Source organism: Eublepharis macularius, chromosome 14 (assembly GCF_028583425.1).
Source record: "Eublepharis macularius isolate TG4126 chromosome 14, MPM_Emac_v1.0, whole genome shotgun sequence".
In the NCBI taxonomy this organism is placed as follows: domain Eukaryota; kingdom Metazoa; phylum Chordata; class Lepidosauria; order Squamata; family Eublepharidae; genus Eublepharis; species Eublepharis macularius.
This window is the reverse complement of record NC_072803.1, coordinates 43,395,774-43,456,017: the sequence shown is the minus strand read 5'-3', so window position 1 is coordinate 43,456,017 and position 60,244 is coordinate 43,395,774. Positions and strand designations below refer to the sequence as shown.

At 44.9% G+C, this 60,244-nt stretch overlaps 3 protein-coding genes across 5 annotated transcripts; 2 read left to right on the top strand and 1 right to left on the bottom strand.

Moving 5' to 3' along the window:
• Positions 1-6,734: 6,734 nt before the first annotated feature.
• Positions 6,735-10,557, top strand: NRARP (NOTCH regulated ankyrin repeat protein). Its single transcript, XM_054998482.1, has one exon. The coding sequence runs from the start codon at positions 7,048-7,050 to the stop codon at positions 7,396-7,398; it is 351 nt and encodes a 116-aa protein (XP_054854457.1). The 5' UTR covers positions 6,735-7,047; the 3' UTR covers positions 7,399-10,557.
• A 14,443-nt stretch (positions 10,558-25,000) lies between these two features.
• AMBP (alpha-1-microglobulin/bikunin precursor) lies at positions 25,001-41,362 on the bottom strand. The gene is made up of 10 exons (XM_054998194.1): positions 41,152-41,362; positions 38,263-38,405; positions 36,055-36,131; positions 32,737-32,850; positions 29,421-29,522; positions 27,823-27,860; positions 27,472-27,553; positions 26,907-27,074; positions 25,895-26,059; positions 25,001-25,135 (listed from the first exon to the last, which is right to left on the bottom strand). The coding sequence occupies exons 1-10, from the start codon at positions 41,266-41,268 to the stop codon at positions 25,089-25,091; spliced, it is 1,053 nt and encodes a 350-aa protein (XP_054854169.1). The 5' UTR covers positions 41,269-41,362; the 3' UTR covers positions 25,001-25,088.
• On the top strand, positions 39,127-59,189 carry CCDC183 (coiled-coil domain containing 183). Of its 3 annotated transcripts, none has more exons than XM_054998192.1 (15): positions 39,127-39,227; positions 45,951-46,060; positions 47,103-47,224; positions 50,275-50,352; positions 51,555-51,722; positions 53,552-53,656; positions 54,148-54,270; positions 54,808-54,936; positions 55,281-55,338; positions 55,736-55,836; positions 56,569-56,729; positions 56,970-57,135; positions 57,648-57,776; positions 58,184-58,280; positions 59,056-59,189. In XM_054998192.1, exons 1-15 carry the CDS (start codon positions 39,220-39,222, stop codon positions 59,187-59,189), a joined length of 1,689 nt encoding a protein of 562 aa, XP_054854167.1. In that variant the 5' UTR covers positions 39,127-39,219. The 3 variants fall into 3 exon arrangements, with proteins under 3 accessions (XP_054854167.1, XP_054854166.1, XP_054854168.1); XM_054998191.1 differs by having other exon boundaries at positions 55,278-55,338; XM_054998193.1 differs by lacking the exon at positions 39,127-39,227 and adding an exon at positions 40,843-40,931 and having other exon boundaries at positions 55,278-55,338.
• Positions 59,190-60,244: the final 1,055 nt, after the last annotated feature.

Genomic DNA, 60,244 nt, shown 5'->3' with positions numbered 1-60,244 from the left:
TATCAATGGTTATTCCTTTTCTGTGTGTACTAGCCATTAATGCCAGAGAGAACCTCTATGTTCCAAGGCTGTACACCTCTACGCTCAAACTGGGGAAACAGTTTGATGGCTTCATGCCCTGCTTGTGGGTATCCCAGAGGCATCTGATTGGTTGCTCTGAGCAACAAGATGCTAGACTTGATGGATCTATCCAGCAATCTTGTTTTTCTAGGGGAAAGAAAACCTAATTTAAACCAAGGCTCCCAAGGCCTCCGCCCTGAAACCGAGTTTTGATGCTGAACCTGGGAAGACACCGTGTACCTTGAGCAACTACAAAGTATCATTCCCTCATGAGTACCCCCCCACCACACACACACCTACAAATACATATTGTGGGAGCATTCAAACTAGAAGGGCATTTGGAAATACTGCACAGTGCACTGTCAGCAGGGCCAAGCATTGCTTCTTTGCAGAAATTACCACTGGGAAGAAAAGAGGAATTTTTTAGGAAGGGAGAAAAGGCCCCATACTAATTAGGTTGTGCATTGATGAGGCCTAATGGGGGGATCAAGTGGCTTAAATCCAAGTGCCAGGTTCACTGAGGCCACCATATTATCCTTATATGTCATGCTTTTATAGCACTGTACCTCCATCCTTGAAGGCAGCTTACATAGCTTCCCTGCCTCCATTTTGCATTCACAATAACCTTGTGGGGTAGGCAAGCTCAAAAAAAGAGGCTAACTGGCCTAATGTCCCCAGTTGAGTTGAGGAGGGATTTAAACTCCCTGATCCTCTGACCACCATCCCCTACTGGTTCTCACACTATACTGGATATTATTATCATTATGTAATGTTAATAATAGTAAAGAATGAGGGAAGACCTTGAGGAATTGTGGAGGAACAGATTTTTTTTTCTCCTTGCCTTCCTTTGCCTGACTCTATGTTTCATTCTACAGTCCTTTACTCCTGGCAGTTGTACAAGACCACTCTTCTTCACAGAGGCTGGAGAGAGAAAGAGCCACCCGGGGTGGGACTACTGGTTTTGCAAGGAAAAAGAAGGTGGAGGATGCCTTTGGGGACTCTTCAGAAGAGACAGATTGTCACCAGGTTGTCTGCAAAATACAGCATTCTGCTCCCCAGCGCAGGTTGTCTCACCACAGAAACCTGGAGGGGAGGGACACCCCATATAAGATCTAGAGTTGAGCTAGGATAAGATTCGGAATGCTAAAGAGCTTTTTGAATGTACAAAGCTCCCTTTATACCAAGTCAGTCCATTGCCCCCCCCTCCCCAGGGTAGCCAGTATTCTCTCCTCTGACTGGCAGTAGCGCTCCAAAGACAGGGACAGCATCTGCTTCCCTTCATTGCATCTGAGGAAGTGAGCTCTGACTCACAAATATTCATGGTGGGCTAAATATTGGTAGACTTTAAGGTAAAATTTAAAAAGTCCAGTGGCACCTCAAAAACTAATAACATTTTTTAAAGCATGAGTTTTCTTAAGTCACAGCTCAATTCTGTAAGGTGTCACTAGACATTTGTCTTATTTTCCTTTTGCAATACCATGGATTAAACCCAGGGCTTTCTGCATGAAAAGCCGAAGGAAGGACATAGCTCTTCCATGGAACTATGTCCGTTCCCCAATACTTAACAGATCTTCCACCCGCTGTAAATTCTACCTGATTCTATTGCTATCCAAGATCACTTGCAGTGTAAAATTGAGAACAGGGTGGAGAAATACATTTCTCACCTAGTCCCACTCCAGTGCCAGGTTACCAGCTGAAAGGGACCTGTGGTATGTACAGGACAGGCTACAGAGAGCAGTTCTTCACACTATCAAGTTACCAGCTGAGACAAAATGAAATCTCCATGTTTAGGGGCAACCTCTGAGAAGATCTGAAGAAGTGAGCTGTGACTCAGGGAAGTTCCTACCCTACCACAAATTTCGTTAGTCTTATAGGTGCTACTGGACTCTTGCTCTTTTCCCATCAAGTACTGGACATGCCTTGCCCAGGTCTCTTCTTTTGTAGTTCCTGTTGGCCACACTTCTCAACAGTCTTTTTCTGTTTGCTTCGGACTTGAAGCAAATGGCATGCTAGAAGAAAATGAAGAGGGAAGCAGCCATTTGGAGAAACAGAAGGCAAATGGGATGTTGTTGAGAACTGCAATCATCAAAGGGTAGACTCCTAGTTCTCCAGCCATTTGATTTTTTGGAACCAGCATGGGAGGGAGGGAGGGAAACGAAGCAGACTTGGAGAAAAATCCAGGTCTTATAGAGGTGTGAAACAGCTTTGCAAGTTGTGGGAGCATACAAAGAGCATCAGTTAGTCTATTGGACTCTTTGCCACAGGATATTTGGATAGCCCCTAAACTTAAGGATTAGATAAATCCATGGATCCATGGAGAGAAGACAGATACTGAAAAACTTAATAGAACCTCCATGCTCAGAGATAGGATATCTTGGGAGTTATCAGATGCTTGGAACATGTTAAGAGGAAGGCTTGTTTGATTTTCAGAAGTACCTGGCTGTCTGCTATTGAAGACAAAAATAGGACTATATGGTAGTTTGGTATGATCCATCAAAATATTTTTTCCACATATATTCTTTTGTTATCTACAGTCCAGCTGGCAATGTATAACATGTTTGTGCTATTGGTTTCAGTTCTCAGTTCTTGTATTTTATTATAAGTAATACCGCAACACAAACATACTTTAAATGTTGTTGACATTCCGTGACATCAGTTTAGCTCAGCCAGTGGCCAGAAAGAAGTGGGATTTGGAGAGGCTGCCCTGTTTAAAATCAGCAAGACAAGCTTTAATAACTCATTTAATAATTTCATTCATCTCCCAGTGGGAGAAAAGGTCGGATATTTTTATTCCACAACAGCCCTGTGAGGTAGGTTAGGCTGTGTGTGTGTGACTGGCCAAAGGTCACCCAGTAAGCTTCCATGGCAGAGTGGGAATTCAAGCCCGAGTTTCCCAGATCCTAGTTCGACACTCTAACCACTATGGAAGCTGTCAGTTAATAACTGAATAATTTTAAGAATTCATTCAATAATAACTTCAGTGAAGATTATATACTTTAGATGGAGATGGTGAGGATGATTAATATATTTAGAGTGGTCAAACCACCTCATATAAATTATCTCAATAACTCTTTTGACAGCCTTGTAAGATAGATCAGTATTATCCCACATATTTGAGGATACCTGTGAGAAAGTGGCTTGCTTGAGGACATTGACTGAGTCTGTAGCACTGCAGAGATGAAATTGAACGGACTCACAACTGTGATACCAGCTCAAAGTAAATAGTTCCAACCAATTTCCGTGGGTGCAAGAACATACAAGGTTTAGAGTGACACAGACCTCATCAGCCAGCTCTCCCACAGTGGCAATCATTAAGCTTAAAACAGCTGCCCATTTCAAATTTTCTCTCACCCTGATAAATCTATGTCTTCCTCCCAGCTGTTATATTGACTCTCAGCTCCCCCCCTCCCCACCCGCAATTGTTTGAGGTCGGCAAATCTTTTGCTGATTTGTGTTAGTTTTTCCTTTGCTAAGCAATTCCGTAGAAGACATTGCAACAGCATCATTTCCAGAGAAAAGCCTCTCAGAGTGACACATATGGGAAAAGATACTTGCTCCAAGGGGGGTGGGATCTGCTACTGTATTCCCCTCTACAAAGTTACCTGCAAAAGAGAGAGAGAAAATTTGTTGTAATATTTATGGCAGCCCTGTAAAGTAGGCCAGGATTATTACTTCTATATTGCAGATGAGGGACTGCAGCTGTGAGAAAAGCTTCCATGGGCAATCTTAGTGGCTCTTGGGCCCCACACCAAAATTCAATGATGGGGCTGCAGGATCACCCAGGCAGTGGGGGGTGCCATCAGCTGGAATCAGCAGGAGGGTGGCTATAGGGAGCAACTCTGCAATTGATTCCTTCCCTTCCCCACCAAAGCCTTAGTCTCAGACAGTGCAGGAGATCAGTTGTAGGCAGGCTGGGAACAGCCAACAACCCCACAGCTCATTACTCTCCTCCCCTGGAGGTTGCCAGCCTCCAGGTAGTGGCTGGAGATCTCCCAGAATTACAACTGGTCTCCAGGCCACAGAGATCAGTTCATCTGGAGAAAATGGCTACTTTGGGGTGTTGACTCTATGGCCATGCCAAGGTCCTTTTCCTCCCCAAACTCCATTTTCTCCAGGTTTCACCCTCTAGATCTTCAGGAATTTCCCAACTTGGCAACCCTATCTGCCCTCAAGGCTGCCAGGGTCTCAAGAAGCCTGGCAAATCAGCTGTATGGTGGCAGCTAGGGAGCTGGCTGCAGGGAAGGAGGGGGATCCCAGCATGGCCTACCCAGCACGAGACCCGACACAGGTCAGGTGCCCTGTAACTAACAGGGCAACCCTTGCACAGCTACTCCAATCTAATCAATGGGCTTAGACAGGAGTAACTTTGCATAGGATTGCACTTTTAACACTGGCCCTGAAAACTTCCCTAAGTTTTGTGGCATAGATAAAATTTGACCCTGGGACTTCCCAGATCACAGCCCATCCTCTCAGACATTTATTATTTAGATTTGTGTCTGCAGAATGGATGAAATGCCCATGCAATATTGCCTGTTGTTCAGTAGTGGTGCTATTTATACATAGTGCTATTTATACATTTATAAATATGAAACATTAAAAACATTCAGTGTTAATGGATTTATTTTAAAATTTATATCCTTTATTTCCTTAGACTCAAAGTGGCGGATGTAGCATTCCTCTGTTCTGTGGTGGGGAGGGGGAAAGTTGACTGGAGTCACTTAGCAAGTTAGTCTTGCAAAGCAAAGGAGGCTTAAAAGCAAGTCCTAATCGAACCCGTGCAAGAACCGCAGCTCCAAGAAAGACCCTAGTTTATCTGACAGGAGCTTATCACTTGAGAAGCCTCACCTTCCCCCTCTAATTTCAACTACTTGTCCAGTGGCAGAAGTTAAACACTCTGTTCATACTCATTTGGCACTCCGAAAGTGAATCAGCTTCTTGGCTGCCACCTCTGGCTGAAATTCAACGGGAAATTATTGCAGCCAGAGGTGGCAAAGGGTAGTGACCTTACCTGTTGAATTGGTGCCTGTTAGCCAGCTTTTTCAAAGGCTCAGGAAGGTTCCCTTCTTTGGTTGCTGCCAAAGATGACAATCTTACTACCTTTATAGTTCAAATCCATTTAGGGGCAAGTCTTTTTTTAAAAAAAAGTTGAAGGCAGTAGGAAAAGAGGAAGACCCAACATGAGATGGGTTGACTGGATAAAGGAAGCTATGGCCCTCAGTTTGCAGTTCCTGAGCAAGGATTAATTCATTGAGTGAAGCCTCTTGACAGCACACCACACACACAGAATTAAAAAGCACAATATTGATTTAATTGTGGGGTCCTACCTTAAATTTGTTCAAACAGATGCACCCAGAGGGGTGAGGAGATTCATAGAAAAGTCTGTTTTTTGCAGGGATAGGAGTAATGGCTTTGAGAAAACTCTGGTAGGGGCAAAATACCCCTTCTGGAGCCCCTTCTTTCTGCGCTGCAGACCCAAAGAAATCACATTTCTGTCCATCAGCGCCCCCTTTCTGTAAGTAACACAAAAGCGCCCACAAAGAAAAAAATACTTTTGTCTTTCTTTCCAGGTCGGTTGGTGTGTGGGGAGGGGGAAATAGATCTCATCAGGAAAGCATTTTAAGCACCCGCAAGTTGGCAAAAACTACTCTGCGCCTCAGAAAAGGCGCTGGTCTAAAGTATACACGAATAAACCAAAGGGTAAACGGTTTCACGTCTAGTTGATTTGAATAGGAGAATGACTTAAAGGAACCGAACTTCTGCCTGGATCAGGCCTCTAAATATACACATCAGTTGCGATCATGTTAATTGGGCTTTGATTTTGCTCCCGTTTAGCGAATGTATCGGGAAAAGTTACGTTTTGCTTCAAAAAAGCAGCAACAAAACTAAATTAATTAAAATAAAAATAACGTTACCAATTGCACCCAGCGATTATAAGCAAAAACAGGTAATGTTCTATAAAAACCCACTCTACGCTCCTAGAAACTGAAAGTGTGTCCGTCCAAATATTTGCATTGCAAGTCGTAAGCGTCTGTAGGCTAGCTTGGCAAGAACTCCCCCCCTTCCCGAAATCAGTGTGTCTTACTTCCGAGTAAACTGATTCAAAAGGAAATGGTTCTGGACCAGTGGGAAAGCAATGTTTGGGCGCACGCGCAAGACAAATTAACGCAATCTCAAACATGTTCACAGATCGGGATCGCCCCCGCCTTTTTTGCCCCCCCCCAACCACATCCCCTTTCTACAACGAGAGACAAAGCTAGTTCTATACGTTTTATTTCAGAAGTAAGCCCCACGGAGCGCAAAGGGGTTGCACGGCGATGGAAACGGCAGCCTCAGCTCAATCGTGGAGATTTTTGGGAAATAATATTTATTTAAATAAAGGAACACGGCGGCGAGGAGGGGGGGGAGCAATCAGAATTCCAGCACACGAACGCCGTGCAATGGAGAAGTGGAGGGGGACAGAGGCTTACCCCGCCCCCCAGTGTCTCAACGTTCCACCGCGCTCTCAGCTACTTTCCCCCTTTGGGCGGCAGCCAATCAGCGCTTTCCTCCCTTTTCCCCTCCCCGTACCTCCTTTATTTCAGCGGGGAAGCGTCAGCGCCCGGCCATTGTTATGCAAATTCGAAGGGCCGTCTAAAAGGCGCCCCCGTGGGCATTCCCCGCTCAGTCGGACAGAGCCACGGCTTGGCAGCTTTCGAGAATCCAGCCGGAGTCTTGAGCGCCGCGGCCGCCCCTGAAGAGGGGCGCCGAGCCCCGGAGCACGGGCTGCGCGGCAAGTGCTCGCCCGGCTCGCGCGCCCCTGGCGGGGGTCCCGACGTCTCGGATGCGGCAGAGCGGCCAGGGAGTGCCGCGCCGTCGGGGGTCCTTCTCGCCCGGCGCGTTCCTCCCGCGGCGCTCGGCCCGTGCGCCAGCAGCCCCCCGCAGGCGCCGCCACCGCGCCGGCGCCCCGGCTGCCAGCTCTTCCATGCGGGTGCCCGCCCGGGGCCGGCCATGAGCCAGACGGAGCTGTCCACCTGCGCGGCTCCCGCCCCGCCGAGCCAGCGCGTCTTCCAGGAGGCGGTGCGCAAAGGCAACACCAAGGAGCTCCAGTCGCTGCTGCAGAACATGACCAACTGCGAGTTCAACGTCAACTCCTTCGGGCCCGAGGGCCAGACGGCGCTCCACCAGTCGGTTATCGACGGCAACCTGGAACTGGTCAAGCTGCTGGTCAAGTTCGGCGCGGACATCCGCCTGGCCAACCGCGACGGCTGGAGCGCCCTCCACATCGCCGCCTTCGGGGGCCACCAGGACATCGTCCTCTACCTGATCACTAAGGCCAAATATTCCTCGGGCAGCCGGTGATGCCCGCCTGCTTGCCCGCCGGAGAAGGGATGGGGCGGAGGGGTCTGCGGAACTCCAAGAGACCAGGGCTGCGCGCCCGTCGGGCTATTCCCGCGGATCCGACGCGCTGCTGGAAGGGCTTCTCTGGCGCACGCTTGGCGCTCGACTCTCTCCGCCGCCTCTTCGGGCCGGGGCCTCTTGACTCTGCCTTGTAAGCCGTGCACAGATCGTACGCCGGGACTGTTGGCTTCGCCCCCGCCCCTGCGGGCCTCCCCGTCTGGGGGGTGAGTTCTTTTGGCGCCTCCGTGCTAGAAGGCAGGGATCCAAGGCCGAAGACAGAAGGCGCGGGGACTGTTCAATGTGGGGGGGCTCTTGTAAGATCCAATCCGGTATGTCTGGTTCCAGCACAAAAAGACATTAGACGCGCAGGTTTTGTGGGCATCAGCCAACGGGAGTTGGAGGGTTGGGGGTAAAGAAGGGGAGAGGCTGCCCCCTGGCACAATCCCGCAGTTCCCCTCTGCCCCCCTCCAGGACTCCTGGGCTGCAAGCTGGACGCCCCTGCCCCATTGTTGCTGCCTTAATGTTGTAGAGGGTTGATTGTTAAGGAAATTTCAAAGCTGCTTGGAATCTTTTAATTATTATTATTATTTTTGCAAAAGAGATGTGGGGACTTGCAAAGATTTATTGGGGAGCGTTTACTTGCTTTGGGGGGAGGGGAAAGATTGCTGGTCTCATGAGGTTTTGTTCTACTGTAAAAAGAAAAAAATCCCCCCCTCCTTTTTTGTTTTGGTTTTTTCCATCTACCTCGGTTTTTCCACAGTATTTGCTTTTTCGGTCCAGGAACTGGTCAGGTGCTTTAAGACGTGTTCCTGCATACACACACACCTTTCCCCCCTTTGACACTCCCTGGCCCTCTCCCCCCAGTCTTGGTGGCAACTACTTAACATGCCCTCTTTAAAACGATCACTATTGTTGGATTTTTTTTCCCAGGGAGCGGGTGGGATTTTTCCATGGGGAGGGGGGGACACCTTCCAACACTGCTTCACTGTGTATATGAATATTCTTGAATTTTGTCTGGTGTCCAAACTGGAAATCTCCAGATTTCTTCTGAGACTGTTTATTTTTCCCAATTTTCTTTAATTTTTGCTATTTTGTCAAATCACCTTAAAATTTCTCAAAAACGGATTTTTTTAAAATGATAAATTTTGTCCAGTCCCTTTCAAAAGTGAAAAGTGGAGGGGGGGTCTTGGAACATCTGAATAAAATGAAAGAACACAAATGCCCCCTGCTGTCCAGAAGAAGAACTTCAAGGGGGGAGGGAAACTACTGAAAGGACCCAGAATTTAACTTTTTGATGCACAATCCAATTTCCAGTCCATTCTACAGAATGAAAAGGGGAAGAAGAAAAAGGAAACTTGTTTTAAGTGACTTGCCTGTAATGTCGATGCTGCTTGGAATCTCGTGTGGTGCACACACGCAGACCACACTGCATATGCCGAGACATTTGACCGCCTTCTCGCAGTGGCTATCCCACTGGCATTTGTTTCTGCAGTTGGTGTCTCTCCTTCCATCTTTTGTATGCACTAAAGATATATTTTTTTACCACTGCCATATCTTCTGCATTCCCCTCTCATCTGCCACTCACCCCTCTCTCTAAAATAGCCATTAAATCTTTGAAAAGAGCGTGGTCCTCTGTGTTTGGGTTGTGTGTTTTTTAACTATTTATCTTGTACGAGTGTGTGTGAATGTGTAAATATATATATTTGTGAACCTGGTGGTTTTTTGTTTGAAAGGGTTTTTGAATGGTTTGGAAATACAGTTGGGGGATTTGAATTATGCATTTTTAAAACTAGAATTGTAATTTCTATGATAAATTTTCCCCTGTTGCACTGATCTTTTTTCTTGCTTTTCACTTGCAACGCCCCTCTGTCATATCTGAGATTTCTGTTCGTCTTTCAATTGTTTCCTGGTTTCATTTTTTTGAAATACTGTAAACTTTACAAGGCGTTTTTGTGGACTCGCTAGCGTGGTCGTGGGCACTTCTGGAGACTGCGCCTCTTTTTAGCATTTTAGGCAGGGGAGAAATCATTTTCTGGTTCCTTATGATAGTTGCACATAATTTTCTTCTTACTATTAAATGGATTTGCCACAAATGTCATAACATTTATGACATATTTTTTAAAAGTAGTTCTTAGAAATCCAAGATCTGAGGAGAGGTCCTTTGCAAATGATCTTGGTTCAAAACCCAGTTTTCTAAAAGAAGCTCTCCCAGGAGTGTGTTTGTAAAGATGTTAACACATATTTATATTTTTGTAAAGAAAAATATGAAGACTGTGAAGCCTTTGGGGTGAAATGAAATATGGAATGAGGCTTGTTTTCCTTTTTCCTTGAGAAAAGGTCCCCCTCCCCCAGCTGCCTGGAGATTTTTTTTTGTCCTCCAAAATGAGAATCGGGTGGGGAATGTACAATATTGCTCTGAAACTGGGCAAGTCTGACTTGGTGGTTTTTGCCTTAATTGGTCCCCACACCTTCCCAAGCTCCGCTGCCTGACTTAATGTGATCTTAAGTATATTTACTTGCGTGAAGCTCACTGAGTTCAGTGGCACTACTCACTAGCAAGTGTGCTTTGGATTGCAGCCTTAGTCCATAGGGTTTACATTTTTCTATGCAACCCCACAAGAGGTGGCTGTATGTCCATTTACCGCCCCCACCCCAGGAGAAGGAATTCTGTTTCCCTACTTAATTGTTTGGCTTAGAGTGCTGCTGTGACCATTCGTGCCAAAATGGAGTGCCTCTGAGTGAAATAGGTCTCTGTTTTTGCCTTTGCATGACAGGTCTGTATTCAGCAGCTTCTTCTCAGAATATTTTCCCCAAAAATATATGTGATGTCGTTGAAATAAGCAGACATTGGAAGCTGGTTTATGGATTGCTCCAGAGGAGTTTCTTTGTAGGTGTTTTCCCCCACCCTTTCTAGATGGCAAATACCTTTTTTAATTATGTTAATTAATTTGTTAAGAATGTTAGGCTTATATTGAAGCTGTATGTGGGTCACTGTATGATCACTTTTTAACTGGATAAAGTCTGTACAGATGGCATTTTTCCTGACTATATGATAGCATTGCATAGCCCCAAGGTGAGAAATTTATAAATAAATTTTTTCATTGATCTTTTTATATTAAAGTTGCCTTGTGTTTCTTCCTTTTCCTTTTTTCCCCAGAGGCTGCAGTGGTATATCCATTTAGGTGGGAGTAAAGTATATCTAGCACACTAGGGCTGCTGCTGAGTAGACATGCATGGTATTACACTATAAAAAACCCCAAACAGATTTGGGCTTGATTCTCTGCATGTGTAATTGGAATTCTGCCCCAGTATATTTATTGTGGCTTACTCCCAAGTAGATACATCTAGGATTGCACCTTCTTAATTTTACATGTGCTTTGGAATATGACTAGGGTACTATTCAAGGAAGGAAACATTTAGGGTTTTTTTTTATTAGAAAGCCCAAAGAAGGAACATGATAGAGGTTTATACAATTATGAATGGTGTAGATAGGAGATCCTCATTAGAAAGTTGCACACCAGAGATGGTTCAAAGAAAAGGGTGAGTGGAAAATAGAATTTCATAGAGTGTGGAATTAACATGGAACTCACTGCCACAAGTGGTGGTGAAGGCACTTAGCTAACACGGTTTTTTAAAAAAATACCAACTTGGCAAATGACTTCTGATGGTCCTGGTCCATAATACTTAAATGGAACCTCCATGTTCAGAGGCACACTACCTCTGAGAACTAGACAAATGTTGAACAGGATTCTTGGTCAGATCCAGCTACACAATTTATGTTTCCATGTATATATCTACAGATGATTTGAGTGAGACAGTTTACGCCACTAAGTGATTTGGGGGCTCAGAATTTGAAGCACAGTTGCTAAGAGTGAAGCACATACACATTCAAAGGGAGCAGCTCTTAAGAAGATCTTGCTGGATGCATTGAGACTAGTATCCTATTTCAAACTGGCCAGCCAGCTACTCTGGAAATGTCTTCATGCAGGGAACAGAGGTCAAAGCTGCTCCCCCCCCCTCGCTTTACCTTGTAGCAATTGGTATTTGTATGTACGCTGCCTCTGGGAGGTTCAATCTAGCCATAGGTGGGACACCATGTATGGACTGAGATGGAAAAAACTTGGCCTATTTCTGTATCATCTAGGCATTAAAAACTACAGCAGGATCCATGCCTGGAAATAGTGGTAGCTCTTTTGAGGAAAAGAACCTGAAGGCTCACTGAGGCAAGGAACCAAAGATAAGATATGCAAACCTGTGTCTTACAACAGTGGTGATTCAGCCTAGTAAAGGCAGCCATGCACAGAGTACCCAATAGCAAGCAAATGGGGAAGGACCCTGTCGAGATGGGGTGATGGTGGAGCAAAGTGGCTCTTTCATCCACTCTGCCTCTTCTCTGACAAGGCAGCTTGAAAGCGGGAACTAGAAGGGGTGGGGCTCTCCAAAGATTGCCTCTCTATAGTGCACACAAACGAGATACTTGGGGGCTTCCTTCCTCAATGGCCTTGCTTGCCTATAGAACGTGCTGGGCATTTTGATCCTTCTGCATTCAACAGAGAGCCGCTTCTTGATCCTTTCTGGATGCTGAGTCTATTGCAAGTCTGTCGCTTCTTCCCATCTTCTGATTGGCCTGGCCAAGATAGGTCCATCTTGTCCAATGCTTGCCCAAGACGGGATGTGGCTTAGTGGTGGAGTGTCCGGCATGCAGAAGTTCCCAGGTTCGGTCCCTGGCACCTTCAGTTAAAAAGAACAAGCAGTAGGTAAAAGACCTGAAACAGACCCTGGAGGGCTGCTGGCGATCTGAGTAGACAATACTGACGTTGATGCACCAGTGGTCTGATTCAGTATATAGCTGCTTTGTATGAACTTTTTGAATGGGAGGCTGGTGTTGGAAATCCCCCCACTTGCTGGCTTTTGATGTCTGGCTTCCTGGAGGGACTTTGCAGAGAACCAAAATGAGCTCAGGTGAAAACTACAATCTAAGCTTTGCTTTCATTTGCCTGCTGTTCATTCCTATCTATACCTCTATCAAGCATGAAACAAACCCATGTTCGATACTGAAATAGCTCTAAGAATTCTGGCAGTATTAGTCACTACAATTAGTGCAAATACCAAGAGACTCAGATTTACTCTCCATCCCTGAAGTATGGCAAGTAGGAAGGTCTATGCCATCTAGTTTTGCTTCCCATTTACCTGGTCAGTCAGTGTTTGCAATTCAGCTCTCTTGCAGGACAGAGGTTTTATGCCTGGAACAAATGTCATGCAGGCCCGGCTTTTTGAGGGGAGGGGAGAGTCAGGGAAGGAGGAGAAGAAGGTACCAAGGGAGAGGCAAGCTAAGTTGGGAGGGGGGGGGAAGGAGGCATAGGCATCAGTGGGAAGGGCAGGTGATGGTTTGAGGAAAAGGGCACAGAAGAATTTGGAACTTTTAAAATAACCACTTTGGAAAGTCAATCCTGTTTCATTCCCAAAGATCTCCGTGTAAACACGAGGATCTGAATGACTCCTTCCCTCATAAGCTCCCCAAACCTCCCACCGTGACATCCCTGCTGCTCCTTCCCTTCCCCTGAAGCCTACCTGCCTATAGCAGTGGCTGAATGCAGCCCTGGTGCCTTGAACCCTGCCGTGGCAGGAGCCCTGGAGGAATGACGTTTCCCAGGCATCTTCGTAAGTGGGCTGCTGTTATTGCAAAGTCCAAAGTGCCATGGAGAAAGTAAGCAAAAGCATGCCACTGCCAGAGAAGTGGAAAAGAAAGGAGCTGTCCTGTGGTGGTGGGAATCTCCAGGCGATGGTTCTGTTGGTGTGGTCCTTATGATAGGACTTCAAAGTCTGGGTGAGTTTGGGCTCAGCTCGTAATCAACAAGGCCAGAGGAGACAAGTTTGTCATTACAAACCACCCACCCACTCCTGCTAAATTTCAGTGCCATGGTTCTGGCCATCTGCTCAGCTTGGTGGCTAAGGTTTGTTGGCAAAAAGACCTTTGTTGCCCAAATCCCCTTAAACGTTCTCTCTGGTTAATGCGCAAAAGAGCCAAGGCCTTGTACAAAGCTTTGTGTTGAGTTAGCAGTTCAGGTTTAGCAAGGCTGTTGGTTTGTCTGGCTAGCATAACAACTGACAATAAGGCAATGGGGACTGTTTGGCATCAACACTGGAACAAAGAGCATCTTGCTCAGTCTACTAAGCAGAGCAGTCGCCGAGCAGAATCCAGTTTGTAATCCAGCTGGGAAACCCTGGTAACTGGTTTGAGGAGCAGATTGTGAAAATCTTTGCAAAGGAGAAAATTTGTCTCCGCATAAATAAGTGTGCTAAATAATATGCCAAGTGAGCCTTATTTCTCTGTTAAATTGGAATTAATATAGTATTTGGAAAAGTTCTTCACCAGGCCCAGAAGCTGTATATGTACATTTGCTTTTTTTTTTGGCACCAGGGCTTTTTTTCTGGGAAAAAAGGTGGTGGAACTCAGTGGTGGAACTCAGGACCGCACAATGACATCACTTTGGGTCAGCTGGAACAAGGGGGGAGTTTTTTAAAGTTTAAATCACCCTTGGCAAAAATGGTCACATGGCCGGTGGCCCCACCCCCTGATCTCCAGACAGAGAGGAGTTTAGATTGCCCTCCACACTGCTGGCGTGGTACGGAGGGCAATCTAAACTTCCCTCTGTCTGGAGATCGGGGTGGGGCCACCAGCCATGCGACCATTTTCAAGAGGTGCCAGAACTCCTTTCCACCGCGTTCCTGCTGAAAAAAAGCCCTAGTTGGCACTCTATGAATGTTTTGCTTGGTTATCAATTTACCAGCCAAGTGGAGAGCCCAAGCTCAAGGAGGTACAAACAAGGAGTAGAAATTATACACCTTCTGTTTACAATTGGATTGATTGATTTTAAAAGTAAAATCCTCGATATGAAATTTACAATATATCAAGTTATTCGTATACAAAAGCCCCCGTCACAAACTACATTCAAATTTCCATTGTATATTTGTCACATTTCATTTTCTCACTCCACAAGGTTGCCCTGCACAGAGCAAATACAGTCAACACCCTATTAGGTCGATAAACGCCGCTTGTTCCCCTGCAGGTGGGAAGAAATCCGGCGTTAATTCCAAATAGTTGGCTACGAGCTGCGCTGCCCTCATCTGTTTCTGCTCGTTTCAAGGATTATCTTCTTCCGGCCAATATTTAATTCTGTATAATAAACCATATCCAAACCTCTGTCTCCAGTTTTGTCAATATCCCACTGACAACCTTTCATATCGAGGATTCTGCTTATAAAATCAATCAATCCAATTGTAAATGGAAGGTGTACACTTTGTACTCCTTGTTTGTACCTCCTTGAGCTTGGGCTCTCCACTTGGTTATGTATTTCTAGGAGGTTTCCTTCTTTTGTGTTTGGGTTTTGTATCAGTTTACCAGCGTCAAATTTTTGAATGTATTGCTAGGGACAAGGTGGTCTAGTGCACAGTGCTATAATACATTGGAAATTCCTGTATTGGAATCGAATCTCACCTGGTTTGGTTGAGTCATTCACCATGGTTCAGGCTAACAGGTGTGTTGTGTGTGACGGTAAAATGGAGGTTTGAGTAAATCACCTGTGCAGCTCTGAGATCTCATAATACATACTGGAACCTTGGTATGGGATCAAGGTGGATAAAAGGAAGCATTTTTACAAATTGTTCAGAATTTACCATGAAGTCCATTGCCACAAGGTAAGGTAACTATGATTCAGTCAAGTGGGTTGAAAAGACAAAAAGCTGTTGGGAAGATGCATTGAAGACGAGTTAGTGAATTAGCCATGGTAGCTAAATGTTCAGAGGCACTGTAGGGTCTCTGAGGGTGAGCCATCACTCACAAGCGTTCTGGGACAACTAGCTCATCACTCCTGGAAGCAGCATGGACAAGACAAAATCTTGCTTTCTAGTTTCCTTGCAATCATAACGACATGGGACTGCACATACGCACTGTGGCACTGAGAGGAGTTTTCTCTGGATCTCAAGGTACAAATGCAAAAAAAAGTTGTGTCCCCAATTTTCAGGCTAATTCATGGATGCTGCTGAAAGAGAGCATTCCTGCCACTTTTCCCACTCTAACCATTTCAAATTGTTTGGGGAGTTTGTACCTTGTTTTAAGATGGAAATAACCAAATCCAAAACAGATTAGCGTCTATTTCTCTTTTTTTTTTAAGTCTGTGTTATTTTTGTCACCAAAATCTTGGCTTTCTGTTGTATGCTCAGGACATTTTTCTGTTTCTCAGGCCATGTCTCATTGTCCGCTGGCTGCCTCACATCAGCTAATGTCGCCGCAACTGAAACCATGGAAGAATTTGGAACTTCTCAAGTGTTTCCTTCAATTGTCTCAAGGTTTTGTTTGCGCAACTGACTCCAAAACAGATGGATCAGTCACCTTTCGAGCCCCGGGAAGGGGGGAGATGGTAAAGCAAGAAAGGTTGGAACAGCTTAGTTACGTGTTGGGTGCGCCTTCATTTGTCAAGAGCTTGAATTAAAAAAACGGATTGGAGGGGGGAGGAACTAGGAAAGGGTGGAATTTGAATTTCAGAGGGCTTTTAATGCTGTAAGCAAGGAGTATGAAGATGGAGAGAAGCTGGCAGACTGTCTGAGAGGCAACAACTCCCTTTTCAACATTCAGTGCATTTTAAAAAGTATGTTGTGAAATTTGTAATTCATCTTCAAACGCTCATTGAGTGTGGTTTGGAATTTGTGTATGTTGGAAATATATATATTTCGAGCACAGGTCAAGAATGGGCAACTGAAGGCCTGTAGGCAGAATCTGGCCATTGAAGCAAATGCATTTGGCTTTTATCCTTGTTGTCCTGACACCTTTATCGAATCTGAATTGTGGTGCAGTGACAATTTTGCCTGGGGGTTCACTTGGAAGGCAAAACCAAGCGGAGAGAGAGTGGAGGAAAATCTCTCTTTTGGCTGGTGGTGGATGAGAAGTGCTGGGTGGTCTTTATGCTTCTTCTAATTCTTCCTTCACTTCCCTAAACTGGGACTGCCAATTGCCCAGGTTGGTGTCCATTTGGAAGCAGTAACCCCCTTGCCCTTCGGTCTGCCACCATCCTGCTTATCACCTACATCTGGCTTTCAATTTCTGGTTGCCTGTGAATCACCTCCAAGCAAAGAGGTTGGGAAAACTTGGATGGATCATCCTCTTGGGGCACTAACATAACCTAGTGACTATAACAGGAACAGTGCGAATGAGGCTGTCTGGGTTACCTGAGCGACTATAATAACAACAACAACAACAACATTCGATTTATATACCACCCTTCAGGACAACTTAATGCCCATTTTAGAGCGGTTTACAAAGGCAAGTCCTGCAATCTCAGCCATGGCCAACCCTCACCTGCAATACAGGCATCATAAAAACATTGGCCTGCCTTTAAGGGCTGTTGGAAGAATGGGTGAGGGAATGCCTATGAAGTGTTTTGAGCCTTCTCAAGCTCTATCCAACTCCATTGCTGTTTATTTTTAAAGGCTGCGTACGTGGACTTGTTCAAATGCTTGCAGTCTAGACAGTTTAGTGGACTTAATTTGCAAAGGCTGGTTCATAAGATTGTTTCATATCATTCGTGATGGGGAGGCAAAGGCCCCTGGCTTGTCCTACTCCAGGTTTCCCTTTAGGTGTGTTGGGGCGGGGCGGGGGGGCTTCACTTTACACTTCCATATGCGCTTCCTAAGGTCAGATTTCCTTGAGCTGCTTCTCCCCCAGCCTTCCCTCCTTGATACTTTCTCCTTCCGTCTGCTTTTTCTCCCCTGAGGTAGGCCTGCCCTATCCCTGCACCCATCGGGAGCCCCCTCTTGTTTCATTCAAAACGGCACTGACATCTTTTCAGCTTCCCTCCCCCTCCCATTCGCAGCCTCTGCCCCCCTTTCTTTAAAGCTATCCCCCCATTCATTCCCAGGACGCCTCTGTTCTCCTCCGCCCTCGTCCCTTGACTACCCACCCTCTCTCAAGAAGCAGCTGGTATGCTAATGAACGCCAGGCAGAATGGGACAGACCATGAGGGGGGATAGAAAAAGAGGGGCCCCGTGCCCTCCACATGCTAAATAAATCTATGCCAGGAGTAGCAGCTCCAAACAAAGCGACGTCCTCCCTCCCCCGCCTTCCTCCCTTACCCAGCACCCAAATCCCACCACCTTTTCACATTTAAATCTATTAAACAGGGGACCAAAGGAGCTCCCCGTATTCATAGCGTTGCATTAAAAAGGAGAAGAGAAAAAAAAATCCCCCACCACTCTTTCTGTCCATCTCCAACCCAAATAAGGCACTCGGAGAGGCGCTTTGACTACAACACTCCCTGGGCCTTTCACACGGTGCAGGGAGTTATGACTGGCCTGGAATCTGTAAACGTTGGTTCTGCAGCTGGGCAAGAGAGTGGACAAAGGCCCCTGCCCAGAGACTGACTGACTTCACCTGGGCCACTACATTCGTTTTATCATTGGTTGCCAAAACTGTAAATTGGTATCAATGGAAAATTAGAAACATCACCTGTTTTCTGGCTTCGAGGGGCCTTCTAACTGGGGGGTACCCAGGGTACCTCAATGAGAAGAGCAGTAGCTGCTAAATGGAATTCCCCGAAAGAAAACTTGCCAGATGCTACCGATTTTACTGCATATTGGTGTGGAGCAGGGGGAACTGGTGGATGCAATAAGCCCTCGCCACTCGCCAGTGCCCACCGTGAACTGAGTGTGCCCCCTTAAACAATCACCATGTTTGAGAGGGCAGCCAGGAAATCCATGGCAGGAGCCCAGGGCTCCCTCAGCAGGCCTGCCCATGGGGAAAAGGTTTCCTCACAGTAGAGAGATCATGAAAACTGCTTTGCACAATATGGCCTCAGCTGCTGCACCATAAAAATACCTCATGCTTCCTGGCTACTGGACATAGGCTGAGGGAGTGTATCCAAGGGGTGGCTAATACTGGAGATTTACCAGTGGAGGCCATTACAACTGGCAGAAAAGCAATCTGTCTGTGCTACCAAAAGTTCACCCAATGTGGATGTTGATGTGAATTTGTGGAATCCTCCATGTATAAAATATCTGAGGCACTTCAATGGGAAGCCAAAGAAGTTTTCACAGACTTGGGAAATGTTAGAGAAGGCCTTTGCATATCCCTAGACCCCGCTATTGAAACTGGAATCCTGCACTTTTACTATTGCTCTGTGCTGCAGCTTGCTTTCAGGAAATTCAAAAGCAGCGTATGAGAGAGATTTGCAGGTGGGCTTCTTTGCCTATTGTTATCTCTAGTCCAACTGTTCTGATCCATTTTTATGAGGTTCCATTGGAGCAGGAGGTACTTCAGAAGAACCAAGGATGCATCTTCTTTGTGTCTGCAGGAATACCAATGCATGCCTCTATCATGGGAGGATGCTTTGCTTGCATCTCCCAAAATTTTCATATAAGCATGTCGATGCAGATGTATATACTGTATCCAGAAAAGAGAGTACTTTTATGTAGTGCTTTAGAATGTTCAGTGCACCTTTTGTAAGTTAACTTGTTGGAATCATTAAAATAAGCTTGTAAAGTGTAGGCCATTAGGATTATCATTGATATCTTGCAGAAGAGAAATTGTGGGTTGCCTAGACCCACCAAGGGAGTCCATGGCAGAAGTGAGTCTCAAACCAATGGCTTTTAAAGAAGTTAGGTAAAGCCATGCTGGATGCAACCAAGGGGCCATCTAGTCCAGCTTCCTGTTTCCTACAGCAGCCAGCCAGATGCCTCCAGAAGAAGGTCCATAATAATAATAATAATAATAACAACAACAACATTCGATTTATATACCGCCCTTCAGGACAACTTAATGCCCACTCAGAGCGGTTTACAAAGTGTTATTATTACCCCACAACAAAACACCCTGTGAGGTGGGCGGGGCTGAGAGAGCTCCAGGGAGCTGTGACTCGCCCAAGGTCACCCAGCTGGCTTTGTGGAGGAGTGGGGAATCAAACCCGGCTCTCCAGATTAGAGTCCCGTGCTCTTAACCACTACACCAAACAGAGCAGGGTGTCCTCCTGCTCTGCTTCTGGTAACCACCACTGAATATGGAGGTCCTTTTAGCCATTTAGCCCATTTAAAGCCATCTAAGCCAATGCATAGCACTACGTCTTATGTCAACAAATTCTCTAATTATTCAGTGTTTGAAAAAGACTTTCCTTTTGCCTGTCTTGAATCCCAGTACCTATCAGCTTCATTGGATGCCCACAAGTTCTAGTATTTTGGGCAATGGCGAAAAAGCCTCTCTCCATTTCCTTTTGGTTCATAGCTCTGTCTATGAGCTGCTAAGGTGCATTTTGCACACATGCAAACCTGCTGGAATTGCTGATCTAATCCAAGAAAATCTTTGTACTGGCGCCTTTTGTATCAAAACGTTATATATAGGATCATCCCATTTTTTGGCTGATGTCTTTGGGACTGAGCAGTTCTGGATTTGAACCCAGGTTGCTCTGATAAAAGTCCTAAAGGTAGAGCCAATGAGGTGTGGAGGTTAGCATGTCAGGCTGGGGACACTGGTGTTCCATTTTCCACATCCATTAAGTTCACTTGGGTATTCTTGGACCAGTCACCCTCTCTCATTCTAACCTACCTCAAAAGGTTGTTGTAAGGATAACACGGGGAAAGGTAGAATTGTCTATATCACCTTGAACTCTCTGAGAAAAGGAAGACTAAAACCTGGTGGGCAGCCATGTATGTTAGGTGGCACTGAGACTGCAATACCCCCTTCCACGTTAGGCAGATATGACAATTTCCCTTCTGTTAGATGGTTAAAACTTCCTTTTTTGGCCTTTGATTTCATAGTTCTGAGTTAGGCTGATGTTATCACTGGGTTTTGTTTTGAAATGGAGGCTGGTCTTTTGGATTTGGATTTTAGCTTAGTCCTTTCTTTCCCCTCTGACTGCTGGGTTTTCATTTTTTCAGACTGTGTTTTAGTGTGTGTGTTTTAATCTCTCGTTCTGAAATGTGTTTTGTAGCTTGATTTTGACCAAAAATCTCATGGGGAGTTTTATACCTGGAAAAAAACGCGGTACATTGTAAATAAAACAAATAGCAATGCATTCACAGAGGAGACCAGGGTAAAATTTGTTAAATGTGGGACCATTGGAGAAGATATGCAGTTAGATCCCAGTGTGAACCCCCAAATGCCATTGACCGACTCCAATGTGACAATGCATGGGCAGACCTCCCGTTTTGACCCCCCCCTCCCCCAATCTTGGTTGGTACCTGCACTGGCAGGTGCTTTGCAAAGGGAGGCACTGGGGGTCTCTGGTCCTTCTGCCTAAAGAAAGGCCCTGTTTAGGAATGCAACTTGGAGAGGGGGTGGAGGCGGGTCTGCTCCGGTGCCCCACTGAGACCCCATTCTTTCCCAGCCAGAGCATCTTGTATTCACTAGGCCTCTTACCAACCCAGTGCGCCTTTTAATCCTCCCCCTGTCTCCTCAGTTCCCTTTCAGACCTCCTGGCCAATGGGAGAGGGAGATGAACTCTCCTTTCCAGGAAGGAAATTAAAAAGCAAGTGCTAAAGGGTGGGAAGGAAGAGGGGGGTGGACTGTGTGGGGAGACAGTCCCCGGGTGGAGGTGCCAGTCATCAGGTTCTCAATGGCCCCATTCACCCTGCCCAGCCACACAGAAAATCAGGGTCACCGGCATCCCTGGCCTGCCTCGAGACAACTGTTGCTTTATTCTTTTTAATTGCTGAAAGTGCAGAGCCGGTCCCCTTTGGGTTGTGTGTGTGGGGAGAGGTTGTTTCATTGGGAAGGGTCTGGGGGCGGGGGCAAGACCTATGCACACCAACGAAACTGGAGTTCAGGGACACTGGAGCAGGCTGTGGGGTGGTAGCAGAGCCATCTGTGGGACCTGAATGAGATCTGGCAGAGGGGCACATCCTGCCGGCCGTGGCCTATGGAGCTCTGCAAGGGAAACCTCTCCCACCCACCCCCAACACACATACTACTTTAAAAGGGAGACCCTAAATTGTTGAGCAAGGGAGGCCTCTTCAATGTATCATTGGACAGAGGGACAAAGGTGTACGCAAGGAGAGAGGGGCATCTGTGCACATTAGTGCTCAAGCGTGCACAAAACATGGTACTGTCCAGAGGCCTTCTATACATGAAAACATTTTTTTCTTATGTACAGTTTACCAAAATAGTACAAATGGAAGAAAAAACATAAGTCATTGAACAAAAAACACTTCAAATGTGTATCTTGGAAGCCCACTAACTATTTTTAGTTCAGTGAACAATTTTGAACTTGATTGCCTTCTAGTCAAAATAATGCAAATGTATTTGCATATCCACAAACAATTTGGCCCAAAGAATTGATCATTGGTGCTGATTTTCTGTTTTGAGCTGAGCCTCACAAACAGCTGCTCTCCTGTGGCAAGTACAGATCATCTCCAGGTGACCAGGCAGGGAAATTTTACAAAAAGTTGGCTTCTCTTAACAGTCAATCAGCATAGTTGTGGACTGAAACAGACAAGTAAGCTGAAAGTGCTGTTTGTGGACTAGTAACTTTTGTAGACTTCCTGGCAAGGCCCTGGGCTATTGATTTATTGAGGGTTTAAATGCATTGTTTAGTGTTTCATTTTAATTGCATGGTGCTTTTGAGAGCCTTGACACAATATAATGGGCTAGAACCATTAATATAGAGACAATATAATCTAAGTATCTTTTGAAAGAACTGTGGAATAGCTAAATAGCTTCATTAATGAGAGATACTGATATATTTAGAAGAAATGACTATCTTTAATGTGTATCATATATTCATGTCCCACCTTTTCTCATAGAATACTTCTTTCATGCTCTGATGGGCAATTGTAACAATTACAAAAATTAAACAAGCATGCCCTTTTATTGCAGAGTCCTATCACTTAAAATCTGTCCACTTCCAGTTACTCTCTCTCTCTCTCTGCCCCATACTGTTTCATAATTTAATACTATTAAAATATAAAACCTAGACCCCATTTAAGCAGCTGCGAAAATCAGTCATAAAAATCAATCATAAGTGCATAAAATTTCACAAACTGAAAGAGTGATGATGAGTCTACTATAATCTTCTAATAAAAGAGATGATCTCTCCATACTATCTATATTTTGGAGCAAAGAAAAAATAAGAAAGCATCAGAAAAATAGCTGCATTCAAAAGTCACATGATATAGTGTGTCCACTATACCACAGTGACACACTCTCTTAGAACATGGTACCCTGTGATACCTCCTTTGCAGAACTGTAGATGGTAAGGCATTTGGGCACATCTCAGTTAATCAATGAAAGCTTTAATTGGAAATCTGTTGCTTAAAAATGTTTCAGGCCATGATAGTTTGTGATTTGAGTAGCTGAATGGATGGAGAGTTCTGAACAAGCTGAAAACTTGCACCATTTGTAACATTCTGGTCTGTCCTTATAAAAGGTGTTCCGTGACTTCTGTGTTTGGAGTTTTCTTGCATCGATATAATTTATATCTGAAAGTGATTTTTACACTTTTTCTTTAGATTGCAAAATCAGTGTGCATGGCTCTTTACAATGTGCCGAAAAGACCCACCCCTTTCTAATGGTACACAGAGTGACAAAAGCATTTTCATTACAAGAAAGGATCACAGCTTGTGGATGGATACATTCATTGCATATTTAGGATCCATCTTGAGTTTTAAAAGGATTGTGGGTAGTAGGTGCTGGGAAAGACCTTCCTCTGCCTGAGATCCCGGAGAACCGTGGCCAGTCAAAGTAGGTAACGCTAAGCTAAATTGTCCGACGGGTTGACTTAGTATAAGGTAGCTTCGTTTTAAGGATGTATGGAATATGCCTTCTTTGATTTCTTTTTTATTTAGAATGTTTTTATGGGTAAGATTTTTCATTTCACCCATTTGCATTGTATTCTCCATTCATGTGTGTATTTTTACACCATTTCTATACCAAAATAGTGTTAAAAATGCATAATTTGAATAGGAAAAATTCAATGTGCAGAAATGGAAAATGGCAGGAAAATAAAAGCTCATATTCATTTTGTACAAGGAAGAAACAAAGATGAAATAAGGTTTTTCAAGTTGGAGCAGAAAGGATATTTGAAATCGCCCTCCTTTCTATGTGTTGTGCACACAACCAACGCAGACAACCCAAAAGCAAGGAAAGAAAAGGTTGAGCTTGCCACTTTCATTGCCCAAGGACTGCAACATCAAGGGGAATCCTTGGGACACGTTCACATGCGTAAAACCTGCTTCTTTTCTTCTTGCCTTTAAATATGTATGATCACAAAAATAAACTGAAAGGGGCGCACCAACAAGGAAACAAAATTAAAATACCCAATTGCTTGGTGCTAGAAGGGCGGAATCCCACCCCCATGTATTATAAAAAGTGGGGATTCTAACCCATATTTGTGGTGGTGTATGTAGAAGGGGGCGGGCGAGAGATACAGGAATGGAGTTCAGTATCTCAGGACAGACACGTAAACACTGGAGCCAAAATCAGAAACTGCCTTTTATGTAAATACTTTACTATCCAGTTTAATTTGTTCCTTTGGAAAGAGGCTCTAAATAAGCAGAAAGACTGTCTTTACAGCTGTGTCAGCCCAGAAATAGATTTTAAAAACCCTAAGAACACAACCCATAATATCTTTTATAAAGGATCAGCCCCATAATATTTAAGAGCTACTTGATAACCAACAGCCAGCTGCTGCTAGCCCAGCGCAGATCTAATCTGCTGGTCTCTTTCGCCATCTGCTGGTGTGTGGAAGTAGAGGAAGGATATTAGGATGGTATGATCCGAAAGGTAGGGAGATTAGTTTTGCAGGATTTCCCACCTTTCCCTGCCAAGGTGTCTGCCCTCTGAGGAGACATTTTACATACCTGGCAAAGTAGGCTCTACTCTATGACAGCTTCTGCCACCAATTATCAATCTTAAAGATCACACAAGATGCCAGTTCCATTTTGCCCTGTGGAATTTGTTTTCCCCCTAATTGCAAATGATCAGGAGATGGCAGAGGTTATGCAGTTGGCAAAATACTTTGCACTCTTATCTTGATTCATGTGATTCTTAGGCAAAATGGACCCAAGGGGGTGGGTGTTGATACCCTTTTGACAAAGGCTCACAAAAAACCTCAGAGCTAGTTCTGGCTTTTTCTTTGTTTAGTTTAATATCCCCTGCAGAGGCAGGTAATGGCAAACCATCTCTGTTTGTCTCTTGCCCTGAAAACCCTACAGGATAGCCATACGTCAGCTGTGACTTGATCGCACTTTATACACACGCACAAAGCCAAGGCTGGAATTGCTTTCCTGGGAATGTCTTGCCCTTGAAGGAAGTAAGGAACAATGGTTTCAGCATTGGGTTTGTGTTTAAAATGAAATGTCTGAGAAGTAAATTACTTTGGGCTATAGGCCTCCCCTTCACATCATCTATTATTTTATGCAGCATCCTTTCTTATACCCGTGTTCTACCTGCATGTGTGTAAATAAGGCACATTTGACAAGACACCATACATTTCCCAGACTCTTCCAAAGGAAGCCAAACTCAAGGAACTCCTCACCAACTGGGGAATTGAGGAGCATGCCGGGAAAAAGTACGCTATAGGGCTCAGCATAGAAGACCGTATTTATTTGGGTTCCTGGTACATACAAGGAAGGCTGAATGAAAATGGATGCTTATATTCAGTTGGCTGCCTTTACATTTTGGTCTGCGATGGCAACAGATGGAGAAATTCCTCATCCCCTAGGAGAAAGAAAACAAATCAATCGTTGAGGCAGGCTTGAACACAGAGATTGGAGGGTTCTCTCTTTCTCCCTCTGGCTTCTCTAACCATTTAGACATTGGACAGAGGATTTCCCCTTCCCGCAGAATATGTGGATGATCAGGATGGGAATTCTGGCTAACAGTCCCCCTGTCCTTTGCCTTAATTTTTTTAAAGGCAAGTTTCTAGTCCCTTTGTATTGCAAAGATTTCCTTGACTGTGTGCATACCAATAGCTGCTAAGATACCTCAAGATGTCTTGCCATGTTGGGGTGGGGGGCTTCAGAATAATGCAATGTAGTTTTCCCTATCTCATGTCATAACTAAGTTATGCAGGATAAGAACAACCATGTTCGTTCGCACGGCATAAAGAGATTGGAGCATTTTTTAAAAGCACAAATAAACAGGGTTACCAACTCTGGGTTGGGAAATTCTTGAAGACTTTGGGGGTGGAGCCTGGGGAGGGCTGGAGCTCAGCAGGTTATAATGTCACAGAATCCACTCTTCAAAGCAGCTATTTTCTCCAGGGGAACTGATCTCTGTTGTCTAGAAATCAGCTGTAATTCTAGGAGAACTCCAGGTCCCGCCTGGAGGTTGGCAATCTAACACATAAGAAACCTCCAAGCTCGGAGACAGTATATCTCTAAGACATATTCATACATACACAAGCTCATATAGATACACATAACCCTCCTTAAAGCTTTCTTCAATATTGGTTGAAGGAGGAAGAGTTGACCATACCCTCAGAGAGAACGCCGCAATATTCTTTGCATTCTTTTTCATGGTAAAACTTGTTCCCGTTGCTCCCACACCCTTCAAAAGTTACGCATTTGCCCAGGTTGGCATCAAAGGCCCAGTATGTCATTTTACAAGGACCTCCAGGGGCAATGGGGAGCCGGCAAGATGCTGCAGGGGAGAGAAGAGAGCATTGCACAGGACCGGTTATTTCCAGGGTCCAGCGAAACTCAAACCCAGAACCTTTTGCTCTTATGCATGGGCTCCCCCCTTGTGCTTTGCGCCTCTCCCTACTAGCTGACTGGCTAGGGAAGTGCTGCGCTCATCTAGGTCAGGCACCCCGCAGCTGTTGGCTTGCCCCTAGAAACAGACTTTCTTACGTCTTCGAGTTTGGAAACCTCTCTCTGTGACTCTGCAGAGAGGGAAATGAACTGAAATCAACCAGAGTTTCAAAGCAAAATGGATCCCACCCCAGTTCCAGCTGCTGGACCAAACAACAGGGGAAGTCTGTTGGCTCCTCTGGGCTTCCTGGAGCCATCTGGCTGGCCTGCTGGTGGTAACTAAAACCTGGATGATAGTGACCTTTTGGCCTGGTCTTTTTTCGGAGCAGGGGAGGGATTGTCTTTCTCTTCCTGTCCTCCTTTCTATTTATCTTGGCATTAAAGTTTCCTTGCTCCCTCATCTGACAAACTTTGCTTAAAAGCAGGGCCATCACCTTCTGTGTTCTTCTGAGAATAACCAGCTGCAGGCCAAACTGGTCCCACACCAATGAGGGGATCCAGCGGCCCCTAATCAAGAAGGATTCTAAGTGGTGGGACAGAAGGGCTAGCTAGAGCATGAGCGCAAAAAGCCTCCTCTAAAGAAGCATGGACTGCCACTGGTTCTTGCAACCTGATTTCTTTTCCAGAGGAGTCAAATTGTGGGCACGTTTTCACCCCCACCATCATCATAATTCAGTGGCCAGATAAAACGGCTTCCATAAAGGCTGCATCCAGCCTTCAGTTGGCCAAGCTCTTACCCTCAGTCCTGCACGTTTGAAGACAGGCTTTCTCTGACGGGAACTTGTTGCCATTTCCAAGACAGCCTCCATAGATAAAGGTTTCGCATGTATTCGAAGTGGAATTGTAGAAATATTGAGTATCTGTGCCGAGGCAAGGGCCAGCATCCGCTGGCAGTCGGCAGTAATCTGAAAGCACAACAGGGAATTGACGTGGAGGACAGAAACTATAGCTGAACAAAATTCTGATTCTACCAAAAGCGTGACCTATGGGTTGCTAACTCTGGATTGGGACTAAAAATTCGGGGGTGGAGCCTGGGGAGGGTAGAGTTTGAGGAGGGGCCTCAGTGGGCTATAATGCCACAGTGTCCGCCCTCCAAAGCAGCCGTTTTCTCCAGGAGAACAAATTTCCATTGTCTGGAGATCAGTAATGCCAGGAAATCTCCAGACCCCACCTAGAGGTTGATAACCCTAGGAGAACAAATGTGAAAACTTTCATTCTGTGTCCAGATATTTCTTCCACAATTTTGGCCAAAATCTTACCCCCAAAATCTTGCAGAAGCGAGATTCTGTTTTGGAAACCTACCTTCTTTACGGCCTACCAAGGTGTGTAACGAGCCATCGGCAGATCCTTCTTCTTCAAACAAAGTAGTTCTTCGAACCCTTGGCTGATGAAAGAAGCAAAACATTGTGTAAGTGCTCACTGCGGCAGAAGCACAGGGCACAGGGCGCTCGGCCGTGGCTATTCTCTGCTTGCTTCCCCTTCACACAGTTTTGAAATCTGAGTTAGGAAGCTGGGAAAAGCCTCCAAAATTTGCTTTCTAGAGGTTGGCTGGAGGTGCTTTAAAGTGGGACCACGCTCCGTATCTCTTCTGGGGGAACATCCTCTCGTAATAGCAAGACTCTAGAAAATTGCATTTCCAACAGAATCACTTACCTGTGGTTCCGGTTCGTCTGTAGAAGGAACACACTCCCCTGAGGAAAGAGATGAGTTTGAGAGGATGGCAAGGAAGGACATTGTTTAGTAAGAGTCGGCAAGTAGAAATCCTTGAGTAAAATCTGGCCCCCAAAGGGTGCGGCATGATCCCCCTATTACCCCCCCCCCCCAATTACAGGAGAATGGGGTCTGCAGCAGAACACACTGTGTGTTGGAGGTACAAGTTGAGGCCTTTCCTTCCCCTTCTCCCCCAGGACGTCCAGCAAAGCTAACAGCTGACCAAACTCCTGGCTGGGGTTTTGCCTTGATCACGTGGATTTAATTTTCCTGAACAAGTGGTGAAGTTCAGAATTGCATCCCAGGATGAAATGAAATCAAAGGTGTGGCTGTGGGAACTCTTAGCAAGCTCGCTCAGTTTGGATTTTCATTGCCTGCTCTATTTTCTTAGAAAGATAAAGTCATGAGGCTGGGTTTTTTTGTTGTTGTTTTGAAGCAGAAAAGAAACAATAAGGAACTCTACTTGCAGAGATGTTATGAAAGCATCCCAGTACAGTCAGACTGCCACTTTGTCTGCCTTGGGAAATATTCAAAAACTAAGTCCCATGCACCCCTCCCCAGGATGGGATGAGCCTGAATCAATAGTGATTATACTGTGGAAGTACAGACTCAGGTGTCATGCAAACTAGACACCTCTTACGAGCTTTTAAATGAGAGTATGTATTAAGTAGGTATATCAAAGTCTCAAATCCCTTTGCTTAAAATTTGAATTAATTAACATTGTTATCTAATATATATCTAATTCTCAATATGGCCCCTATCTGTCGTGTGTAAATATGGAGATCAGAGCCAGAGAAGACAGATCTTTCTACAAACCTGAGAAAAGCCCCAGGTTTGCAGAAAAATCCACCAAAAAAGTTGGGGGCTCCAGGGGACCTGGCAACCTTACTACCAAGCCACTATTAAAGGGACAGGACTTTTTCTTCTGGCCTGTTGGCAATCTTACCCTACCCCCTGTGTCCTCTTATAGGCAAGGAGTAGAACAGTGACTCAGGCAGCAATAAAACTGAGTCTCCCTTATGAGTAAGTGAGTTCAAATCCTCCCATAGCTGTGTTAATGTGTGTGTGTTTATCAAATTGCTTTTAAACTCTTAAATATTGTTTTAAATTTAAATTGTTTACACTGTTGTTTTAAACTGGGTTTTTAATGTTTCAATGTGGCATACAAATGTAACAATAATAACAATAGCTGAGGCTAAATGGAAGATGGACTGGCCAGAGCATAAATGCAAAACTGCCATTGCAGCCTCCATTGAGGTTGGATACTTTTGGGCCACAGGAGATTTTAATTATTTCTCACAGACCACTAGCTCCATCTGACTTTTAATATCTGCTTAACTTACTAGATAATTAAGTCATATAGCAATCTTCAAATAAACTGTGTGGAGGTTTTTTGTGTGGAATTTAACCTTGAATGTATCTAGTATGCTGGACCTTGCTGAGAAGCATCCCTCTCTTCATCAATATGTCCCCACACCAACTGAAATGCTCTCACTCCAGCCAGCCCCGGGGCTCACACCCCTCCCTCAACACTGGCTTGCCTTTGTTAATCAGGATGCTAATGGAGTCTTCATGGATTCCCAGATCCAGAGCAAGCTGTCTAAACTCTGTCACGAGATCTTCTCTCAGCTCCGGGCTTCTTCCTGAAAAGGAGATTTAGGTATGTAACATACTGTTTGTCCTATATGTTGCTTTGGGGCTAGAGAGTGTTTGGGAGACCTTTTTAGTTGGGTAGCTGTGCTGGTCTACAGTAGAACAGCAGGATTTGAGTCCAGTGGCACCTTGGAGACCAACAAGTCTTTTGGGGTATGAGCTTTCAAGAACCAGATCTCCCTTCTTCAGAAAAGGAAAAGTTTGCACATCTCCTGGCCTTTGTTAATCAGGCTTGCCAGTCAGGTAAATCAATTAAAGACACTACCCAGCCTTTGTCCAATTAAGGTTGCTGATTCCCCGGTGGGGGTGGTGGATTCCCCACTCCCACCCTTTGCTTCCCACTACCACTCACCTGGCCGGCAAGGGGAAAAGACAGGTGCAGCACAATGACGTCACGTCCAGGAGTGACATTGCACAGGACCTGGGAGTGTTCCCGAGCATTGCGCAATACCAATTTGGGCCCCAAATGGGCCGATTCTTTAAGCATGTGAGAAGATTCCAAAGGTGAGTGCCACGTTCCCCCCCACTCCCACCGAGAGGGTAAGGGGACTGACAACCTTATGTTCAACAGGCCAGAGCTGGCTTCCTGCCAAGTAGGCTAATCATCCCTGGCTGAGTTTTTTCATACTTTTAAATCATGACCATAATTGGAGTTCTCTCTTTTCCTTTCACTTCCCTAAAATTCAAATCTTCCAGTCAGATCCAAAGTTTCTATCCTGGACTCAGTCCCATTACAGCGGATACACTGCCCTCCTCTCAATGCAACTAAAGGTGCATAAAAGTCACTTCTCAGCCCCCAAGTTTTCAGCTGGTCTCTGGATCATACCAGCTACCCCAACCCCACAGTTGATCTACTCTCGCTGAAATTACTTAATCTCCTCTGGGCTTCCCATGGACTGCAACAGGCTTCCAACATACTAGAACCTTCCTCCTTCTTCTTTATTGCTAGGCAGAATAGGAAAGGTGTATCTTTGCTCCCCATCTTATCTAGCTCCCCTTATTTCCAATTCACACTGTAGTACGCAAAGAGCTGGCATTCTGCTTCTCTCTGCTAGTTAGAAAAATGAGTCATTGGCCATTTTCACATGCGCCTATAAGATCGCGCGAAACTCACGGAATGAAGCATCTTCCTAGCACGATTTCCTGGCACGATCTCCTTTAATGGTGTGATGATGTCAGAAATCGCACCATTAAACAGGATCCTGCTGGGAAACCAAGCTAGGAAGAAGCTTCGTTCCATGAGTTTTGCGCGATCTTCCGGAGGCTTTGGCCGTGTGGAAATGGCCACTCATTTCTCTTCTGTCCTGTTCCCCTTTTCCCCCACCTTAAGCTTACGGGTAACTCCTGCTTCAAATTGGAACAGCTCTGGTTGATATTATCTGAATGTATTTTCTTGTGCTTTGTTTTAATATCTGCTAGTATTTACTCAGGAGACATTCTTCTCCCGCTCCCAGCCTCCACCCCCTGCCACTGCTTATCTGGCTGGTTACCACCTTTTCAGAGAATGCAATCAAAATTGTTACAATACTAATATTACAATAAGTTTATATATAAAGTGCAAAGAGTGCTCAATTTCATCAATACATAACAATAAATATACCAAACAGTCTATATCACAATAAATAACCTATTACTACAACATCCAACTGGTGGGAAGAGGTCCAATATAAAAAGTTCACTATCAATACAAAGTCACTTCCCTTCTGCATTTCACTGGGAATGACATCATTCCTGGTGCGATGTGGAAGTGCCCCGGAGCATGCACATGCTCTGCACCTATGCAAGGTTAGTTCCTCCGGCGTACGCCCCCCCCCCCCGTTTTCTGGTTTGGGCCCCAAGGGACCTGGCAACCTTACTTTAAATCTTTAGATCTGTTTCTGTTGTCCTTTTCCTATTGACTCACGTTCCTTACAGTACAGCCACCTGATTAGGTAAAAATCCTTGTTCCCACTCTCTGCACAAACAAGCAAGCTAATTCCCAGTCTGAATATGCGTGTTCACATTTGCAGGGATGTGATCACAACCTCCACGTTGGGCCAAGAGATCTCCCAGAATTACAGCTTATTTCCAGATGCCAGAGATCAGCTCCCTGGAGAAAATGGCTGCTTTGGAGGAAAGAGTCTATGGCATTCTATCCTACTGAGGTCCTTCCCATCCACAAACCTGGTGCTCTTAGGGTGGCCAACTCAGAGTTGGAAAATTCCTGGCATTTTGGGGGGTGGAACCTGGGAGGGTGGGGTTTAGGAGGGGAGCAGAGTATAATGCCATACAGTCCCTCCTCCAAAGCTGCTACTTTCTCCAGGGGAACTGATCTCTACAGCCTGGAGATCACTCATAATTCTAGGGGATCTTCAGGTCCCACCTGGTGGTTGGCAATCCTAGGAGCTCTCCAGGCTCCCCCCCCCCCCCCACAAATCTCCTGGAATTTTCAAACCTCAAGTTGGCCACTCTAGGAGGAAAGAATTTGGGAAAGGATTTCAAATCTATGGTATGGTATACCCAGGGCTGGTGCACCCATTGAGGCAGGTCCAGCCCCCACCTTGAGCGCTGAGGTGCCAAAGAGGGGGGTGGGGGTGCATGCCACAGAGCTGGCAGCGGCAGTGCTGGTGGCTGAGTGGGAGGGATGGGAAGCCAGTCACATGCCACCCTGGCCGTCTGCCAGGCCTGGCCCGCAGCTGCTGCAGCAGCCCTCCCACCCTGCGCTGCTGCCACCGCCAACGCATGCCCCCAGCTGGATGCAGCAGCTGCGGGCCAGGCGCAGTGGGCATCCAGGGTGGCATGCGGAACAACGGAGTAGGAGGACTGGGAGGACACACATGCACCTCCCCAGCCACCCGCTGCACCTGACTGGGAACGCAGGCAGCCTCCACGCGCCATCCCAGCTGCCCGCCGCACCAATGGGGCCAGATTGCTGCGTGATGATGTCACACGCAGTGATGTCATCACAGTCTGGGGGGCGCATCCTGTGCATGCGCATAGGGGCAGCAACAGACCTGGCACTGCCCCCAGCCTTGGGCGCAGAAACCCTGGCGCTGCTCCAGGGTATACCATAGGGTTTGCCCTCTAAAGTAGCCATTTTCTCCTTGGGAACGGATGTCGGTTGTCTGGAGATCAGTTGTAACTCTGGGGAAACTTCAGGCCCCACCTGGTCTTCCACACCTTCTTATAAACTTCATGCAGTATTGCCCTTTAGGGTTTGCATACCATAAATCTTGGCTGTGGTGCTGAGTCCATGGGCGCTGTTCTTCTTCATCACAAAGATAGCGTATTCATTGTAGTTAGTGTGAACCACAAAGGTATCAATATTCACATCCCATTCTAAAATAGAAGACAAAATTGGGTGCCCTTGTGAGAAAAACTCTCTGGAAGAGGCATAGTTGGTAGAACAATCTCACCTCTGATTATGGAGAACCTGGGACTGGATGCAGAATGCAGCTTCCTGAGCATCCATTTCATTTTTTTAAAAAAACAATCCAAGTTCCTGGGCCTTATGACCACTAGCATAAACTTGAAAATTTGTAATGTAATTTCGGAAGGCAGAGAGCACTCTAGGCAAGTTTCCTAGTATTTGCCAGTTTGGTGTAGTGGTTAAGAAGAGCACAGGACTCTAATATGGAGGAAGAGGTTTGATTCCCCACTCCTTTGCTTGAAGCCAGCTGGGTGACCTTGGGCCAGTCACAGCTCTCTCTGAGCTCTCTCAGCCACACCCACCTCACAGGGTGATTATTGTTGTGGGGATAATAATGACATACTTTGTAAACTGCTCTGAGTGGGCATTAAGTTGTCCTGAAGGGTGTTATCTTATTATATTTCCGGTGTGTGTGTAGGGGTGTGTGACCCTTTCCCCTCCCAGTGACTAGTAGAAACTACATAAATTATATCAAAATTCGGAAAACTCTGGTGCCACCTTTGGAAGCCTAGAAGCTTCAGTTGGTTCAAAACACAGTGGTGGTGATTGCCTGCAGGTATGAGTTCCAGGGTCTGTATCTCATCAGTTCCAAAAGACAGACATCGGCGGCCAATGTGCTTCCAGGCATAACTCAAGTGCGGGTTATTACTGACTTGATGCAAAGCCAGGAGCAAGTAATAATGGGGTGTTTGAAGGATCTCCTGTCATGCAAACCTGTCTGCTGGTTAAGACCCTCGGGGACCCTGCTCCGTCTGCTCTCACATTTGGAGTAATCGTGATGGTTGTGAAATCTGATTAGCTGCAAAATCAGGAACCCCCTCCCCAAACTGCTTATTTAATTGAATTCCATTCCATGGGGCTTCCAATAAGCAGCGCGGCCACAACAATTTGTGCTCCCCCCCCATCCAATGTTGGCAGATCCTGGGAAAAATAAATGCCATGTGCCCCAGGAATGTACTTCGGCAGTTTTTCTCTTTAGTGACCTTGATAAATGTGTCTCTGTGGCTTCTTTAACAAGCCCTGAACCCCAGGGACATTATGGGACTGCCTTTACTGAAGTCTCTAAATTGCAAGAACAGATAAGGGTACTCCTGTAGCAGCAACCGTTTTCTGAGTCCAAACCGAGCTCTTTTGAGTGCACCACTGCAATTTAGATGGCTCAGTTAGTGCTAAGAGAAAGTTTTGTGAGTGCTGGAATAGCTTCTGAGAACCCAGATGTCAGGTGATGCCATCCTCCAGTCCACACCCCCAGCCCTGCAGCAGTAGGCACCATCCTCAGGCCCTGCAGCACCACCTCTGTCCATACCTCAGCTGCAGGTGCCTCTACAGAGCCCCAGGCCACCTTCACCATTGGAACACGGCAGCCAATGCCCAGGCACAATGCTGGGCCACAGCCTCCAGCTGCCCAGCTGACTCACCCTTCTCCTGCAGTTGCCCTGCCCAGGCAGCTGAGCCAGGCCCACAGGAGATTGCCGGCAGCATGAGCTGGGCAGGCACAGGCCCCAAGTTGCCAAGGGAGCCACTGGAGAGGCTCCAGAAGCAGCCAGGAAGAGCCAGGCATAGAACAGAACAAATGCCCCACCCCTGGGCTGGTGGGGCCGGGAGACTGCAGTGTCTACCCAGTCATCCCATCTGATAGGCTGGGAGAAGGCCACTCAGGAGGCTGCATGAGAAAACCCAGAGAGGTGGGGCAAGAGGAATCTTTTAAAGGGAGGTTCGTGCGAGGACCAGGGAGGGATTGCAGGGAGAGGGGGCTGGGGTGTGCTGTCATTCCCAGGGCAGGAGAAGGAACAAGGTGGTGCAATCCCTTCCCTGTCTATATGAGGTCGGAGGACACCTGCCCGGGGAGCTGGCAGGATGGCAGTCAGTCAGGTAGGGTTGCTGGCAAGGGGGGAGCCTCCAACTAGAACAGAACTCTCAGGTGTGATTCTGCAACCCAGGGAATGTTCTGAAGACCCTGAACATCCCAAATGGAACACACAAATATATCAGATTCACAGTTCCTCCCTTCGGAATACTCTCAAGGAAGGCCCTGATCCTTTCTTGGTCCTCATTTGCAAGTATTTCAAAAGCCCACAGCTGAGACTTACATAGAGACCAAACTGGCTGCCTCCTCTGAAGGCTTTGATTGGAACTAGCATGGAGACATGGCAAAATTACTCACCCTGATGGGAAGAAGAATAATTCATGCAGAGATGTAGCAGGTAGCCTCCTGTATGGGTGGGCATTTATTTAATAATTTTGTCTCCTCTCATGTAGCTTGGGAATACCTGTTCTAGCTATACATGTGTGTGCCTTGTCATGTACTAGTATTTTGGAAGGTTTTTGCTACAAACACAAAACATGCTGTTAGAGAAATGCCATCGTGTTGTCACTAGGGGAGGAATGATCATCTCTCTAGGTTTTGTATAACTTGCAGCTTCGTTCTAATTGGCACCATCGTACAGTTGACATTCCTGTAGAATTCTGAATGCCTGCCTGCCTGCCTGATTAGGGGTGCAGACAACCAAACCAAACCAAACCCATTTGGATTGTTGCCAGCGCACAGGGAAAACAGACAGTATTTTTGCAGTTGGCTGGCAAAAGGTGCAACTTTTTATAGAGCCGCAACTGCCTGCCTGCTGCTGCACTAGGGGGAATGACGGTGCTTCCCTATGTAGCGTTGCACCCTTCTAAGCCCATTGACTCCAGTTGACTGAGAAGGGTTTAATTCTGTTTAGGATTTCACTGTGAGGCTGATTTACAGGCTAGCCTAGGGCCTGGTTTCCTGCTGGCTTCCCACCTATTTGATGTGTAGCTTTGTAAACAAATTGATATTACAAAAACTCCTGAAGAGTCTAGTAAATTAACTGACTTTTTAAAACCCTGCTGCTTAGAAGCTAGGGTTGCCAACAGACCTGGTAAAAAAAAAATATCCCGTCCATTTGCTTAATGTGATTCTATTGACCACCGTGCCATGAAAAGTTTTCAACTGCCTATTTCCAAACATTAAGCCTCTATTAAAGGGACAGGACATTTTTTCCTCCAGGCTAGCTGAAAAGAGAGGAATGCAAACAATGACTGTCAAACCAATTAAAGAGTAAATGCAAGTGTTTTTGTTGTCCTAAACCTACTTGGATTATAGTAGGTGAGTTTCCCTGGAATGTCAGTCTTCTGGTATTCTCCGATGACCTGGGAACAGACGCCTCGTCTGCAAAGAAAGAGGAGAGGGGGCAGATCCGAATTCTCCTTGCATCCTTAGAATATGTTCCAGCTATTTGTTTGTTTTTTGCAATTGGTCTCATCCCAAAAAACAGCAGGTGGGTAGTCTATACCTAACAGCCCCTCCAGAACAGACCAAATGTTTGCAGCATCCGATTTAACACATTGGCCATTCAGATGCCTCCAGGAAGCCCACATCTGGTTTTTGGAGGTGCACTGCCTTGGAAAGGGGAAGTTCCATTTAAACAGCCATCCTATCCTGCATTAATTTATCTGGTCAAATTTTAAAGCTGCCTGAGCTTTAACTTACTTATACACAGGGCGCTTTTTTCTGGGAAAAGAGGTGGTGGAACTCAAGACCGCACAATGACATCACTTTGGGTCAGCTGGAACAAGGGGGAAATGTTTAAAGTTTAAATTGCCCTTGGTGAAAATGGTCACATGGCCGGTGGCCCCGCCCCCTGATCTCCAGACAGAGGGGAGTTGAGATTGCCCTCCGTGCTGCCGGCGCAGAGGGCAATCTAAACTCCACTCCGTCTGGAGATCAGGGGGTGGGGTCACCAACCATGTGACCATTTGTAAGAGGTGCCGGAACTCTGTTCCACTGCGTTCCTGCTGAAAAAAAGCCCTGATTATACATCATATAAAGAAATGCTTTCTTTTGCCTGCCCTGAATCTACTGTACAGCCATTTTATTTGGTGAATCCATTTCTTTTGGTGCTTTCTCTGTACCGTGCATAAGTTTATAAGCTTTCACCCACCCCTTAGGTTTTTTCCTTAAAGTGAAGAGCTCCCAAACTCCCAAGCCTTACATCCCAAGGAAAGTGCTTGACCTCCTGTCTCATTTGGTTGCCCTTGTCTGCCCCTTTGAGATGCTGTGGCCAGAACTGCAAATGATATTCCATGTGCTGCTGCTGCACCATTGAACAGCATTACAATATTCGTTTCTCACCAGCAATCTCTTCTTTCCCTTTGAAAGTTTTTTCAGTGTGAACTTTAGGCTCTTGAAAAGCAGGTGCCTCCTGACCTGTCCTCTCTGTTTGTAGGGAAAACTATTTCACCACCTCCCTCATCTCTGTCATTGCCCTGCCCCAGCATCCATCTGCAAAGCTGCTTCCAGCCAGATTCCTGATGGACATAGGGGCTCGCGTCTGTCTGGCTCCATTTCAGCATTTATAAAGAATAACTAAGCCTAGGGCTTTTTTCCTCTTGCACAAAATTTGGAGAGGTGGTTTGGTGCTGCACGGAGATCTGGTGTGAGTGGCTACTCGGGGAGGGGAGGCTGGATCGCTGTGAAGAACGGGTCTCCCCAGTAGATATGAGGGACTCACCTTGGCTGCCTTGGGGAGGGTACAGAGGCAAGGCTGAAGAAATTTTGCGCCCTTCAGAATTTTGTGCCTGGGGCAAGAGTTCACGACTATTGTGATAAATATGATCCTAGTGGGCAGTTCTTATGCCGTTTAATACCCCCCCACACACACAAGGTAAGGGGTTCTGTCTAACAATTGATGTAAGTCCATAGAGCGTGAAAATAGTATTATTTCAAAGAATCCCGTGTGTTTCTCCCTTGTTTCCCTCTTGAGAGTTCCACCACCTCTTCTCCTAGAAAAAAAGCCCTGACTAAGCCCAACCCATAACAGTCTTCTAATCCTAATAGGAACCAGCTTGTTAGTGCAGAAAATGTGCAGATGGGCCCTTCACGGAGGACAAAACTATCCATGGCTGTTAGCCTTGAGTAAGTGGAACTCCCAGGCTCAGAGGCAGCGTACCTCTGCATACAATATCCTGGGGAACAGCTAACAGAAAGGAGGGTGAATGCCGTCATGCCCTTCCTTTTGGCTTCCCAGAGGCCTTTGTGGTGCAGTGGTTAGACTATCTCACTAGGATCTGGAAGACCTGGGTTCGAATCTCCCACTCTGCCGTGAAACCTGCTAGATGACCTTGGGTCAGTGTTCCAGCCTAACCTACCTCACAGGGTTGTTGTGGGGGCAAAATGGAGGTGTGTGTACCACCCTGAACGCCTTGGAGGGTGGGTGGGTGGGTGGGATCAACATGTGTTAAATCAATAGCAACAATGGGGGTTCTGCCTCTGTTTTGGCAAGAAGGTAATAAACACCCACCTGAGCCTTGTGGTTGTCATGCTGATCACCTCGCTCGACTGCCCTGGCCCCACAACCAGCGTCCCCATGGGGAATCGGTCCTTATGTTTTTTCATCCATTGGCAAGTTGAGCCAATAGCAATGTCATACCATTTCCCGTAGAACTAGGAGTTTAAAAAAAAGAACACTCAGAAAAGGTTAAAACAAACAGACTAGAAGCAGCAGGCATTGACCCCAGAGGCCTTTGGCAGGCAAAGCTGGTGCTTTGCCACTGAGCGGCAGGGGGGAAAGGTAGAGGGGTCAAGTTACAACCTAAAATATAAAATATATTCCAAGAAGGTATTTATTATGGATATTCACAAAATGTAGGTTAAAACACAAGTAAAAAACATGAGGCCTGAATGGCAGGCTACGTACCTACGTTATGTGTATGGAGAATGTTTTGGCAAATTTTAAATTTTATTCTGTCTTGGAATATATTTTATATTTTAGGTTTTAACTTGACCCCTCTATTTTTTCTCCTGCTTGTTTGGGTTGAGTATATGGGGACTTCCTCCCCTACCCCGGCCCTCTTCGTTGTTGCTTTGCCACTGAGTGACTGGGGGTGGGGACTGCCTGCAAAAATGAGACGATCAGGGAAGATAATACACAAATATGCTAACTGCAGCCAAAAATACTTGATTGCCTCTTCTTGGAAACAAAACTATTTATCTCCAGTACATGTATGGAAACATATATGGAGAGCTCACATGCTGTCATAGGGCCAAGCTACACATGACGAATGACACTTGAACGGCAAGTGGATTGAGTGTCATTTGCCATGTGTAGCTTGGCCCATAGTTAGAATATGAGACTAGGATTCGGGAATTCCTTCTCTGAATCTCCACTCTCCCATGGAATTTAACCCTGGGCCAGCCGTTCTCATGCAGTGTAACTTCCCTTGCAAGTGGTTGTGAGAATAAAATGTAGGACAAGAGAATGATGCGGTAAGCTGCTTTGAGTCCACATTGGGGAGAAAAGTGGGGTATAAATATATAAGAAAACAACAACATAGAATTTGAAAATAAATATGTGAATGCAGACTGCATACAGCTTTGGGTTGGGAGAATCAATGCAGATGTGATATGTAACAGGAAGGTGGTGGCCATTTCTAGATTATTACAACAAAGTAAAATCATAAAAGAATGCTAGGAATGAGGCTCTCTCCTTGATTTAAGGATGGTAACTTGTGTAATTGATTGGGAATGTCAACTCTGATTAAGGAAGGTAGGGTTAGATAACATTATTTAATTAAACCTTTCTTTGTTCTATGAAAAATTAAATTCTAGCGACACCTTAAAGACTAACTAAATTCATTCCGGCATATATATTTGTGCTAGTATAATTGTCGGAATAAATTTTGTTGGTGCCTCTTGACTTCTGTGTAATTTTCCTGCAACAGACTATGATGGTTACCATTCTGAAGAGTTTTTCTATGACAATTCTATTCGGTTTAGAGCAGAAAGTTTAAGAATATGCAATAATATTGTATGAACCTTCCTTCACTGCTGAGAATGGCTGGATTTTAATTAAAAATGGGGAAAATATTGAGGTGGCAAAGCTCCGTGTTCTGCTGGCCCACATCCTGTGAGTTCTTGAGGTAAAATTCGATTTCCCTAGGGAAGAATTTGAGAGGGGCTGACAGGAGAATTAACACCCATTTGATCCTCAAAGGGCAACAATTCAAAGAGGCAGCTGTAGTACATTCATCCAAGCCGATTAGGGATGGGGCTGTCCCAGCATGTGTTTTGCATGCATGAGGTTCCAGGTTCAATCCCCAACATCTCCAGTTAAATGATTTCAGGTGGCAGGGACTGGGAAAGACCTTTCTCCACCTGAGACACTGGAGAACTGCTGAGCCATATTGAGTTAGAAGGACCAATGGTTGGAATTAGGGTAGGGTGATGCACCCTGGCCCAGGCTAGCCTGATCTTGTCAGCTCTTGGAAAATAAGCAGTTTGACCGTGATTAGTACATGGATGGGAGACCTCCAAGGAAGTCCTGGGTTGCTGTGTGGAGGCAGGCAATGGCAAACCACTTCTGTTTGTCTCTTGCCTTGCACCCATAGGGCGCAAGGGTCACCCCTATGGGGTCACCACGGGTCGGCTGCAATGATGGCACTTTAGGCACATACAACTTTGTGTGACTGTATGGCTTGGATTTTTCTTATTATAGCAACTGCTTTGCTTGCATGTACAATCTCTGGCATCTCCTGCCAAGGGACCTGGGGTAGCAGAAGCATCAGGAAGATCTTTCTCTGCATGGAACTCTGGAGACTAGACAATACTGGATTGGATGGGCCAACAGACTAGACAGCTTCAGAGGCTCATGGTTCATATTAACCATGACAGGCCACCACAGCAGAGAGGCTGACAAAACAGTGACCTGGAAAGTCCCCAGTTCGAGTTTTACCACTGGCATGGTCCCACCAGTTGGCACTGTGCTCATCATTCCCTCTCATGGCTTTAATGCTTCTATCTTGTTTGCAATATAAGGATCACTTTTAGGGGGAGGATCAGGGCTAAACTCCATGCTTTGCAGGCAGAAGACCCCTAGATTCAGTCCCTGACATCTCCAGTGACAAGTATTCCAGGCAGCAATGGCTGGGAAACCTTTGTGCCCAGGACCCTGAAGAGCTGCTGCCAGTCAGAGTAAGCAATGCTAAGCTTGGCGGACCGTCTGGCTGGCTCTCTATAAGGCGGCTCCATACATTTGAGCTGAATCCAAATTGCTTTCTTTAGAAAGAGTCCTGGGAGCATGTATCTGAAGGGCTGTAGGGTTCCAGTTCTGATGAGAGATTCTAGAGTATTCCTTGTTCTAACATCCTAACAGGCAGCAGTCAACACCTCCCCCGGCCCCCATAACCATTACCCTCTCCTCGTCAAAATTCTCCTGGACTTGAATGTCCTCGGCAGTCGAGACGGGGTTCCCTCTGGCTGGTACAAAACCTGCTGCAGAGATCAAGAGGAGGAACACCTGAGACTTCATGGCTGTTGGGTTTGTTCTCCTACTGGGCTTCTGAGAGGTCAACCTTGCTCAGGACCACAGTGGTGTTGCTTTTTGCTCGACTGTGAAGCAATGTGGACTTTAGCCTCCTGTTAGAGAGGGGGGTGATGGACAGTCTTGCACAGGATTCATTTGTTTGAGTGCCTGTTGAAGAGCTATTGACAAATATATTGCTGGTGTCTTAAAGAGTGGGGGCATTTAAATGCGGGGGGGGGGATGTAAACGGATGCAGTAGTAGAGGCAATTTCGCCCCAATTGCTCTTGGGGCTTCATCAGCAATGTTTGCTCTTCCTTTTAACATCAGCTGGTGAAGACAGACCTTGTTAAATGTCACCTACCAGACTGAGTTAAAAGGGGAGGCAGTTAGGGGGACGAGGTCATGTTGTATTATGCTGCTCACTGTCCTCCCACTGGAAGGAACTTTGTGGGGCAGCTTTTCAGAGTCACTTTAGTAATCAGTTCAGCAGATGCGTATTGCTGTGGGTGGCAAATGTTTCTGTTTCCTATGTGTTCAACCTGTACAATTGTAAGTGAAATGTACTGGCTGAGCAGGTGGGAAGCAAGAGTGGATGGAGGCAGAACTGGTCCTCAATCCCACAGTGTCTTAGAAGCTGCTATAGCCAGCAGAAGCCTCCCTTAGCAACCTTCTGCAGCTAACTCCCAACTTGACTGGCCTCTGTCATGCTCTCTGCCCATTTCTCAACCCCTGCCCCCGTGGGTTGTGGAATACAAGTTTCTGAGGCTTGCAGTAGCTACCAGCCATAGCCATTAAGCTGAATTCTGTGGTCTACCATCAGATGCCAGAAGGGCGATTCCACAGAAACAAAAGGTAATGTTAAGACAGTATGTTGGTTTGGTTCTTGTGTACAGTACTAAGCCAGTCATTTTCTTGCTTCTGAGAACAACAACAACAACATTCGATTTATAAACCACCCACTCAGAGTGGTTTACAAAGTGTGTTATTATTATCCCCACAACAATCACCTTGTGAGGTGGGTGGGCTGAGAGAGTTCTGGAAGAGCTGTGACTGACCCAAGGTCACCCCTCTGGCTTCAAGCAGAAGAGCAGGGAATCAAACCTGGTTCTCAAGATTAGAGTCCTGCCACTCTTAACCCCTACACCAAACTGGTGTTCTCTGAGCACACAAAGAGTGCATGTCACCTTGTTTCCCTCTTGAAGTAAAGCCAAATTACTTTGGCGACTCAAAACCTTAAGAAGGTTTGTATTATTCCTGCTGGCAGTGTTTCCTTTCATTCTGTTTGGGACATTGTCTTGAAAGAATAGGACCCCTCTGTTCCCAACCCAAGTGCATGCTTGAACTGTACTAGGTGCTGTTAATGTAGACGTTTGGCCAGACTGGCCCTTCCCCAGGACATCTTTGCTGCACTCTTAATATGTTTACTCTCAAGCAATGATTAACTAAAATAAACAGGAGGAAGAATCAGCAAACAGAAAATGTTGTAAACCCACCAAAGTTCTTAACCTCTGCTTTGAAGTATAAATATAAATTGCAACAACAGGTCTGTGGCCAAAGATTTCATGTTGCCCAGAATCGATACATGAAATTCAGCATTGCTTACTTTGCCACACTCCTTCCAGAAAACAACACATGAGCACTCTCCTTGCTGTATATCAGGTTATTTCCCCTCTAAAACAAGCATCTTTTCCTCTTCCTGCACAGAAGCTATGGTGCCTGTCCATATTCTATGACTGGCCCTTCCTCTGCAGCAGTTAGAATGTTAGTGACATCACAGCAGCCCAGCCAATTGGATTGGGGAGGGGTGTGCACACCATCTTGTGGCACAATGATTTGTTCTAAATTATTTCTTTCTTTGTCATAACTTCCTTAGTATCTGTGATGATAAAGTTCCTTTAAGAGATGGGTGGCAGAGAACAACCAGGCTGTTAATGCAATCCTAAGCAGAGTTCATTGCAGTCTAAATCCATTGAAATCAATGGGTTTAGACTGGAGTAACTCTGCTTAGGATGGCAGTGTAAGGGAACTTCAGAGGAGTAGGAAGAAAGGCTCTCTACAAATGACATCCTCTGGTTAATAATATTAATAAAGTATTGTTAATTATAGAATAAAGATTCCTGCATAATTTACCAGCCAGAGAACGCCACAGTATCTACACCTACATCCAGTGTGTGTGTGTGGAGGGGGGTGTCAGTCTGTCAGTCAGGTTTGATCAAAGCATTGGCTAACTATGCTTAAGTTCAGAATCTCAACCCCAGAATAGAAATGTGTCTCTGACCATATGCAGAGAGCATGTGTCTCACTACAGTATCCACAGCCAGACCCAACATGTTTAGGATTAGGTTGTACAGACCCTCCCCCAGCAAGACTGGACAGCACAAAATCCTGAGGTATAGGGTAGGACTGTGCAGTGCATTCATTTCAAAAGAAATGAACATGCAAACAAAATTTGATTTTTTTTGAGCAGTGAGTAATTCCAGCAATGACACTGCTTGCTTTTTGTTTCCTTTGGATGAGAGAACACAGCAGTAGGAACATCAGAAGAGCCCTGCTGGATCACAAACATGGTCTATCTAGTCCTGCATCCTGTTTCACACAGTAGCCAAACCGGTTGCCCTGGAGGCCTAACAAATACGACACAAGCCGAGGCCTTTCCCTGATGCTTCCTCTCAGCATTGGTATTCAGAGGTTTGCTGTCTCTGCACATGGAGGTTCTCTTTATTTACAACCAGGGCTTTTTTTCAGCAGGAATGCAGTGGAATGGAGTTCCAGCACCTCTTAAGAATGGTCACATGGCCAGTGGCCCCGCCCCCTGATCTCCAGATAGAGGGCAATCTAAACTCCCCTCTGTCTGGAGATCAGGGGGTGGGGCCACCAGCCATGTGACCATTTTCGCCGCGGGCAATTTAAATTTTAAAAAACTCCCCCCTTGTTCCAGCTGACCCAAAGTGACGTCATTGTGCGATCTTGAGTTCCACCACTGAGTTCCACCACCTCTTTTCCCAGAAAAAAAGCCCTGTTTACAATGAGTAGCCATTGATGGACTTCTTTTATGAATTAAAACCATTAGTGCTCATGGCCATCACGAAACCCATTGTCAGTGAACTTCACAGCGCAATTACTCATTGAGTAAATATCTATTTCTTATTGCCCATCAGACTTAATTGGATGCCCCTGAGTTCTGGTATTATGGGAAAGAGACAAAAAGCTCTCTCTTTCCACTTTTTCCAACCCATGCAAAATGTTATAAACCTTCCCCTCCCCACTTTATGGTGTCTTTTTAATGTTATGCTTTTATTTATTTTTATAGACTGCCTTTTTCCACAAAAAATGTGAACTCAAAGGAATTTACAAAAATATATTCAAAACTATATGCTAATTATTAAAAAAGCATACACAGGGCACGTTGGAAGCAAAGGGGCATTCCTCCTTTGGCAGGAAGGCAGTGCGCAGCCTACCTTGCTAGCTGGGATCTCCATATTTCTAGGGAGGGCTTAAAAGAGATGGATGGGAAATCAGTGCTTTTCTCTTAACTAGTTAACAGACACATCTGTAACTCTGTTGCCAAGCCAAGACACTGTATATATTTTAAGTGTTTGTCAAATGTTAGTGTCAGAAATGTAGCAGCTGAATATGAACATTTATTTTTTAATTCAGAATTTTTATTAGTGTGTATTAACATGTTCCTTTAAAAAAACAATACATTCCTTAAGCCACCCCTGCCCCCTTTATGCTCATTCATAATATCCTTGCAATGCTCATTCTTAATATCCGAAGGAAGAATTTTTTGCAGGATCTCATAAAACCAATAAGGATGGCAGTGATCTTTAAAAAATTCACCCTGATTCAGGTCATATCTTCCATAATCAGATGATACAGTTTGGAGCAGTGCTGGTTCTAAGAGAGAGGGGCACTACTGGCCACTCATTTTTTCCCTTTAAATCCAGAAATATTCCTGTTCTGCCCTTTCTGGGCAAAGTGATGGATAGAGCAGTCGCTGACCAACATCAGGTCTAGTTTTAGGCCAGGCTACGGGACGGAGATGGCTTTGGTGGCTTTAGTTAATGACCTTCATTTGCATATAGACATAAGCCATGCTTCTTTGTTGCTTCTCTTGGATCTCTTGGTAGCCTTCGACACAGTAGAGCATACCATCCTGTTAATGTATTTGGAGACAGCAGTAGGTATCGGGGATGTGCCTAGGACTAGTTTAAATCATCCCTCATGGAATGGATTCAAAGGGTTGCTGTTGGTGACCAGTGCTTTAGTTTGAGACCTTGCCCTCACAGGAGAATTGCTTATTCAGGGAACTGCTGTTAACAGAGGTCCTTTTTGCCAGATCCTGAGCAATAGACCCATACCCACTAATCAGATGACCAAAACCTTACAGTAATCAAGCCTGGAAGTTTCAAAGTGTGGTGAGATTCCTGTTGAACCAGCCCTAAGCAGGAGAATAGCCTGGAGAATGGGCTAGCCATTCTAACTGGGATTCTTTTACATATAATGCAGTGCTGGAACTCTTATGCAGCAGCCATTCTTGAGAACTTAGTGAGGTATAATTGCATCACAATCTCCCATCTGATGTCACAGAACCAAGTCAAAGTCTTGTCTGATACCCATGTTGGTAGACTAACCGGTGGTGGGTGGCAAAGGGGTTACTTCTCTCATTCTGTTCCTCTCCACACAGGTTTCCATTCATCTGCTGGGGGTGCCCAAACTCTGTCACCATGAAGTTCCAGAGGAAAAGAGACCTAAAGCAGCAGATACGCCAAATGCAGTCTATCATTGCAGTCCAAGGTAATCCTGCCTGTTTCGGTGACTTTCTAGAGGAATACACTTTAAAAAACAAAATATTTTCTAAACAAATGTGAAACTGAGTAAAGAACACACATCCTTTTGCATAGCCCTATAAAAAGGCAGCCTTGCTTTGTTCGGCCACAAAAACACCAAGGACTGCTGACAGAAGAAAAAGAATTTGTGAGGCTTGGTAGTTATATAGAATATACTGGAATCGCCCAGAGTTGCTGTGCTTGGACTGAATGGCTGTCTGTCCTTTGCAAATGTGGCCCCAGGGTAGAATTTATCCTGCTTCTGCAATGCTTGCTGTATGTATAACTTTGGAGAAGTTATTTTGAGCTTCGATGCTGTGTTGGTTGTTACTGAGGGGCACGAAGTTATAAACCTGGGTGTCCTTGTCCATACATTACCACAGACTCTCTATGGGTATCCTTAGACAAGCCCCCCCACCAACTGTCACCCCCTTAGCTGCAAGAGCATGATGATACTGACCTACCCTCTTGGGCTGTTGTAACAGTTGCTAAGCAAATGTCTATGAAGGCTCCTCCACAAATTGGCCTGGTGTTGCCACTACTTTCTTTAAAACACTGTATAACTCTGTCCTGAATGTCTGAACCTTTTCATGCTATCTAATGTTAATTGGCTCCATCTGGCATTTTCCTGCTGTTTGCACTGCATCATTTATTTTCAGTCTCTTTCTTCTTTATTATTTACTTCATTTATACCCCGCCTTTCTCCACAATGGGGATCTCAACTGGCTTCTGTTCTTCCTCTCTCTTCCATTTTACCTTCACAATAACCCTGTGAAGCAGCTTAAGCTGAGTGTGTGATTGGCCCATGGCTACCCAGCAAGTTTCCAACGCATTCTGAGGACTCAAACCCGGATCTCCCAGATCCTAGCCCAGCACTCTGATCACTACCCCATTCTTTCTTATTGTTTTTGTATGGTTGGAGTTGTCAGTAAAATGATGCTCAAAAGTTCTAAGAAATTCTAATGGTTGTGCCTATTTGTACTCACATCCACCACTTTATTTCCTACCAGAGCAAGGGAAGAAACTCTTTGCCCAGTCGACCAAGGATACTCTTAGTAAGAACAGGGATCTGATCAACTTCCTGCTTGCAAGTGTGCGGGATGGAATGCATGAGCTGAACTTTGCAACCAAGGTAAGGGCGTTTGGCCTCCTGCACAGCTGCCCTGGTAGGTGGTACAGAGATCGAGCTGTGATCTAGGAGGTGCTCCCCCTTCAAATCTCATCAAAGCCACACACTCATTTAGGCAAATTAGTTTCTTCCCTCAGATCCCATTAGGGCAATAACAACAACAATAATAATAATGGCCTTCCTTGCAGAACTTTTGTAAGAAATGCTCCAATGATATATATGAAGTGCTTTGAGCACCAAAAGTGCTATACAATTGTTTGATATTACTTTTTTCAACAGGTACTTTCCTTATTCCAAGACACGGACAGAACCAAAGTAATCTGTCCATTTTGTTGGACCCAACCTGGTAATGTGGATACATAACTGGTCGTTCCATAGGAGGTCTCTGGATTGAGCTCAGTTATTCCTTTAGGGTTGTCAGCTTTAAAGAGCTGCTAAACAGGCATACATTTAGTAGGTGTAGAGTTGCTGGTATGAAGATGTAGAACTGGGGGAAACTGTGTGGTTGTTTTTTGTCTCACCCTGCACTTTTGTCCCTTACTTAGTTTAAGTAGGAAATTCTAAAATGTTCATAGAAAAAAAATAAGTGGTGTCCCATGGCACAGAGTGGTAAGCTGCAGTACTGCAGCCCAAGCTCTGCTCATAACCTGAGTTCAGTCCTGGCAGAAGCCGGGTTCCAGTAGCCGGCTCAAGGTTGACCCAGTCTTCCATCCTTCTGAGGTCCGTAAAATGAGTACCCAGTTTCCTGGGGGTAAGGTGTAGATGACTGGGGAAGGCAATGGCAAACCATAACAAAAACTCTGCCAAGAAAATGTTGTGATGCGATGTCCCCCCATGGGTCAGTAATGACTCAATGTTTGCACACGGGACTACCTTTACCTTTAATACCATATGTGTGCTTGCACAAAAGTGAACACAGTCTTAATTGCAGTTTAACAAATCCCTAAAGTACTTTGTATGTAAGCTGACTCTGTTTTTAGCTGCTTTGAATCTCTATCAGGAGAAAGGCAGAATAATTTTTTTTCTCTCTTTCAATTCTTTATTTCAGAATAAATACTAAAAAAAAATTTGACAAAAAGGGGAAAAGGTATACATTGAGAAAACAGTATTCCACATATTTACATATCAAAATAAAACCTGCTTGTCATATTATGAATTAAATTAATCTTGCACAAAAGTTCTATTCTATGCGACAGCTCCATCAGTTGTAGATATATTTTACTAACATTTTAAATTAATTAATAATCTAATTAATTAATCTAATCAAAACCAAACTAAACTAATTAATTAACTAATAACAAAAACTATATTTACAAAATAAAACAGTAACAGCAAACAAAAAGGACACCAAACAGCATTTTTTTAAAAAATATTTTCTTTTAATAAAATCTAGCATATTGGTAAGATCAGCAGCAGAAAATCAGTAACTCAGCCAACTGATCAGAGGCCACCAGATCAAAAAAGAAAAGGGAAATAATAGTAAAATCTTATTCTGCTCTTGCAGGTGGAGGAGGAGATATTTATACCCTTCACTCCAAGCACATGGCCAGCTTTCAGTTATGATTGTTAAAACACTAAAAACAGTGTCTGAGGTCCACAAGTATTCAAGCATGAAACCCAGAGCTATAAAATCAGCAGTGAAACAGTATTAAAATCCCACCACAGCCATGACCTCCTATGGAACTACCAGTTATGTATCCACATTACCAGGTTGGGTTCAACAAAATGGACAGGTTACTTTGGTTCTGTTATTGCTCCATCAGGCTTGATGGGCCGCTCTCCAGCACCACGGAGAGCAGCCAAGGGGGCCATTCTAGCTTTGGGGCTGTGCCAGGACCTTGGATAAGACCCTTTGGTACCTGTGTCTTGCCTCTGGGCTTAGGCCTGAATTAAATGTGCTTCCAAGTAGAATTAAATAAACAAACAGCCACCACATTCAACTTTATGATTTTTGACTGTTCACCTTATGGGATATTAAGAGAGAATAGAGAATTCACAGTTTTAGTATGGTGGATCTGTAACCGCCACAGAAGAGGTCTTCGGACTAAACAACAGGTACCTCTGCTGGCCCTGATTGTCGGGTGGACGGGCTACATCCCCAGGGGCGTCCCGACTTTCTCTGCACCACCTGTAAAAGAACAGATAAGAAATTAACAATCAACATACGGACTTGACGGTTACTTACCTTGGAGACTTACCTGTGGGATGTTCTTCTCTTGTGGACTTTACTGTTGCAAATTGCTTTGACCATAAGGACTACGTACTTTGTTAGTTCACAACAGCGGCTTGAGTTGTTGCCACGTTTACTTCATTGTTCATTATTATATTTTGAATTCATTCAGGTTTCTTTATTGTGTTGTGGTCACATTTTTCATTGTGCCAAAGTAAATTTCATTACAATCATTGAATTAATTTCTTATTGCATATTATATTTAGTTTCCTTCACGTGTAGTATTCTACTTGTTTATAAATAAGTAGAATTAAACAGCAGACAGGAAGGATCCTGGTCCAGAGTGCTGGTCATAGTAGTGGGGTCGGGGAATGAAGGGAAGCTTAACTCCCTTAACTAGCTGTGCCATTTTCCAGAACTTCTTTAACACGGAGCTGCCATTTGATCTTTTGAAGGAAACATCCAAGTTGCCAGAGTTTCCCCCTGTGTCTTTACCTACAAGGGACTAATAGAAACTTGGGGAGAGGGGGTTGGAAGTTAGGTAAATGGCATGGGAGAATGAATGGTTCACGCATGCACACACACCCTTTTCCACGTCATGGTTTACCAGAATGGGGCCCCCTGCAGCTCCTGTTTATTTAAAAAAATGCATCGGAGATGCAGACCTTCCAGCATCTCATCAGGTTTGACCCCAGGTGCCTAATTTAAAGCAGGCAGCCTTACTTGATGGTGCCTCTTAGCTTTCCAAGAGCTAAGATGGGATAAAATAGCTAGCTGCCTCCCAGTTGTGAGAACGTGTATGCCTGAATAATTCTTTGCACTAGCCAGAACTGTGGACCCTTTTCAGGCATGAAATTTTTCCTTCTGTTCCCTCCCCTCATAGTATGACCAAGTGACAATCAACCGGGCCTGCCGAGATCGGAAGCACCTCAAGATATTTTTGTCCAAGGAAACCATGGAGGTGAGAGATATGTTGGGGAGCTGCAGCAGTTTGAGTGTCAGGCCAGCATCGGGAAGACACGGGTCGAAATCCCTACTCAGCTGTGAAGCTCACTGGTGATCTCGTTTTCTTTCTGCCTAACCAAACTCTGTTGTGAGGACAAAATAAAGGAGCAGTGATCAGAGAGGCCACCCTGAATTTCTTGAAGGAAGGGTTTGAAGAGAGTTTTTGTATAGACTGATAGGTAACCTGTAAATCCATGAAGCGAAGGAGAGAATTGGGGCAGCGTAACCACCTCAATTCATTGCTCAACATGGAATCCTCCCTTGCTCAAGTTGTCAACCCTTCTCTGGGCTGCCCAATCTTAAGTCCCACCCAGAGACTTTTCAGTGCTAGCTGTTTTGTTCTGGTGATCCCAGTTCTACCCAGACAGGGAGACAGATATTTCTGGACTATCATCACCCACATGCTGGTTGCTGTGTGAACAAGCAAGCTCAAGTAGAGGGGCAGCCCAAGATGGTGCTGCAGGTGTGAGTGCAACCAATCCCGTCTTGGACTGCTCCTCTGCTTGAGCCTGCCCATTCATACAATCACAAACATTGCTGGAGTCACTCTGAGTGACTGTCTATTGCAACAATGTACTAATAATTTAAAGAAAAAGTAAGTATCTAGCCCTTATGGTTGCAGAGTTCTAAGAAGAAATGTGTAGCCCCTTCTAGCTCTGCAACAAAAGGGGTAAGTAGGGTTTGTTTTTTAAGTGAAAGCTTGGTACTAGTACATTATTGTAATAGACTGTTAGTATGCTGCAGTAATATAGCTATTATTGATTTTTTTAAAAAACGCCTTGAAAAATCCCTGGGGTAGTGGTGGGGAAAGCCAGCCTAGGAACTGGGTATGGACTTGAAAAACACACCCTTTCTCATCCACACAGCATCCAAATGATTTTTGACTGTGATCTTTCAAAAAAGATCATATCAAATCTGGTTTGTTTGAAGTGGCAGAAAGGCAGGGTAAAAAAATAAAGTGAAAAAAATAAATAAAACAATGCTTAGGAATTACCCTCAGTTGTGCCCTCCACCTTCACTATAACAGCTAGTCAATACATGTGACAAGCTGCATGTAGTGAGAAAGGCAGATGCAGATGGGTGAGGGAACAAGATTGTGACATACCACTAAAATACCTGTGGTTCATACCTGTTCTTGGTCTCCTCATTCCCTGACAGAAAGCCCGAGAGCTCCTGAGCGCGTATGTCTTTGATCGGATGAATGTACATAACCTCTTGCAGTATGAAGTGAAGAAGAGGGGGGAGGTCTTACAAGAGATGCAGCTGAGATTGCAAAAACTCATGGAGTTGGAAACTCCCAGCCCAGAGATCCAGGCGCAGTTGCAGGTGAGATGGGCTATCAGCAGTGGTGAAGGTGGGAAGGGAATTGGAATGTGGTCTCTGGAAAATATTCTGGGCGTGTGCCATTAGATCTCATTACCCACTTACTTTCCTGCTATGAAAATTATGCTCATCAAGTAATTACTATACTCAAAGGCTAAGCTGTGAATCAGAAAGTCCCGGGTTCAAATCTCACCTCTGCCTTAGGCAAGGCACTGTTGGTCAGTTTCAGCCCTCTGTCTGCAGTATGAGAAATGATAAAACTGAACCTGCCAAGGATGTCTGAAAAGCTGCATGTGAGGTGCTTTGGCCCCTCTCAAGTGCTATGAATATACTTAGCATGAACAATTGTGTTGTGCAGATGAAGAGTGTGCAGATCTGTTAGGGCTGCCCGCTTGAATCGGTCGATTAATCAGCTAAAGTGTTCATGGATTAATTGGAGGGAGCCAGTTTTAATCAGCAGGGCTGTGAGTTTGGGGAATGTAGAACTTTTCAGGAGATGCCAATGTAATGCGAAAGGCTCCAGAAGAATCAGTGCAGGTTTGAGAGGGGAGGGTAGAACACATGTGGACGTAACCAGTGCCACTGTCTTCAGCACAAGCCTAAACCCATCATCACAGACTTAGGATGGCAACTAAGTCCTACACCAGCATATCCTCAAGATATGGTGGCATACATGGAGACATGCCATGCCATGCTAGTGAAAATCTGGTGCCAGCCTAGAATGGGGCAAAATCTGGAGTATGGGGTAAGACAGACCAGGACTTAGTAGTTGGCTTCCTCCAAAGCCTTCCCATCCCTGAAGCACCCACAATGCCAGCAGCAACTCTGGTGTTAAGTTTTAAAATTCCCACAGAGCCTATTGTGAGTGAAAAGAAAAGTTCTCCCTTCAGTCTCCCACCCCATCCAACCAGCCCCAGAACAACTGAGGATAACAACTAAGTGTGTAGCCAATCACAGCCCTTTCAGCACTATATAAACCGCAGGCAAGACACATATGCCACCAGGGCGCATGACATGGGAGTCTATCTTTCTGGCCCCGTCATGCCCCCTTAGAACTCACACAGGGAGATCCTGGTGCTGCCGACTGGGGTTCATCTATTCTGTAGCTGGCTTTGTGCATTTTTAAATGGAATGTTGACTGAATTACATTAATTGTCTTGATTCCATTATGTTTTATTTTCATGCAGTGCTTTGGAAAAAATCATGATAAAGATTAAGTAAAGGAAATATTCACAGCCTGTTCTACTCACAACAAATAATAGCCAATGTTGATAAAATTGTATGTTGCTTGACAGTATCTCAAAATGACAGTATTGATAATGTGCAGAGATATAGAAATGGAATTTATGAATTTTATTTATTACTGTATTTTATCCATTTGTTGTAATCCGCCCTGAGCCCGCTTGCAGGGAGGGCGGACTAGAAATTCAGTAAATCATCATCATCATCATCAACATCATCATCATCATCATCATCATCATTGATTAATCAGTTAAAGGATTCATCTCCCCAAACTCCTTTTACCAGTTAACAAATTTAAAATACTCTTATTATGGAGATCCGTTGTGGCATACTGGTTCAGGTATTGGACTAGGGCCTGGGAAGAGCCAGGTTCAGATCACTCACTCGCCCGCGAAACTTGCTGGATGACATTGGGCTTGTCTCTTTCTGTCAGCCTAACCTACCCCCTGAGGCTGTTGGGGATGATAAAAAGGAGAATAGAACAATGAAGGCTGCCCTGAGCCCTCTGAACAAAGCGCAGAATAAAAATGATGGAATGAACAGATCTTTCCAAGACTGCCCTCTGTTTTCTGGCTTTTCCTGCACTGCAGATAATCCGTCAGCTGGAGAATAACATTGAAAAAATGCATGTGAAAATTAGCACTGGACAGAATGCCAACACCTTGTACCTGAAGATGATAGATGTGCTGAGAAATGTGAGTAGGTTTTTTGCAGGGAACTCTGGGCTATTATTGGAAAGAGCAAGTTTGTGTGCCATTCTCAAAGTAGTGGTTAATCTAGACTTAGATCTGGGAAACCCAAGCTATGGGAATGTGTTTTGGTTCCCTGCTGAGTGTCTGGCTGACCACCATTGGCAACAGGAGACCAGATGAGATGGATCTTTGGTCTCATCCAGCAAAGCGATTCTGTTGTTCAAGTGGCTGTTACCTTACTGCATCTTTTAACACTGAATTCTAAACATGCACCACAAGCTTCTTCTGCCCTGAATCTACTGCCAGGCAGTTCCTCCAAGTTCAAAAGGAAAAGAAGGTGAAAGAATCTTTTGTCTTTTCTTGGGCGGGGGGGGGGGAGGGTCGGTGGGGGGAGTGTTCTCATAGCACCTCTTTGTGATGTGTTTTCATTGAGTGATTAGCGTGCATGTGTGAAATCATCCCAAGCATCATGCCACTTCTATTGTTGCCCCCAGGAAGTGGCTCAGTTGCCTTTTTTATTGGACAACCTGGAACATATGGTGGAGGTCTATGAAGGGGAACTCAATGGCATGCATCTGATGGCCATCGACAGCATGGAAGCCACAGAGATGGCCAAGGTAAAAGCCAGATTGTGTGCCATCTACAACATGGCAGCTAAAAGTGTCGGACTAGGATCTGAGAGAGCCAGGGTCGAATCCCCCCTCTGCCACCGAAACATGTGCACAAGATAAAAATGCACAAGATAAGATAGCTTTCTTTACATCTAGAATATGCAGATAATATTGGCCTGATGTGAAAGGAAGTTGAAAGGATTGCAGAGACAAAGCATGTAAAAAAATTACAGACACAATATATTGAATGTGAAATGTATTTATGTGACAATGCACTACATTTAATTGATTGATTGATTGATTGATTGATTGATTGATTGATTGATTGATTGATTGATTGATTGATTTGACAGCAGCACAACCACCACCACCATCACTACCACCTTGCACCCCATTTAGGGCAGTGAGTTGGGCTAGTGGCTCAGCTTTCAGCTCCTTGAAGGATATTATGGGTGGAACGTGATGTGGATTATAGTGATTTCTGACATGTAAGCCTCTTACCTCTTTCCCCCTCCCTCCAATCCCTTGCTGGACTGTTTGCAGGCAGAGATGGAGAATACGGAGTCTGAGTTAATTGCTGAGAAAAAGTTCAGGGAGAATTCACTCAGCAGCCAGAAGAAACAGATAGAAAGGATCCGTGCCAAGGAAGCTAGTGACAGACACAAAAAGATGGTGAGTTGTCACAGGGAAGTGTGCAGAGTGCGGCTCTGTTGAATTGAACGAGTTAATAATAAAACACTGATTAAGCTTTTTTAGCTGTGTTCCTAAATGGAGCCTCCATGTTTAGAGGCAGTGTATCCTTTTGGGCTGGACATGTTGGGCCAAGAGCAGGAGAGGCCTGTTGCTTTCACGCCCTGCTTTTTGGACTTCCTGGCGGATTTGGCTGGCTGATGGAAACTGAATGGGTGTCTATGGATTTTGGGTCTGATCCAGCTGGGCTCTTCCTGTAGTTTTGTCAGTCCCGTGTTTTTGCTTCTTTGGAATGCATAAATTCACTTTTCATAACTTTTCAGCAGGGCCGGCGTGATCTTGCTATGGAGTTTCCTTCTCTGGGAGGCTGGGAAACAGTGAGAGGTAATAATGCGGATAGAGAGCCAGGCTCCAAGGGGATCTGCATCCAAATTCCTCCTTGAGACTTCTGGTCCTTCTGGATCATAAAGATTGAGCTAGAAGTGCTGCCCCCCCCTTTTTGTTATTTTCAAGGATTAGCATGGCGCAGTGTCTGTTACAGCCCACCCTGATGTCTCTCGATATTCGGAGCCAATAGCTCCAACTGTTCTTGCTCAGCCTACCTCACAGAGTTGTTGTGAGGATAAAAATGAAGGAGAGCACTGTGTGACACCATCACTTCTTTGGAAGAAGGGTGGGACAAAACTGCAATATGAATCTTGCTCCCCAAACCTGAATTAGACCTGCCTAAAGCATCTAGAGATACATATGATTTAATTCCTGCCTCTTTGCTGCTTTTCAGGTGCAAAACTAGAAGTTTCCAAGTCTCAGGTTGAGTACCAGGGTTTGGTGACCAACGAGGTGGAAAAGATCAAGAATGCCGTCCAGTGCTCCCATCTTTGGGTATTGTAGTTCCATGGCGATTTGGCCAACTTTTGGTATGATGTTGTACATTCAGCAAAATAAAACAAGAGCCTAGTGGCATCTTAAAAGCAAAAGGTTTATTATTGGTAGATACTGACTTTGTCCACTATAGAAAGTACAGGGGCATTTATTCTCTCCATTGGACACAGGTCAGTTCTTATGCAAAAGAATAAATTGACACAAATCTGACATTAAATATTGCAATATTCAGAAACATTTAAACATTTTAATCATCCAGAGCATTCTGTTGCTGATCTAAAAATCACTATTCCCCTACAAAAGAACTTCAAAGTGAGAACCCAACATGAATTTTCTGAATTAGGACTCATCAGGAAGATCAATATTATTTGATCCATCCACCTTTTTTTCCCCCTAAGGATTTTGATTTCTCACTCATTTTAGGTGCTATCATTTTGCATGTCCTAACATTTACAGATGTTAATTAGTTCAGATACACAATAACTTTCTAATTGGGGCTACCTGGAAAAATTGGATAGAAATCTTTTAAAACAGATACCTGTTCCATAATAAAATACCCAGAAGGATGGTTGGAGCATATGCTAGTCCCCCAAAGCATCCCTAGCACTCTCCAAAAACCATTGTGCCCTAGGCTTCTATAGAGGAAGTCACAAGAATTGGACTGGTTTTGTACTAGTTCTAAGCTTTGTTGTGCAAGCACACATTTTTAATTTGGAAACCTCTCCACTCCAGGATATTGCTGGGAGATTCACAGCCCAGAAGAAATCTGAAGAGAACCTGCAGCAGCAGATTGCAGAATCTGAGAAAAAACGCAGAGATCTGAAGGCCCAGTTGAAGAAGCTGGAACTGGAGCGGGCAGAACTGAAATTCCACCAGACCCAGAACTCCATCAGGTACTTACCCATTTAAAGCTGCCTAGTGGAATAAGTAGATAGAAAGAAGATTACTACCTTTATACATGGAGGTTCCATTTAGCCATTTCAGCTACTATGGATGGATCTCTTCTCCATGAATTTGTCTAATCCCCTCTTACGTTGCCAAAGTTAGCAGCCATCATGTGGCAGTGAGTCCTACAAGTTAATTATGTTGTCCATCCAGCATGTGTATTTAGACCTTTGTGAATTACCATTCAGCTTCAATAAGCTATCCAAGGAGCTGAGAAAGAACCTGGAAAAAGAAGATGCCAGACTCCAAGAAGTACAATCCCAGGCAATCAGGCATCAGGAGCTCCTCCTCCATTTTGAGAACGGGGTTGAAAACCTTGCCATGAGGCTCTGTGGCATCACTGTTCCTGGCCAGGTGTGTGTGCTGCTGAGATCTTTGTCCTTCTGAGTCCTGCTCATCAGCCCCTGCTCGTTAGGGCTGTAATCTGACCAGATTCACTCTGCTAAAAACCCTCCTAGTATATTGTTGGAAATAACATTCATTAAATCAAAAAAGGCTCCTGTGGGCACAAATTACCTACCTATAAATGAGTCTGTGTGTTGCATCTCTGAATGATTCACTGCTCTAGCTAGACATCCTACCAACTAGTCTGGAATGGATCATTCTGCTCTTGCTCCTCATTGTGTGTGAATGACTCAATCACTCCTTCATGATACAGAGATGCAGCAGAACAAGACAGTGTGATAGGAAACTGCCCGTTATGTCTCTGTATGAATCATTGTTCTGTGCTCACTTCATTCTAATCAACCGCTGCTGGGAAACATGTGATTCTGTTTTGTCTTTCTATGAGGTTTGATTTTAGATCGTTCAAACCTTAGCATGATTTTACAGGGCTCTTCTTAAGTCCTACATTCCTGGTCTCTTAGGAAGACCTCCGAATGATCACTGGTGATATATTTGAAAAGCTGCAGTTCTGTGAAGTGAAGCTGATGCACCTGTTGAAGACATGTAGCAACATGCCAAGCGATGACTTCAGTAAAGAGGAGACCAATGAGGTATGCATTTGGAGCTCTTTCCTAAACACAATGTTCACGCAGCAGAGTCAGGTTGCCTGTTGAAAGCAAAAACTTTCCACATGCAGAAGAGCTAGATTGTGCAACCTGCATAAACTGTGCACTTAGTTTGCACACATTCATTTGCGTAACTTATTTTTGTGGCAGAAAAATGAGTTAGGCAGGTCACTGAAGCCTTATCCCATAATCCCTGAAAATTTTGCTTAGCCTACTTTCTGAGATTTCAGTGGGCACGTTTTCAAAGGTGTTCTCTCCGGAGCCATAAACACTACTAGCATTCACTGGTATGGCCCTGTGTATATGGGTATGGTACATGCATTCTCCCCTTCCCTTCCTGGATATCAATCTGATGCAAAGTAAAATCTGGTTCTAATCTCTGGTCTGCACAGACTTTTGTTCACGTCAGAAACTTTCTAGAGGAAAGTACCAGAGATGAGCATGAGAATCTGAGGATCACTTTTGAAGAGGACGAGGAAGATGTCAGAGGTATGACTGCTTTGGAGATAAAACAACTATTGGATCACTGCAATTTGGCAAATTCATTGGTTGGAACTGTTTTCTATGGTTGTCCAATCAATTTTTTAAAAAGAGCAGTTCTTTTTTCCAGGATATCAATTTCACAGTTCAGAATGTATTATTTTGAAATTGACCTACTTCTAAGGAAACTCTGGCTGGTGACAGTTCTTTTCAGAAGGGTAGCAGTGCTATAGCAAAAATAAACAGGAGTTCTGCGGCACCTTAAAGACCAACAACATTTTATTCTAGCATAAGCTTCTATGGACTAGAGCTCACTTCTTCAGATGCAAATGTGAATGTTGTTGGTAGGTGCCCTTTGGTCACCCTTGGTGTACAAAATTCGTTCCATTATCATCTAGAAACAAGCAGATATTGCAGGTTTTTTTAATACTATGAAAACCTACAAAATCTGTTTGACCAGAGGTGACAACGACTTAGGAAATGGATTGAGTGACAATGGTGCTTTTGCAATTATCTTCATTCCTCTGAGGGAAATTCTATCGTCTGTCTCTATACCTCTCCTTCTCACTCCACTCCGTCTCATTGCTTATCCTGTCTTTATCTCCTACATAATACTGAATTTTTTTTCTTGGTTGGGCTGCCTATACACAACGAAGTTTCGCTAGTTTCATACACCACTTTCAAGTGTCATAGCTCCCTTTCATTCAAGAATCTGCTTTGGTTTCAGCTTGCTATATTTCCCTTGCTTTTGGCACCAACTGGATTTTGTTCTTTCTTTCTGCAGAGGTCTTCAACTTTTCTGACATTGACCACAGTTATGTGCCCAACCGGGAAGAGCTCAAGAAGCAGGGCTTAAAACTCATTGAAGACAAGACTAAGGTCTCTAAGAAAAAGCAGAGAGGGCCCAATAAAAAATAGCACTTCTTGCCTCAGTTGATCCCCCAAATGCTTTCCTTCTGGTTAATAAAGCATTTATTTGTTCTGTCCCAGTTTCCTGGCATTGTGCATTGCACAGCTGTCTCTTTTCTGCCACATTGGCTAGAGGTAGTGGAGGTTATCTGGGTAGAAGATTCCCAGTAATACCTCTTGGACTACAAGTCTGAGAGTGTCAGACTAGGACCTGGGATGACTGGGTTTGAATCCATCGCTCAGGTGACCTCAAGCCTGTCACAGTCTTTCAGCCTACCTTCCCTTGCAAGATTGTTGATGTGGGGTCAGGTGGAAGAGGGGGAAATAATGTGAAAAGCTGCTTTGGGTTCCCAAACAAGGAGAAAAGCAGGATATAAATAAAAAATATTCTTTACAAAAAATAAGCAGCAGCTGGGGTAGGAGGAGGGACAATGGAAGGAGAAGAACGTCTATCACTCAGCATCCAACATTTGGTTTTTAATGAAACTCAGAACGCTGGGGATAGGGGCAAGTTAGATGGAGCTAAAATAAAACCTGCTGAATCAGAAACACAGGTAGGGTGGGACCTGGCTGCTTACTGGTATGTACACCTTTGCAGAATCTTTCTGGGTTTCCAGTCTGTTATTGGATCAAACACAGTATTAGGGATAGGGCAATAGAATACTGTCTGGTTGTCACCCAACCTGTCTGATGACAGTTTGTGAGTATGTGGCAGGGGGCACTGTTGTGGTCCAAGGAATCTGCTCCCTGTAATTGTCCTTGCTCACCAACAACCTTTGAAAATACGAAGATTGGGTACTTCCCAGTGGTACTGAAGTCCCCAATATTATTTATTTATTTAGCATTATTTATAATCTGCTTTTCTCAGTGAGGCTCAAAGTGGATTACATAGTATAAGTCAATATGATCAACTGGGACATTTGATAACACAATAAAGATAGCAGAACATATATATAACATATTTTAAGTGGCGTATACTTACTCAACAGACAGTACAGAATAGTTTAGTCTATAGTCACTATCTCACTGAATTTTTTCCTTACAGCACAGCCCTATGACCTGCG

What these genes read in the sequence shown, in the direction of transcription:
- NRARP (XM_054998482.1), top strand. Translation starts at nt 7,048, where the DNA reads ATGAGCCAGACGGAGCTGTCCACCTGCGCGGCTCCCGCCCCGCCGAGC.
- AMBP (XM_054998194.1), bottom strand. Translation starts at nt 41,268, where the DNA reads ATGAAGTCTCAGGTGTTCCTCCTCTTGATCTCTGCAGCAGGTTTTGTA. An exon ending in AGAATTTTGACGAGGAGAGG is followed by an intron (nt 38,406 to 41,151) that starts GTAATGGTTATG and finishes TTAAACTCCTAG; the next exon opens with TTCTACGGGAAATGGTATGA. An exon ending in TTGCGGCGTTCTCTCTGAGG is followed by an intron (nt 25,136 to 25,894) that starts GTATGGTCAACT and finishes TCTTTCTCCTAG; the next exon opens with GGGATGAGGAATTTCTCCAT.
- CCDC183 (XM_054998191.1), top strand. An exon ending in AGCTGAACTTTGCAACCAAG is followed by an intron (nt 47,225 to 50,274) that starts GTAAGGGCGTTT and finishes CTCCCCTCATAG; the next exon opens with TATGACCAAGTGACAATCAA. An exon ending in AGATCCAGGCGCAGTTGCAG is followed by an intron (nt 51,723 to 53,551) that starts GTGAGATGGGCT and finishes CCTGCACTGCAG; the next exon opens with ATAATCCGTCAGCTGGAGAA.